Here is a 72,089-nt window from a genome sequence, read left to right on the forward strand (position 1 = left end):
TTCCTCCCAACTCTCTTCAACCCCCTCTCTGGTGGGATCAACTCCCTTTCCTGCGGGAGGCGCGCTTTCCGCCGCCTTGCTGGCGCCGCCGACTTTGAAATCTGTTAGAAAGTTTCGTGTCTGGCGTTGGTAAGGCATGTGTTAGCCGTCGTCGCGCGTCCGTTTCATGGTGCTCGCTCGCTCTGTGCTTGTGCGACGCGATGTTTTACGACTCGCGCTGTTCGTGCATAGTGCTTTGTTACTCGAATACTTCCAGAACAAGTCCCGGAATATATGTGCCGGCCCCCAAAAGAACGACAGGTGAGCGTGCCCTTTGACAGACAGACAACGAACTTTGAGTCGCGGTTTTCATTGTGTCAATTTGAATTCACGCCAATAACGAGTAGCTGTTCTCTGCAGTGGGGCTACAGTTACTGTTTTCAAAAATGACTGATTTGAAAAGGGCAGGATGCTGCGTTTAAATCGTTATACAAACAAGCAGCGGACATGAAGCCCATGCGAAGTAACTATAGTTACAGGTTTACAACTCTAACAGAACCGCGTGCTTGAGTGTACTTTGCATTTTTCTACGGTTAATTACTCCCCATCGCCTATAACCACGTTTGTGAGACATTAGGTAGATGTATGAAAACTTGTGCTGCTCTGAGACGAACAAACGAGTTCACTTTTGCACGAATCGACGGCGCTCTTTATCTGATTGAAACTTGCCCTTTCCTTCAGGGTGTATTTCGGAACGCAACAGAGCTGATCGGTGCGCCCAGAGAAAAGCTGAAGAATTGCAGAATCAGCGCACTTCAAGAAGAGATGCTATGAATCATCCGATATCAGCCGTTCATTTTCTCCGCGTTTATCATCACTAGTTATATGAAAATCAACGTTTTTGGAAATGTAGTCAATAAAGTGCGGCCAATATTAGTTGTGTTATATGTGGAGTTCATTTTGACATCTTTAAAATGGTCGTTACATTATTATTCTATTTTTAGGTATTTCAACTGCTTTCATTGTTTTTGCATTCCAGGAATGTTGAATTTTGTTAGTTATGATAATTTTGTGCAATATCGTGCGCATATATCACAAGCTGTTCTGCACTTTTGCCAGTATAAATATTGTGTTTTTGAATATGTGCCCTAGTGTTATGTTCTGTTTTTATTGCGATAGCAATTATATGGACAGTCTCGGCTGGATTTTGCCGTCGCCGTCGCCGCCGTCATGCACCGTATATATATATATATATATATATATATATATATATATATATATATATATATATATATATATATATGTATATATATATAAAAGCCCCAAAGAAATATAATTCAGAAAAATGCTTCCGAAGCGCTGAATCGAACCAGGGACCTCTTCCTCCACAGCGAGTAGCGCTAGCCACTACGCCACGAAACGCAGACCCTCCACGTAGCTAACGGCAAGCGTTATATACACACACTTTACCGCTGGACGGACTCAGAGACGGCTGCGCTGATAAGCGTTTCTTCATTACCAGCGAGATGGCGTTAGGAGCGCGACAGGCGCATTTAAAAGTCATCGGCGAGCTCGCTCGCTTCTCCTTATACTTGCGCATGGAGAACCTTGCCCTTCCGCTGTCTGTTCGCGCGGTTTTCTTGTGCTGAGGGGAAGAGGGATGTTTCACGCTTTCACCGTGATGTCCGCGCTCATGTTACGGAGCGTACGAAAGCCACTCGAGCTCAAGGGACGCCGCTAAACGAACAAACAGAATATGAGCGCGAACTATCAAGTGTCACAGCTCGACACTTGAAGCACGCTAGTTTCCTTCGCTGCTTCGGCCGCCTTTGCAACAGGAGCGCTGTTCAAACTGAGAGTATCCATTGGCGAGCCTCACTTCATATAGCATTAGTTTCTTGCTATCGCATTCATTGCTTCGGCCTTGCGGCGAAACTGTTACTTTTTTTATTCCACTGTTCTTTAAGTTAACTTTGCCGACAACTTTCGTGTTGTTTAGTGATCATGAACACGTGTATGTTAATCTCCTGAGCCTGTATCGCACCACATTTGATGAAAATGTTGATTTTCGGAAACGAGGAGAATAAAAAGAGACCAAAGATATTTTGTGTTGTGAGTGCAATTAATTCTTTTGCGTTCTGGCATATGCTGCACGACTGCAGTGTTTGCAGAATGCCTGATTGCAAATTGCGCACATCCAAACGCGCAACGAACGCGCGGCGCACTGCACCCGGCGCCCGGCGCGCTGCACGGCGGAGCACGCAGATGAGGGGCGAGGAGGTCATAAAAGGAAGAGAGAGGGAGCCTGCGCACGCAAACAAAACAAAAAGAAAAAAGCCCGGCGCGCGCGAGGGTGCTAGGAGAGGAGACGCGGCTGGTGTTAGTGTTGCCATGACGACGCACACCATGTGCGCCGCCATTCTGCCGTTCGAGTCTCTGAATCCCAGCCGCCAGGATATTAACTGAAGGGACGTTTGGCGCTGCCACCGCTGACGTCATGAATTAAGGCGTCCTATGGGAGGTATACGAAGTAACCTCGCCCTGCTACGACTACGACAACTACGAGGGACGAACGGGTGCCGCTTTAAGGAGCTTCGCCCCTAAAATAAAAGTCAAGCCAACGTAAATGACAGCGAGTGACTTCAGCACTGGATTAAGTAGGTAGTTTAACGGCTCGTAACGATACAGTTTCATTCGCTCTAAATACACAACACTGGTGCTATAAGCGCGAATTTATTACTTAACAAAGTAACCCAAGTCCGCACATTAGATCTTCTAGTATAGACCAGTTGACGAAATCACACAGGGTTTGTCCATGAGTCTCATTTTGCATTTCACAAAAACGGCATCTAGTTTTCTTATGATTCTTATTCTTCGACATCTAATATTCCTTTCAACTTTTTTTTACCGACCGGTTCCTTCATCTCGTCTTTCTTCTCACTTGCCTGTCCCTTCTCAAGGTCATCTTTATCTTTTGCCTGCGCTGTTTCAGCGCCTTCGGGCTTCTCGTCATCCCGCTTATCACTTTTCGTAACATTAGGCGCTCCACCCGCTGTGGCAGCGTCGCTGGCATTCTGGTCCTTCCCGCTGTCCGTTGTGTTCTTAGACTTCTTGCCTCCGACGATACTGCTATCAGAATCCGAGGACGTGCTCTTATCTCCTTTAGAAGACGCATCATCGGACGTTGATTCCACCTCCGACCCATCGTATGTGTAGTTTACCATCCTCAGAAAGTAACGCGACGCGTAGTGTGACATCACGGACATCGCACCCAAGAGTCCGAGGCACAAGTACATGGCTAGCCACCAGCCATTGTGATTCTTGAGCGTCATTTCGCAAAAGGAATGGAAGGCGCTGTCATACACGTTGAACAGCTGCATGCATTGCACGTTGTCAGAGTCCATCTTCGGCAGTTCCACATTAACCTGTTCTTTCAGACTGTTAGCCCACAGCACTGAAATCTGCTGCGTGGTGTCTGCCAACCACGACTTAAGCTGGTCGTAGTGCTTTGAACTCATGTCTATGGGTCCTTTGGCCGGAAGCACATCTTCGACTGACACCTTCAACTTTCTGAGTGCCGTGGCAAACGCTGTGCTTTCAGTGTGCAATGCCTCAATCTTTTTCTTCAGCGTCGTCGGTAGCAAGTCGATGGTTCTTTTGTCAACGTCACAGTTAAGAAACCAGTGGCCCGGGATGAGGTCTGCGAAGTACTTTCCCCTCGTCTGGCGGTTCCACACTACATCCCACACGGCATCCAGCACCGACGCAGACGCAGTGTCCGGCATCTGGGAGTTCACGAGGTCTCTGTAAGGTTCGCAGATGTAGCCGTCAGCCAGGATGCCGATGATCATAATTATCATGGTAAACAGCACGACGAAAAATCCAAACCCCGAGTTCAGGCCGATGCCCATTAGAAGCGCATCGCCGGACCGCTCGGAGGTCTCACTCCTCTTGGTGGGCGCTATGGTGTCGTCGTGTGTGGACACACCTACTAGAAATGAAACAGAGAAGAACAACACAAGCACCCCGCACACGAGGGCCGACGCAGAGCCATAGATGAGGAAGCGAGTACCGAAGAGCGCCGTTAGGCTTTCTCGGCTTCCGTCGTTGAATCGAGAAACGAATACCTTCAGAGACTTGAGGAACGTGTCCAGATCGTCCTTGATGTCCTTGGCAGTGCGCGTGATGAGATTTAGTGCCTTCGGAACCTCGTTGAGAGCAAGCGTGATCTCGGCATTGTACTTTTCAACAAAGTTCGTCGCTATGAATTTCGTTATCTTCTTCTGTAGGTCTGCCTTCAAGGCGTCGACAGCACGCAACATGCTGGAAACACGGGAGTGCTTCTGCGCAAGCTCAGCGAGAACGTGAAGCCTTTGCGCTGAATCTATGCTCATGTAACTTGTCGAGCTTTCTACTTGAGGCAGAAAGAACTCGTAGATGACTTCAACCAAATGACTCGGTTCGGTGGCCTTCTGAATGCGGCGCAACAGTTTCGCCTGAGTGTCGGTCAGGTTTTGCAGTTCCTGGCCCACGTCGCGCGCGTACGTTGCCACGCTTCGAAGGTCTCCAAACAGGCCCGTCCTCTGTCCTGTCACCAGTGGAGCCTGCAGGAACACTGTCAGAACAGTGATCACCAGCGTCAGGCCTACGATGGCAATGCAAATGACGAAGGCAATGGTCAGTGCCTGAAGGACGAACTTGTAGCCCTCGTTGATGTCTTGCGTACGGTCACCACCCATCATGTCGCGGCTACGCGCCCAGAAGTATAGCGGTGCACCGACAGCCAGCGCTACCATGTAACAGATGCTTAGAAGGGTAAAGAAGAACACGCTTGGTTGCTGCGCCCAAAACTTGTCCATCAGGCCAATGAAGTCCACGTTCAGCGCGTTCGTGGAAACCATGGCGTATATGATATCAGCGTTTTTCGGCTTCGAGACCAGGAAGCTGACCAGCAGGCGGCTAATATCGTACCACCCAGCCAAAATCACGAATGTTGTTTCGTCCGCATCCTGCGCATCGTACTCCACCTGGGCAGAGACGCTATCGCTAGCAAGGCCAATGAACAGCAGCAGCGTCCCACCCACCAGCCATAGGCCATTGGAGTAAAGCGGTAATGCGTCTGGCATCGCTCACCCGTGCTGCAGTTCTTCTACGACCTGCAAATCGTAGTCCTTGTCCTAGTTTATCACTGAGAGCCAAATACACCCTCACCGACGCCTTCCATTGATTGATTGATTGAAGCCTACCAATTTTGGCACATACCCACTCTGGGGGATTGGCCAAGAAAAATTATTGTAGCCTATGGATGATAATTACATAAATTTTTTATACCTCCCTATTACTAAAGTAGAAAAAAACGCGAAGATACAGAGCAATCAAATTACAAAAGGTATTATAGCCTATGGGGGATACTTACATTAATTACAATTTTGAGCTGACCAGACAGCTGAGTTTACCTGACCCGACCAAACTTGACTCAATGACTTACTTTTAATCACATTTTATAATTATGTCGCGAGTATTTTTCCAGTATTTCTTAAATTGGACCTTACGTTGGAATACGTTTAGTTGCTAAGATGAAATTACACACAGCATCAAAAATTTCTCTATGACAATGTCCCAAAACAGAGGCACCGAAATTTAGAACATTTTCTGCAGTTAAACTTAAACCAATCGTCGAAAATGGAATAACCAGAAGTCTTTTCCTAATTTTAGAATAGTTGCGGCATGATATAAAATAATGTTCAATAGATTCTGTTTCTTGGCAAAATGGCAAAGGGGTGATATCGCCAAACCAGCTCTGTGTAAATATAAGTTTAATGGGGGGACACCGGCATCGAAATTTCGAAATAATAACCTCAAACTTTCTAGATTGACTCCACTTAGGTTTCCATGGAAATTTAAGGTGTTGATATTCTGTCCATTTAGTTATAGTTTCCATCATATCTGTACAAATTGCTAATTTTCTATATCTGATCGCTGCTATGTATTCTACTTCGGCCTTCCACTCGGTTCTTCTTCTTCTTTGTCTCATCAATGAAGATACCTGTCGACGCAGAAAAACTGCGAAAATTGTTTTATTAATACTGTTCATATAGCAGAAAAAGAAGAGAATGAGCCTGTTCCGCGATGTATTACATTTTCTGAGGTGGGAAAATTGTCACTGGATAAATTTAAATACGTCGGACATCTAAGACGTTTCATCTAAGAATAAACAATGGTGTGCATATCTACAATTACAAGATTGTTTGTTTTTTTCACCAATTTACGCGGTCGAATTCTGCAACAGAATTTTTCTTACACAAGCTGGGCTCAAGGTGTCCCCGTCGTACTACTTGTGCAATGAAATTGAAACAACAGACAATTTCTTTTAACGGCGAAACTGTTCTTAGTCGACGCTTCACCGTTGTCGTTACGCAGCTCGGTGAAAGGAATGTGCTGACTCGGAGGAGAAGAGAGAAGGCGGGGGAAGGAGGCGGCCAATGAGAGGGCGCGCTGGGTGCGAAGAGGAGAAGCGGTAACCAATGCGAGGCTGCGCTAGGCGCAAGGGGCAAAGGGTAGCGGAGACGAGGCGACCGGAACACTTGTACGTAATTACTATAATCAATCCACTAGTAACACTTGTCACCTTCTTCACAATGTGCAACGTAGTAATTTTTGTTTCAACTTTTTTTATATCAGTATTGACTTTTCGTACTCTAATTTCAAACTAATCTACCGCTGGATTCATGGATGATCCCTCAGGGTGGGTTGCACCAGGACGCTCAAGAACTAACCAACCAACCAACCAATCGACTTTCGATGGCTTCGATTCCGCCCCTCCCCCTTATTGCATTTTGAAATGCGAAACTAACTTCTCCTATACTTTTCTCCCTTTCCCCCCAGGTGTCGCGGTTGTGGTGTCCTCGCCTGGGAGACAGTTACTGCGTCACTTACCCCCACTATTCACCTAATTTTCCCAAATAAAGAATCTCTATTGCTTAGCGAACTTTTCGCACTTTGAGCGTTTCTATCTATCTATCTATCTATCTATCTATCTATCTATCTATCTATCTATCTATCTATCTATCTATCTATCTATCTATCTATCTATCTATCTATCTATCTATCTATCTATCTATCTATCTATCTATCTAGCCGCCTACGTCTGGTTGCTCTCATGATCGCCTCCTTAACTTGTAGACCAAAATTGTCGTGGGAGAGTAAGAGGATTTGACGAATATGACTGTCTGTTCGTGACATGAATAACGTGAAAATCTCGTCGCGTACGTTGTCAAACCCTTCCTCCAGACACGTGTTGCACATACCCTTAACGCGGGCCGTGGTGTGCGGGTATGCGCCAAAGCTGATTGACAGTTTATAGCCTTGTCACAGAGCAGGGTTCAAGAGGTCCGAGACACTTTATTCACATTTAATGAATTCACAAAGCATTTCTATCTAGAAAGAAGAGTATTTCCTCCACCACATAAAGAGCTCACGAGACCACAGGCGATGACCCTTAGGATGCTACAAACTAATTCTTATCCAAATCTCGCTATCATGCACTGTCTGTTCCCAAGTGACTTCAGCTCGCAATGCCCTGGCTGCGGGGGAACATGCGATTTAGAGCACATGCTTTGGCGGTGCCCCTAGTTACGTGGGGATAAGGACCTCACAGAGCAGAACTGGAGCTCGGCCCTCAAGAGATCGGAATATCAGCATCAACTTTCGGCTGTCCAGAGAGCCTGCGATGCGGCGGTTAGGACAGGTCTAACTGTCCCCACGTGGGAGAGGCCCGCGGTGTCAACCTAAGGGGTGGTGGCATTTCTCCGGATCTTTAATAAAGTTCTTCGTACCGTACCGTACCTACCCTGGAACGGCGAGAATAGACATTGGCAATTTAAATGCCAGAGCGTTAAGAAAAATCACGCCATATCCACGAAGTGAATGATGATGAGTGGGCGAAGTTCCGCAGGTAATCTGGTAAACCGTCAATCCCCGTAAATTGTGCCCACTCGATCATCATACAAAGACCTGACACACAAACGTGGGGGTCCTCATATATGACGTTAAACTCAGGGGAACGTTTGTTGTCGGCGTTGCAGTTTTGCCTTTCGAGGGCGAGAGCACGTTCACGATCGTTTTCATCCATGGCAGAAAGAGAACGTGTGGTCTGGAACGCGCTTATACTTCATGGTCATCAGCGTCATTGTCATCGTTATCACGTGTAGTGGGCACATTCCACTATACTGGAGCGCGCTTATTCTTCATGGTCATCAGTCGTCATTCGTCATGGAACGCCTTATACTTCATGGTCATCAGCGTCATCATCATCGTTATCACGTGTAGTGGGTACATTCCACTATACTGGAACGCGCTTATTCTTCATGGTCATCAGTCGTAATCGTCATCTTTATCCAATGGAGTGGATACAGCCCACTATGCATGGCTGCCTACTACGACATACTACAAAGGAGAGACAAGCCCACACCCTGAGGAGCTTCGCCCCTAAAGCTTACATCTGCAGCATTGACCCGAGGAATGGAAAGAATAAAAATTAGGATACCAGCAGGAATCGAACCCAAGCATTCTGCGTGGCAGTCAGGAATTTTACCACAGAGCCACGCCAGGTCTAGAAACTGCCTTGGAAAAACACGCTATGCAGGCGTAATGTCGGTGCACCGTCACTTGTGGTTGTGGTGCTGGCTATCTAATTTTATAACAAAGCAATACACGCTGCATATGTACTCCTGCGATCCAGGCGTCATATCAGATTAACGTCTGTGGTTCCAGCGTTGACTCCTCTTTTATAGCAGTCTAATAAACATTATATTTCTATTCCTATGATTCAGCAAGCTATATTTAAGCATTGCTCGACCCTCAGAGGAATACATTAACGAAAGTTACGTATGATATTCACATGATTGCACTATAATGTGAACTTAGTTTCGATAATACTGACGTATGTACTCTAACGTGAGGGCTGACGTTACATCGCACCATAAGTTACCCTTTAATTGCCAGTGTTCTCGACGTGCCTGGTAAGCCCACCATGTGCACGCAACTACTACAACTACTACTACACTTACAAAAATACGTCGATCCACCTCGTAACGCTTGGCTCAAAGCCATAAAAAAACGCAAGGCCTGCGCGTAAAGCGCAGCACAGTCACAGCGAACGCTAGAAGAGCGGTATTTCTAGAGCCCGTTATAAACTCTCTTGTAGCTATACTAATACAAGTAAACTAGCAACGTACCCACTACGCCACAAATCATAATTTTTCTGAAGTTGGGAAGCACCCACCACGACATGATTCGTCATTCTTCGGAGAAACGAGCTACCACATGTAAGGTATTACGCGCAGTTTGTTGATGCGACGGTTGATGACGATGAAGAATAATGGCTGCGCCATTGTAACGGGTTGGAAGCTCTAAACAACCCACAATTCACACCGTATGACGCCCGGTCGTTATTTTACTCTCCAACCACGCTATACAACATAGGTCAACGTGAGAAAGAGAGAGACAGGCAAAGAACTTTATTGAGACCCTGAGGAAATGCATCATGGGAGCCTTATGGGCTTCCTTGGCAACCTATAGAAGTGCACTTGCGAGGAACCCACTACGCTATAAATGATCATAATTTTTTTAGAAGTAGGGCAGCAGGCACTGTGCCATTTTTCGTCATTCTGCGGAGAGCCGTCGTACCTGCTAAACGCATGTAAGGCATTATGCGCACTTTGTTGATGCTGTGCCTGATGACGATGAAGAATTATGGCGGTGCCCTTTGTAATGGGTTGGAAGCATTCAACAACCTACTCGTTGCACAATTCGCATTGTGTAATGCCTTGTTACAGAATTCGCGTTGTGCGACGTTTGGTCCTTATTTTACTCTTCTACCATGCTACATTGCACGTGTTCATGTGGTTCCTTCGCGACAAGAAGCCTGCATACGGTCTTTTTGCAGTTCCAAGCACCGGCATGGCTCCTAGGTAGAACACTGTGCTCCCACGCAGAGGGCCCAGGTTCGAACCTTGTTCCATCCTGGAAATTTTTTCTTATTTCGTTTTACTTTTCTTATTTCGAGCGATAGTGGTTACGGACACCTACGCGGCGGCGGCGGCGGACAACTACGGCGCCAAAAACTGCCCTTGTTGTGATCTCATAACAGCTTTCGCTGTAATACAGCATAGAAGTACTCGCTGGCTGCTTCGCATGAAACCGATTCCCACAACGCGTGGGATATGCCGAATTTTACAGCGAAAGCTGTTATGCGATCATTTCACCGGCCGTTTTTGGCGCCGTAGTTGTCCGCCGCCGCCGCCGCCGGTGTCCATAACCAGTATTGCTCGAAATAAGAAAAAAAACGAAATAAGAAAAAAAATCACACCATCTCCCGCTAAAAGGGGACCATGAGGCGATGCGGATCAGTGTTTCGGCATATAAAGCCCGCGTTTCAGAGGTGGAGTGGTGAGGCGGAAAGGAGAGAGGGGAAGTGGAGAGGGGGATTGGAGAGGGGGAAGGGGAAGTGGAGGAGAGAGGGGAAAGGGGAGGAGAGACGGTAGGGGAGAGGAGGAGTGGAGAAGGGTTGGGAAAGAGAAATGAGAGGGGAAAGGGAAGGAGAGAGGTGATGTGGAGAGGGAGAGGGGAAGTGGAGAAGGTTTGCGCATGCGCAGTAAGGGTGGTCACGCCGCACACCACCAGCACCACCACCACCGCCGGATTGAACTCCGTCATAAGATGCTTCACATCTAAAAATTCTAGGATGGAACGAGGTTCGAACGTGGGCCCTCTGCGTGGGAGTCCAGTATTAAACCTCTGAGCCATGCCGGTGCTTGAAACTGCTTTGCAAAAAGGTCCTATACAGGCTTCATGTCGGGAAGGAACCACATTAGCATATGCAATATAGCGTGGTAGAAGAGTAAAATAAGCACCAAGCGTCGCACAACGCGAATTCTGTAACCAGGCGTCACATAATGCGAATTGCGCAACGAGTAGGTTGTTGAATGCTTCCAACCCATTACAAAGGGCTCTGCCGTAATAATTCATCGTCATCAGGCACAGCATCAACAAAGTGCGCATGATGCCTTATATGCGTTTAGCAGGTACTAACGCTCTCCGTAGAATGACGAAAAATGGCACAGTGCCTGCTGCCCTACTTCTAAAAGATTACAGTGATGTATAGCGTAGTGGGTTCCTCGCAAGTGCACTTGTATTGGTTGCCAAGGAAGCCTATAAGTGCATGATCCACTTCCTCGGGGTCTCATTAAAATTACAATGATTTATATCGTAGTGGTCTCCTCGATAACTGGTGGGCTATTAAAGCTTCCAACCCATTACAAAGGGCTGAGCCATAATTCTTCATCGTCATAAGTCGTCGCGTCAACAAAGGAAGCTTCACCAGCGCGCATGCTAAATGATTAGGGTGGGTTTACTCACCAGCAAGAAATCTTTTTAAGCCAAGTTCTGGCCAACTCTGCATACACACCACACATACTGGACAAATGCCAGCAAGCTACTCGACCTTCGACTGAAAATACTTCTACGCGATGCACCCACTGTCAGAAGCTCTGCCGAGCAGATTTAGAACACCATAAATTGGACGTACAGCACAAACGAAGAGCACAAAATGCCTTACAGATGTGCAGCGGTTTCCACGGTTCTCCGCAGAATGACGAATAATGGCTTAGTAGGTGCTTCCCAACTTCACAAAAATTTTGATTTATGGCGTAGTGGGCACCTTGCTAGTGTACTTGTATTAGTAGGCCCAAGAGAGCTTACAACGGGCTCTAGAAACGCCGCTCTTCCGGCTTTCGCTGCGACTGTGCTGCGGTTTCAGCGCAGGCCTGGCGTTTTTAACCAAATATTTACTAGCTTGTAGAGCTGATTCAATAAAAAGGTACGTGTTCGAAAAAATCTGCAAGTGTTATGACACGGCCGCTACATAAAAATACAGGTGCGGCCTGCTGCGTCGCGTCGCCGTCAATGGGCGAACGCGGGTCGGCTGAGCGGCAGCTGTTTTGGGTGAGGGCGCCACAAGCACGGTCCTCAAGGTCCTCACTGCATGGTCCCTACGGCTATCGCCGTCTGGTGGCCGCCGGTGGAAGGCATCATTCTCCTTGCCACCGCGACGCCCGCGGTCGGCACACACTATAGACCTTTTTTTTCGTGGGCGCCGCCATGTTGCCTAGCGGGCGGCGCCTTCTCTGGTCTGGCAACCCACTGGCATGTGCGAAGCTCCACGTTTGTATGGAAGGTATGCGTGCGGCTGCAGTTGCAGCCAGTTTTTTTCGTTCTGGCACGCTCAATTTCATATCAAGAGATGTGGTCTACGTAGGAAATGAGTCTGTAAGACGTCCTGAAAAGGTTTGATCCGCTGAGGGTCAATGATGTTAATATACGGCGGCGCGAACGTGTCGCAAGTGGTCGATGTCATATACTTTCGGCACTATCTGTTCGAAAACCACGCAAATATTTCGACTCGTTCTAGCAGGGCAGGCAAGTTCCGCCACTCTTAGTGTAGACAATAAATCTTTTAGTTAGTTTTTTTTTTTCATTCACGGTGTGTTTATGCTTTTGCACCGGCTACCGCTCGTACATGTGTTCGTGCGTGAACACGCAGTCTCGATTTCATGGCGCGGCACCTGTTGCTCACAAACAGGTGCCTGTCTTGTTTCTCAAGTTTCAAGTGACCGCTTATTACTCGCTCGTTTATTGTCCACCCGTGTGGACAAAATTACAGCTGTTGACAGGAATGGGCTGGTACATAAAAACGATGCTGATGTTGACATGCCAGCGCGCTTCTTTTTCTTTTTTCTTTTAAGAGTCGTGACATTTGATTGGATTTCGGCGGCGATAAGATGAAGATGGTTAGAGAGATCCTTTTGCCGGTGAGGCACGAAGCGCGCCCAGGCTCGAGCCTTTGATCGGCATCTGAGGTGATTCGCGTTGTTTTTTAACTTCATCTACCAGATGTGTCGTTTTTGCAAAATTCTTGCCGTCGTTCGCAAAGCTAAGCAGCAAAACTGGCAGTTCAAGAAACACTACACAAGCGTACCAACGTGGTTTTTGTATCGCGCATAGAGGAGAATTAACTATGCTCTATATCACTGCGCGACTTGTCGGACATGGTTCTTGACCACGTGATAATTTGTCTTCCTGAGGTAGTCGTTCTACACACGGAGCGGCAGAACTCTTTTTTTTTTTTACTATTCGGCTTTCATATCGCTCATTGTATACGATACACCCCGCTGTCTTGCGGAAGCTGCAACCTCACAACAAAGATCTCGTCACGTCCTTTTGATGTAGTGTTCATTGAACGTTCGGCTTTTACAATGCTGGTACGGAGCAATAATTAGATGTATGATGCCGGTTACCCCGCTGCAAAGTGAGGGATTTCTCGTCCTGGCTAGTATCGGTATACATCAACTGCTGCGATCACCATGTTGAGCGGAGCTACGATGCTAATTGTTAGACCAAACACATCATATTAAAATATAATATTAAAACAAAGCGAAAACAACTCAGGTGGCTAGACGTTTTGGACTTTACCGGACGGGGCCGTACTTGACCGCTTATGTTTGCTCGCAAATCTGGCCATATCCAATTGATATTTGACTGCGTGGAACACTGGGAATTCCGGATATATTGCGGCACTTGCCGATTTAGAAGCCTGTAAAGTAACACAAACGATGTACCTTGAAGAGTGCGCACAACCGCAAACACTCCGCGTTTGGTGATGCACGTCGCATACTTATTCAGACAGCAGTTTCCTTTTTAATCTAGTTGTTAGAACAACCAAAAACGGCACAGTGGTTTCCCGTTGACCTTTCGCTGGCTGACATCGCATTAAAAGAGAACAAAATACGCAGATCGGCCTTAAACACGCAAAAATTGTTCGAAAACGACACTCATCCAAGCACCAGCCGCACACTCCGCGCCGTCGCGCACGTGCCAGAAAGGAGGAAAGCGCTGGTTGCCAGTCCGGTCCTCCTCGCCCGATGCAACGGTCTATAGACGATTTTCCGCAGCTGGTTTGTTCAATGAAAACTAGATGGCGCCACCGCACTGTGGCCGTCCCCCTACCATGGCTACCGTGGCCGTCTTCATGGCCATCCCCCTGCCGTGGCCTTTCGCAGCGCTCCTCAATATGTCTCCATCCGCGTCGCGTCGTCTGCTCGGCCAATGCCTCCTTGACTAGATGCCCGCCGTGTGGTCCGGTAACCCGGTTCCGTACCCTCTCCCTCTTTTTTTCCCCGCGGTCAGGCCACGAGCGCCCCCTATAGCGCACGCCTGCAACGGATGCAAGGGGTTTTTCCTCCTGCGGCACTTAAAACGCCTTTCCTGTGTTAAAAGGGAATAAGAACACCTTACTTGCTTACTTACTTTAACTTACTTACTAACAAAGGTCACGTGCTGCCGCCTCCGAGATTGCCATCACGCCTGTTACAGTCTCGAAGGTGCAAGCGTATTTCCGTTGCCGCCGGAAGTCGGTCAGGCTACGAGCGCTGCCTCACGGATTTTGTGGTGAACTAAGGGAACCGCCGCCGCAATGGGAAAGCGAGCGACGCGGCGGGCATCTAGTCAAGGAGGCATTGGCTCGGCGTTCCCAGCGTCTGCGCGCACGCGAGTAAAAGCGAGCAGACGGCAGCGCCGGAAAAGTAAACATGGCGGCACCTGTGGATGCAGTTTCCTTCCGCCTCGAATTTATCACGTCGTCTTCCTGCGCTGTGTGGCCCGTAAGTTCAAAACCTACGCATTTATTTGCTTTATATTCGTGTCCTGAAGCTTCGAGAGCAATGTTCTCGTCGGTATTTAGCAGTGTTTCCAAGGTTCATTCTCATATTGTCGGAGGCAAGGCTTAGCAGGCATGGCTAAATAAACGCAGCTGATCTCAATAATAAAGACAAAGCATAGCTGACGCTTTTTCTCCAGCGTGAACTGACTCAAAGCGATGGCCGATTTTGCCATTCATTTATTGCTGGGAGGACAACGGGCAAGTAGCAAGCGCCAGTTCGGATCGAAGCGGGCTGTCGCGTCTACATGGGTGCTGCCATGTTGGCTTGTAACCCCAGCTGCTGGCGGTTGCTAATACAACAATTAAAGGCATACACCATAAATACGAAGTAGATTAAACATATCGCTTATCGTTGTGGCGTGGTACGTACCAAACAAACGCAAATGTCTCAATGTTTTCAACTTTGAGGCGATTACATGTAGAACTATGTTTTGCTGCGAAAGCATGTGACTTGTTTACACCCTGCTGCAACCAGCTTGTGTGGTACGGCCACGGCCGCATCGCTGGCCCAATGCGTTGGCTGGGGCAAATGGCTGGGGGAAGGCCAGTTACGATCACGTGATCAAACATGGCAGCGCCCGTGCGCCGCTGCGGAAAATCGTCTATAGGCTGTGTTCCAATTCTGGACAGCATCGTAGACAGTCTATGCTGACAGCTTAGAAGACAGCATCGAGGTCATGTTGTGCGACAAATGGAACGCGTCTAGAAGACGTCTACGCGACGTGACGCCACCTCGCGTCGAGAAGAGAAAGCTAAGAAAAACAAACGTAAATGTTATTTCTTTAGCCTCTTTCGTGTTCAAACCTATGAAAAAATTAACGTAGCTTACATTGAGCGCCTGGAAAAGCGCCTACTGGTGTACAGACGACCACACCGGCGAGATCCGAGCTACGCGAGCATTGCGCTGAGCCGCCATCTTGTTTGGACAGCAAAGTAGCCTGCATCGTTTTTGTCTTTCTCGAAGCTGTCTATTTTGCCGGCTACGTGAGAATTGGAATGGGACTTAAGATGGCCGCTGTCCACTTAGCTGTCTATTTAGCCGTCTACGGTGAGTATTGGAACACACCCATACTTTCACGGCGGTAAAGGAGTAGCCTCGAAACCAGTCGGCGCCAGCATTTACGAAGTGGTGAAAAAAATCGGCAACTATTTATTTCGGTGTGACTTGGGCTCACCATAAAAATAAATTTAATTTGTCGTAAGCAGCGTAAGAAAACCATTTAAACTTTATTTTTTGTGTACTCTCGCAAACATGGCGAACGGGTTGGGGTTATTGCAGCCCGCATAGAGGCGAACATGGACGAGAGTGAGCGCGGAAAGGCAAACGCCGGTGTACACAGCCCGTCGACGCGTCTGCTCGCCGCGTCTGCCTCGTTTTCCAGAGAGAGATGGTACGCTACAAGACTTGCAATTGTCACTTTTTCCTCCGTACGGTCATACATGGCGAGGCAGACAAGAGCGCTAACAAGGAAAACAGACACCCACTGTTGCCACAATAATATATAAAGGCCGCCAGTTTTGCAAACGCTTCTGAAGATACTAATGCGCGAACCTTTTTTTTTTTCAAGTGGAGTTAAAGTTATGTCAACAAACGTGCCATACAATAAATCTGGTCATCTTCTGTCGAGATACATAATTTTCTTTTCGCTGGTTCTGTTTTGAAAGCGAGCGCCACTCTTTCGGTAGCGCATTCGGAAGGAACCTCTAAAAAGCGATCGTCGGTGCCGTGTGATTGCGAGGGAACGCCTATTCATAAAAATTCTTTCAACATAGTAAAAGACCGCTTACGTAAGACTTTTTGCGCGCCCGTGTGACACGGGTATAACGATCGCATAACGATTTCAACGAACGGTGCATGCAGCCAGAAGACGTGTCAACAGTGGTGCATGTCTGAACGCACACGTTTCAAGCTGTTATTGCTTCGAAGCATATTCGATGGCCTCTCATATAGTGGGCAGTGGACATTGTTTTCGCGCCCGTTCTCGACTAGCCGAAAAACGTCAAGTACGGCATTGCTACCACATGGCGCCGAAGTGGGCCATTACTACCCTAAGCTTTTACGTGGCCTATAATTAATCATAATTGGATGCCTGTTGACGCAATAACACCGTTCTAAATGTATTCTATTTGTTTATTTCTGATATCGAGGAACAGCTTACAGAAAAGCGTCAGACAATCTTAGTAAGCTGAATTGGTACCCCAAAACTAAGTTTTTGTCAATGGTTACGTCTGCTAAAATATTTTACTAAACCGCCACACTGCCTCCGTGCGGCCCACGACATCAGGGCTTCGATGATTACCTACCACGCAAAAGAACAAATAAGCAAACAGCCATACCTCGAAAGCTCATGCATCAGTCGCATCACGACGCCCATTTCAAAGTTTTATGTCTCCCAACACGGCGGCGGGATGTCTAGCCCGCCTCCTAGCTTTCGCAATACCATATGCCCCGTAAGATTAAGGCACATGCCCGGCACTTTGGGAAAATAAATGGCTGTGGGAATGGTAAGCTCACTCGCATCCGCTCAGGTTTCAGCAACTCACGCTCAAGGATACACAATGGACCTGCTTGACTGGCATAAAACCTACTTGGCCTCGTCGCGCATCCTTCTTCAGAGTCCCGAGTTTCTTTTATTTTGTTAAGTAAGATTATTCATGTATGCGCTTCGGGACTCGAGGCATTTCGACTTGTCACTATGCTCCACAAAGTGCGTCTTTAGTTGTGATAGTATTCGTATGCAGTTTCCTTCACACACCTCATTGCAGCAAGAAAACGTCTCTCTGCATCGTCCAGCTATTGCGTTTATTGTATGAGGGCGCATGAACAGTCAGAAAGGCGTTTTAGGTCACTGAACTGACCCAACGGGACATGTCAGTCCTAAAGTACGGTCAGAAAGCTGCCACGAGCTGTCAGAAGTGGCATTTTGTACTTGCGCAGAATGTTGCTCTTTTTAAACGACTGTATACGGAAAGTATTATTGCGGTTTAAAATTGTCAGTGAGAACGACGGGAAAGAGGGGTTTTACCGTGGTCCTTTTTAACATTTCCTCCCTCCAGAGAGAAATCTTATATAGGCAATATTAGGAGAACAACAAGTGAGGCACTGCCGCAGCTAGCGCATCGTTGTCTATTCTGTAAGGAATAGCGTGCTAGCTTAGTTAATCACATTTTTTTATTGCAGCACTTGCCAACAATTCACGTTTAATTATGATAAACATCCTATGTTTAACGAGCTTTCTTGTCAGTACTGATTTCCTCAGTTATTTCTACAACTGTGTTCCCGTCAGTATAAATGAGCGAATGAACGAATTAATGAATGAGAACAACTTTTGTTAGGTCCAGCAGGACGCGACGAAGTCGCGCACAGGACCTTTTTTTAAATGCGAAGCATTTCTTAGCGAACCTCAGGTACTTTGGGTGTTTCTATCTATCGATCTATCTATCTATCTATCTATCTAGCCGCCTACGTCTGGGCGCTCTCCCGGTCGTCTCCATAGGTTTTAACATACCAAAATTTGCATGGCATAGGATGAGTGTACGACGAACACGATTCACTGGTGATTGCATGAATAACGCAAAATACCTGTCGCGTACTTCATGAAAACCTTTCCCTCAGTCACGTGTGGCACATACCCGCATACCAGTGTTCATGTTATGCGGGTATGTGCCACAGGTAATAACTGAGTCTCAGTCAACGCAGTAACCGCGAACATACACATTGACGCGGAAGGAAAGTCATGATAATAGTAATCGGGGTTGTACGTCCCAAAATCACGATATGATTATGAGAGACGCCATAGTTAAGGGCTGCGGAAATTCTGACCATCTGGTATTCTTTAACGTGCACTGACAGCGCACAGTACACGGGCCTCTGGCATTTGGTCTCCATCGAAATGCGACCACCGCGGCTGGGATCGAACCTACGACCTTCGTGTCAGCAGCCGATCACCGTAACCACTGCACCACAGCGGTCGACGCAAGCAAAGTTAGGGAGCTGAAGACAGAGCATCTATGGAGGACGCTGGGCTAAGATCCACTCGTCCACGTTGTCCGCAACGTCGACCACGTAGACTACGAAATAAGCGGGGTCATGCTTCCTACAATAACTATGCCGAGAGGACCGTGTCTCTCATAATTAGCCGTGACTTCAGCATTGATTTATCAAAACCCAACACGCCTGGTTTATAGACGGCATGAAAGACGGCTTGGATGTGGACAGGGCATCACAAGACCTCGGTGCCACGTCCAGGACAGGAGGCATCATAGATAATTTCTTCGTAAAAGCCATCCGCGGTTTCCACCAGCTCTACTATACCTCGCCTTTCACTACACTTAGACCGTTCGTAGCCGCGATCACGAACGGATCCGATAAAAAGTCCTGTCCAGATGCTGGTACTCACTGATCACGGTTATGACGACCTTATTCAAGAAGCGTCAAAAACCCCTTCCACACATGCACACGGGTTCGTGAAACGTGCTTGCGTTCTCCCTCATAACGGATAAGTATAAGCATAACAACTCTAACAACTGCAACGGTGACTGTAACGTAGGTGCAATGCGCCTGCGCGTGCCACTCGGCTGTGTATATATGTAGGGAAACTTTTCTGAATAATGCTTAGTTACGTGTAGCGCCCGTCCTGTGCATCTGTTTTCCTTCATTGTACTATTATTCGTGCTTTCCAGTATTGAAAAATATAAGCACTACATATCAGCTAACTGCGTCTAGTGTTGATAACACCTATGTTGCTGTTGGTATCGTTGCGCAACTGTAAACAACTGGTTATATAACGCATATGCGACTCTTCAAAATATGTGTGTACGTATAGCATTTGCACAGTTCTAGCGTCGTTCCGTAACGTTTCGCTCGTGAAAAAGTACGACACAGACACCTTCCTGCGCATGCTTCGCATAACATCGATTCCCACGGTACGTCGGATCTGCCGAAATTTTATACGCACCGCATACTAAGCAGCTATTGCTGTAAAATTGGCACAGCAAAAAGAGAAATTTCCTCAGCCTTAACCAGCGTGACTCAAAAGAGAAGTTTGTAATTGCTGTGTTTGGTATGAAGCAAGGAATAGACAGGCTCATTGTCAAACTATCATCATATGCTTTACTACAAGGCATTTTTTTATAATACAGACATACTATGCCGCTTTGGCAGAAATGAATCAAGCCACTATCCGCAAAGGCATTAGATAATCACGTTAATCACGTTGATGCTTCCTGTCTACTTGTCTACTGGACAGGCTAACATGAGCAGTTTCACTCGTAGGATGGCGTCGCAAGGTTTATGACGGCGCGGTGTTGGGGTCAGCTATTCAGCGAGAGAAGCAATAAAAATTTTAAAAAAGCGCAGCAATTTCGCTCATCGCAGGTGCATAAATATCGCTGCTCTGTTGCTGCTCAAATTATATGAGACTACAGCGTTCAGCTGTGCAGCCAGTTTTCAGCTCGGCTACTCCTGCGTACTGGCCTGCCAAGCTGCAATGAGCCGGAAAACATTCGGATTTCTTCTCGATCCGTGTTTAAGCCAATTCAAACGCGCAAGCCACCAAGACCAAGGTGAGCGCATCTCGCATACTGTGATGCCACTGCACTTGCAACCAGAAAATGCTAGCTTCAAGACAAAGCCTAAACACTATTCCCAAGCCAAAACTTCTAGCATGCCTTTCTGAGTTCATAAGTGGCAGCAGTTTACAGATTATCAATATACAGCTAATTATTCTTGGGCTCGGTGACGTCAGGCAAACTCCCATGAAGCAACAGCGCTTAGTACTAACGGCTGAGATGTGGAATATGGCGAATAGTGGAAAATTGTGTAGTCCACTAGCAGCTTCTTTATGTACAGAATGAAGTCTACAGTCCACTTCACTGGCAATACCGCTGCTACACAGCGCCCAATTTCTTAACAGAGTGCGACACGGCACATTGCAAAGCCGAGCTCTCTTGCTACCGTGCTCTATGGAGGTGCTCCGGCCTCTATAACCTGTCAGCATCATTCCTAGTCACATAGTCCACGGCATATGTACACACGGTAATCTAATCTCATCATTTACATAGGAATAGTACGATAAACTTATTTAATCCTTGAATTGCGCGGTAAAGTGCCACTACTATGAAAGGTTTATGAAAGGACTGGCATTATTTAAGCAGCAGCATTGGTGAAATTTAGGTAAGGCGCGCCCGCCTACAATGTGGTGCCGGACTCGATGACCGAAGCCGCCGGTTTTTGTAACGGGTAGAGTACCCCAAATAGGTGCTCGGCTGTATATGGGTTCTCATCTTGGACGGTGACACAATGAAGTTCTGTGAGTGTCTCTAGGAGTACCTTATACCACTATTACCTCAGTTAAAGGGGCGCTAAAGAGAAAAACAATTTTGCTCGTATTGGTAAATTACAATGTCACAATGCCGAAAACACCACTTTTACAGCGAGAAGACGCTTGGTATGCCAGAAAACGCGCAAAATGAAAATCCGCGTGGCGACCTTGAAGTTCCCACACCAGCTCGCCCTGACGTCATAGATATTGACGGCGTCTGCGAGGGTCTGCGTAATGGTTTGTCGCTAAAAATGATTTACATTGTGTTCTAAGTGGCTTAAGTAACAGAGCAAGTTTCAGAAAATTTCATTGAACCGATGTGGCTAAAATACTCAAAATGACTGAAATTCGCTACGTCGCACCGAAGTTCACGTGCTGGAGTATAGGCGCGAAATTTGAGCATGACACTTTGACCTTCATTTCCACTTCTAATAATTAGCCTATGTTGGCAAAATAAATGACAGTAGAGTTCTGAAAAAATAATTTATCTGTCTAAACTGATTTCCCATTTTACTTTGGTGTCCCTCCGGATTCAGCATCAACCGCATGCTGTCACAGGCAGAGAGTTGCTACCGCTGGGTACCTATCAGTAAAATAGGTACAAGCGCGCTTCCAGCCCCAGTGCTCGGCGGAATGAAGTTCCTGGTCACTTGAGTGAAGAACGACCCCTTGGGAACTTGCGAACTCTCAACTTCTATATTTATATTCATTAAGGGCATATATCCAGCCAAAAACGAACAGTAGAGTTCTTGACCTCTACTAAAATGACTAGTAGAGTCTACTTACTACTTCACTCCACTAAGATGACACACTCCAGTAATCGCATGCCATGTTTTGTGTTATGCCTGTTTGGTAAGTTCGGTTGATGTGAAAGCAATTGTGATATGACCATGTGACCGCGTGAGTGCATATATTTGAGCGTCGCTTTGGTGATTAAAGAGCTGGTAGTCTAGCCGCTTTCCTGTCTCCTTCTCCGTTTCGCGTGCTGGTCCATTTTTGGCTGGACATATTTCCTTGGTGCAATGCACCAACTACCCCAACAACTAGTTCTACTAGAACATTATATTCATTATATTAGTCAATTGAAAGGTCACTTCATTATCAGTGAAAACTTTACGTTTCAACCTCGTACACCCTTCATCCCCCCCCCCCCCCAAAAAAAAGAATACAAAAGAAAGGTCGTGAAAGACATAGTGAGGCATGAAGTAGCATTTTCATTTTAAAAAGTAACACACGTTCATGTACCCGCACTTGGGTCACACATTGCGAGTTACCGGTTAAACAGTCGCAAGCTAAGTCAAAGCGAACATCGCATATGCGAGCAGTATATGTTTCCGCAGGGCTTGACAGCACAATCAAACTGGAAGTATAAAAATAACCCCATTTGTGAGATGATAGGCTAGAGTATACGAATCATATTCAAGTCTAAAATGACAGACGTTTCCGTTATCTGCGCTCGGTGATCAGAGAGCACAACAAATTATAGCCTGCTTTATTATAACTGAGTGAACTGAACTTTAAACCAGCTGACTTCACATGTCAGTCATGAAAAGTATGCATTTCAGCTGTGGCACATCCGATGCGCTTGATCTCATATTATTATATGGAGTCGTGCACTTGTCCTCTTAACTCGTCAGACAATGACGCTTGAAAAATGTTATGCTATACACTGGCGCTTAATTGTAAAAAGGTTATGTACCTAAAGAAAGGTTTGAGAGTGTATATCGGTTCCACGATTTACAGCATGTTTATTTACATAATGTGCCTATGAGACAATAAAAATTCAGCATTGAGCTGATCGATTAGACACACGTTTATGCGCAAAAAAAAAAGGATGGACCTGACGACTGGACCGAGAACACACGTACGCTATGCCCCGCGTTGTGTTTGTGCTTTCGCTCAGTCCGGTTGTTTCGCGTAATAACTTTAGTCTATGACAATGGTAACGAACTGGGGCTTGCGCGGTGTCAAATATATGGGTTTTGCGACGGGAACTCACCAGCTGAAGTTGACGCTTTTTCTGATTCGTTGAGTCTCTTCTGCAAAAATTCATGACACCTAATTCTTTCTTGCAAATCGTCTTCATTAGCCTCTAGCTAAATATTCTGTCTCATCACGACAAACCCGTTCACTCGCAAAATGGTTTTAGGCCCAGCTTGGCAAACCCACGATGTAGCGTGCTGTTGGTAGAGCTGCATGAGCATACAGGTGCGCTGCTAACGAAATAAACAAAAATGACTCATTCCATAACGCTACCATCAGAAAGCTCGACAGCCACGCTCTCCGCTATTATGGCCAGGGAATTGTGTATTTGTTAAACAGAAACAAAAATGCAGTTTACTGAACAATCACCGGAAAGCTGCGGTGGAACTAGTGCAACGTATACCGGTAGAGCGTAGCGACATTGCTCTCGACAGCTACAGGAGAGCACCGTCCGACTGTGTTTGCAATGGCGACGAAGGTAACACCGTTATGGCGCAACCGATATTCGGTCACGTGAGTTGCTCTTGAAGTTTACAGCGGATGGATTGCGGTGATTTAATTGTTATAGTATCTGGCGTGCAATTTTGCTTAGTTCGAACGATTTCCTTAAAAAGTGCATCACGCATGCAGCGCAGCACCGCATGTTCAGGTGGGTAATCTGAAGCGATAAAGCGTTACTTGAGCGGCAAATCACAATTTTAGGTAGCTAATTTAACAGATTAAATTAGGGAGGGGGGCAGCCCCTCTTATCATCTAAAGGTGTCGCCAACTCTGGCGCATATTTTTACTCAGTTGGACCTTTCCCGTCATTGCGTAATGTGCAGGGTTATGGCCATGCATGATTTTGACGACAATGGCTACCGAGGACCTCTGATGTTGCATGCCAGGAACATTTTTTTTGCTTCCTACCGCTACCCCCGTTGAGCTGGAGACCAAAGGCAGACCGTTGTGAGCACAAGCACGTTAGTTATCGCTGTATTTTCATTTTTGGTGCACCGCGAAGCCTCTTCTTCGGACTTAATTGACCAAATGGGGGGGGGGGGGCGTAAAACTTGGCTCGCCCTAATGGAGAATCCTGCGCAGGCCTTGTGCGTCAAGTTGTCGCATATTGGATAATCTAACCAGGCCCGTAGCGAGGAATCTTTTTCGGAGGGGGTGGGGGGCACTTGCTGAAAACCTTGACTATTTTAGAAAAACACCTATTTTCATGATTTATTTTTGGTAAAAACACCTACTTCCCCTAAATTTCGGGGAGGGAAGCCCTAGCCCCCCCCCCCCCCCCCCGGCTATGGGCCTGCATCTAACCAAAGCTTCTTTCTTGAACAGTATGGGAGGAAAGGGCGCTCTGGGACAACAGCACAGCATGGTACCATGCTGCCATACTCTGGCTCGTGCAGTTGGGGCCCGTTCCCAGTCACGTGGCCGTCATGCCGGACGGCAGCCGACGGTTTGCGCGGCGAACGGGCACGGACCTACGACATACGTACACCGTTGGAACGCGACTATTCAGTAGGGTGAGGATAGCAGTTTTTTTTTTCGAGAAATTCGTACATGAGCAAGATTTTTATAGAAGTGACAGGCGCATTAAACCTTGTTAATGTCTATGCTAATGTATCATTTGCGCCCCGCCAAGGTGGTCTAGTGGTTATGGCACTCGGTTGCTGACCCGAAGGTCGCGGGATCGAACCCCGGCCGCAGCGGCTGCAATTTCGATGGAGACGAAAATGTTTGAGGCCCGTGTACTTCGAAAGAACCCCAGGTGGTCGAAATTTACGAAGCCCTCCACTACGGCGTCTCTCATAATCATACCGCGGTTTTGGGACGTTAAACCCCAGGTATTATTATTAATGTATCATTTGCATGCTCCTTTGTATGTCCAGGCATGTCGTTGGTGCTTCGAAGCGGGTGTCGGCCAAGTGACAGCCTTCATCTTCGCTTTGCGTCACCTGCGGCGCAGCACTTTCGAAAAGACCGCTCTCTTCTCTAAAGTCGTCGACAACTGGGCTAACAGCCTGTACACTCTGTGAGTCACGTACGAATGATGCTGCGACGCATTCTGGTGCCCTCCCTTGCTTTTTCCATTTTCTTTAAGCCTCAGTGCCATTCGTTATCATGCAAGAAAAGTACTCTGGGAATATATATTTGCATATTACGAAGCTATTGCAAATAACTGTAAAAAATATGCTTTCTTTTGTTTTTCTTACGAACAAGTGAAACCTGCAGACCCCTAGCCACAAAACCTCATTGTGGCAACGTTACCTCATAGGAAGTTCGCTTGTTCAGCACGAATTAGGGTTCGATTGCGACCTCCGACCACTACATTCCTAGAGAAGCGGCATACAAAAAAGGCGTATACCGGGCTTTTCGCACACGTTTCAGAAGCTGAGATGTTTAGAATTAGCCCGAGATTAGTGCTCTCAGCAAGGATACCATTCGAAGTTTTATAGTATTCTCACGCACAAAAGCGCGTTTCAACTACTTTGCAACTACGTAATTTTAGTCGGTCATGTCGCATATTTTTTTTTTTTCCAAATGTGCGCACGCATATGCTTGCGAGTTTGTAAAAGTGAAATGCTCGACTACCACGATTCCGCCCAACGATGATTGTATAAAGAGCACATAGGAAGAATGCCAAATTTTTTCAACAATGGCTATTATTTCCTATGATTAATTACAAAGTTTTCTTTCCTTTGAGCAAATATATCTTTCCCTGAGGGGTAATAAAATTACTACACAAACACAAAGCGCGATCATAACGTACACAAACGTTGTTGCATTCTATTTCTGTCAGAATGTGGAAAACGCGGCCTATCCCTTACAAAAATGGAAGTAGGCAGTCTATAGACTGTCTAAAAATGGGTTTAGACAGTCTATACACTGTCTAAATATATTTTAAGGGTAGAATTGAACAAGCTACCTTGTGCTCGGCTGCAGACCGTTTGAGCCACTGAGTCACCACGGCGAGCTTTTGCGAATACGGGTCTACATGAACCTTGTTTGACTCCCAGATTCATACTGAAGGGGCAAGCATGCCCTTGTCATCGTGAAACTATTTTCATTTTGCAATTGTCAACCATGTGCCTCGATCTTACAGGGATATTGTCGATAGCCTTGGTATACGGATGATGTGTGTGGGCCGAATGGAATTCCTTCCAGTGGAGCTGCAAATTAAACTAGCTGACCTGGAAGCGGCTACCTCGCTTGGCCAAAGGTGAATTGTACTTTCGTTTCGTTCTTTTTTTTCCGTTCATTTCTACTATGCATCAGGATCAGCCATAACACCAACCCAAGAATTCTTGCTCCGTGGCACCAAACGCATGCCGTCTGTAGCTACATATCCCTATGACTATTTTAACTGCGTGTTCTCACAACGCTCCCCAACCTCGGTTTCTGCGGTCACCTCTTTTTGCAAAATATTCCGTGCACTAAATTTTTTAAGCGAGGCTTTGAAAACTGCCTAGTTGAATTAAAATTTCCCGGCCTATCTTTTGCCCATATGGAACACGTTTAATGGGCTTCTGATGCCACCTAAAAACGGCGTAACGAAAGAGTATCGTGTTAGTTCTTTCCGCTCGTAAACTACTTCTTCACTAAAGTTGAGACTGCCAAATTTTCAAACATGAGTTTTGCCGACATCCGTTTCGATACAGGCACACGTTTTGAATACCGGTTTATCGTAAATTAAACAACGCAATGTTCACCGTTTCAGCGTTTAATTCAATAGCAATCAGGTTGCGACTTAATGGTAAGGCGTAGCGCTTAAAATACGAAAGTGCCACCGCCAAATACGACCCCTCCCCCCCCCCCCCTCCCGTTCCCTATGATTATTCAAATTCAGATACCTGTTTTTTTTAATTACACCAAGAAATGTACAGAAGTTAAAGGTATAGCAACGCCTGACGAAAGGTCTTTGTGCCGGGGTTTACAAATATATTAAACGAAAAATACATAGTAAATTCTTCGTAGCATACAGAAATTTTTTTTAATGCGATGAGGAGGAGGAGGAGAAAAACGGAAAGACAGGGAGATTAGCCAGTTCTCAGACCGGCTGGCTACCCTGTGCTGGGGAAAGGGAAAGGGGGAGTGAAAGATGATAGAGAAGAGATGTTACCAAAAAAGAAGAAAAAAAAGAACAAAAATACGATAAACGACACTGCTTAAAGTCTGTCTATGAGACTAGTTGTGCGCAAAAAGCGCAACAACGCTTTCAAAGCTTTCCGTGCCGAGGACTGTTTCGGCCAGTGTCCTCAGATCTCTTCCTCCGACAGTGGACGATTGTCAAGTCTAACAAACACTTTGGACAGTTTCTCTTGGTGCACTGAAGCGAGGACGCTCACAAAGATGGGCGATTGTCTCCTCGCAGCTACAGTAATCGCATGTCGGGCTGCTGGCCATTCCAATTCGAAATGAGTAAGCCTTCGTGAAGGCCACCCCGAGCCACAGGCGGCACAGGAGCGTCTCCTCAGCTCTAGTTATTCCCGACGGAAGACGGAGCTGTAGATTCGGGTCCAAGTTGTGAAGACGGGCGTTGGTAAATTCCGTCGAGTTCCACTGTGTCAGTGTCTGTTCACGTGCAAGTGAACGAAGCCTTGTTGCGGCGTCCGTTCTTGACAGCGGTATAGCTGCACAATTGAGAGCATCATGGGCAGATCGGGCGGCTTAATCAGTACGGTCATTTCCGTCAATACCGCAATGGCCCGGTATCCACTGATAGGTTATGCTGTGTTGCTTCTCAATGGCGCGGTGATGAAGCGGTCTTATGTCAGCGACTAACTGTTCATTTGGTCCATGACGATATGGTGACATAATGCACTGGAGCGCTGCTTTGGAGTCGGAGAAGTCTGACCACGCCTGTGGCGGTTCTTCAACTACAAACTCTTAGCGAACCTAAGGCACTTTGAGCGTTTCTATCTATCTATCTATCTATCTATCTATCTATCTATCTATCTATCTATCTATCTATCTATCTATCTATCTATCTATCTATCTATCTATCTATCTATCTATCTATCTATCTATCTATCTATCTATCTATCTATCTATCTATCTATCTATCTATCTATCTATCTATCTATCTATCTATCTATCTAGCCACTTATACGTCTGGGCGCTCTCGTAATCGCCTGGTGAACTTGGTGTAGACCACAGCTGGTATGGGAGGGTAACAGGGTTTGAAGAATATGACTGTTTGGTCTTGCAGTGAATAACGCGAAAATCCTGTCGCGTACGTGTTTACCACGGGCAGCTGTATACGGGCATGCGCCACAGGCGATTGACAGTTTGTCTAGTAAGGAACGGCGAGAACGGACATTGGTAATTTAAATGCGAGAGCGTGGGAAAAACCGACACCGGCAGCATTCATCCGACGAATGCAAAGAATAAAAATTAGGACCTCAGGAGGAATCGAAACCAAGCATTCTGCGTGGCAGTCAGGTATTCTACCACAGAGCCACGCCAGGTCTTCAAATCGCTTGGGAAAAAGACACTATGCAGGCGTAATGTCGGTGCAACGTAAATTGCTGTCGCAGTGCTGGGTATCTAATTTTATACCAAAGCAATAAACATTACATATGCACTCCTGTGATACAGGCGTCATGTTGGGTTAACGTCAATTGTGGTGCCAGTGCTGGTTACGCTTTTGCAGCCGTCTAATAAACATCAGATTTGTATTCCTACGATTCAGCAAGCCATATTGACGCATTGCTCGACCCAGGAGGAATACGCTAACGAAAGTTACACATGATATTCACATCATCGCACCGTAAAGTGCATTTCGTTCCGATAATACTGACATCTGTGTTCTAATGTGGGTGCTGACGTTAGGTCAGACCAAAAGCTACTGTTTAAACGCCAGTGTATATCGACGTTCCTGGGAAGCCCACGATGTGCACAAAACCAGTACAAAAACACACTTGGATCTACCTCGTAACGCTATTATCAAATCCAAAAAATGCAGCATAGACAATTACTCGCCGACTGCTTCGCGTGAAACCGATTCCCACAAGGCGTAGGATCTGCCGATTTTTTTTTTAATGTAGCATGAAAAGATAAACAAAAAGCTCGGTAGGTTCACAGTTCACAAACAATTTGAAACAATACAGAACTAGAGAAAGTTCCTTTGTACAGAAGTAAGCAAACAACATGTAAAACGAGATAATATATGCTAAGTACACTTCGTATAACACAATATTTGTGTAAAAAAATAAAGAACAATAAACAAGGATATATATATATATATATATATATATATATATATATATATATATATATATATATATATATATATATATGTGTGTGTGTGTGTGTGTGTGTGTGTGTGTGTGTGTGTGTGTGTGTGTGTGTGTGTGTGTGTGTGTGTGTGTGTGTGTGTGTGTGTGTGTGTGTGTGTGTGTGTGTGTTATGATGAGGTCTTGGTTGGGCACACGTTTATTTGGCCTGAAGGCCCGGCAGCCAACAGGCACAGTGAACCGACACTAATGATGATGATACACGACGAAGATGAGGATGCATAACCAAATACATTATGATGATGATAACGTATATATGGAGAAGCTGTGCATAATAAATGCCCACAGTATATATATATATATATATATATATATATATATATATATATATATATATATATATATATATATATATATATATATATATATATATATATATATATATATATATATATATATATATATATATATATAATGTCTGTATGTGTGTTCTCTTTTTGCCCAGGGCGCACACTTGCCTGGTTTGCGCTGGCTATAGCAGTAAGAACCAGATGGCTCGTGCTGCCTTTCATCTGGCTAAAGCCGTGAAAACAGACACTATTACAACAGAGTAAGTAAACTTACTTGCAAGTAACAGTTGTGTGCCGCCATTGCGTATGCGTTTCCTGACATGAGATAGCAGTTGCGTATATTATTGCGACAGCAGTTACATGGACACTCTCGGTGGATTATGCCGTCGCCGTCAGGGCCCGTGTATATATATATATATATATATATATATATATATATATATATATATATATATATATATATATATATATATATATATATATATATATATATATATGAAAGCTACGCAATTTTTTTTCCGAAGCGCGGAATCGACCGGACGGGAGACCTTTCGCTACGCAGTGCGCGGCGTTAGACGGATAGGCCACGAAGCATATGTCCTTCAGCATACTAACGGCGAGCTGTTTATATACGCCATTTACTTCAGCGTGCTTTCTCGGTCACCAGCGAGATAGCGCAAAATGCGCGAGAGGCGTAAGAAATATTTTTCAGGGCTTTAGCGGGGCGCGCTTTAATGACCGTCGCCCCGCTCGTTACGATGCGCTCGCGCCTTCTGCGTCGCCAGGAGCACTTCGCCCTACAAGGCGTGGTCGCCTGCGTGCGCGCTTATCTCGTGAGGGGGGTGGTTTGTATGTCTTCTGCTTTCGCCGCGATGTCCGCGCTGAAGTTACACAGCGTACGAAGGTCACTTCGTTCGCTGCAGCGGCCGCGTTTGCAAAAGGAGCGCGCTGTTCAAAAAGAAAGAAGTAACAGCTGTGACAGTTGTTTGTTCGCGCTCGTCTTGTGTATACCTGCGCGTTCGTTTCGCGCGTCCTTCTTTATGCTTGAGCAGAGCGCTTTAAGTGTCGAGCTTTACACTTAATAGTTCGCGCTCGTCCTGCGTGTGTTCTTTTCGTGAGTCCTTCGCGCTTGAGCAACGCGCTGGAAATTTCGAGCTGATTTGCGTTCTTAGTGTTATATTTCCATGTGTCGCAATCGTATTCATTGCTTCGCCGTTGCGACAAAACTGTTATTTTTTTGTACTTACAAAACAAATATCATGCCATTAGTACGCCGGTCTACAGTTTCGACTACAACGCTTCAATGCGAAACACTATTTTTGCGTCTTATTCTAGAGCTCCAGAGCCCAGGCTTCACTCCCAACTTTTGCTAACGCGTGTATTGTTGCTTAGGTTCGGTAGTAGGGTGTGTCCAGATAAGATCGAACACGAGGTCCCGGTCACCATTCCCGATTGTGATGAAATTTACTGTAGGTCTAGGCATTACAGCCAGAACAATGGTTTCGCAGTTAGTTTTGCGGAAAAAAAAATTTATTCGCCTGAAAAAAAAAATATACAACTTTTGGCCGCAAAAAAGCTTTTGCGCCAATTTCGCGATTTCTGAATTTTGAGCGCACCTAGGGAAAAAACGGTGCACTTCTTCGTCACAATATTTATTCCCCTTAAAGAACGAGTGAAATACAATCTTATGAGTCTTTTATTTCCTTTTCTTGTCGAAGCACTTTTGAAGAGAAAAATCACAAACTTGGCAAATCGCACAAAATACCTCTATTTCAGGAATTTATTGCTGCAAGCAAGTTATAGTGAGGATAATGAAAATCGGTACATAAGAACTTTGATACTTTCGTTCTCTTTTAAAATAATTTGCGTGGTTTTATCGCGCTCCGTTTTACTCGATAACTGGGCTGAAACGTAAGTGATTTACGAAAAACGCCGAACTTTGAAAATAATTTTCTCAAAAAGGCCATTTTTAATTTTTTTTAAATCTCTCTGATCGAAGTCAAGGACGTCATCTACCATTGTGAAGAAAACAGCGTTGCATTATTTTGGTTGCCAACAAGTTATAGTGCGTCAAATGTGACCATGCCAGACTAGCGGCCGCGTCGTTCGTTATCGGCTGAAAACTCTGATATAAGTTGCTAAAAATACTTGTACGTGACATAATCACAAATCAGCAGCTCCACACCAACAAATGCGCAGCCCGGTGTCATGGTTCAGCAAGCTTTGTCTTGCGACCAGCCGCTTGACAAACCCGCAGCAGCGGCCGCTCGATGCTGCGGGCACTCACATTACATGAGTACCGCTTCGACTGTGGATGAGCTCCGCTTGCGCGCCAAACTACGCTCAGAGGACAAACGAGAGAATGAATGCATCACTGTGAAAGTTAAAGGCCGTTAAGTGTCAACAAATGTCATAGTATGCAACGAAAACTCTGCCGGCGATTTCCCAGTGAGCGCCTTCAATACAGCACGGATGTATTTTTTTTCCCTGCTGTTATGCCCGAAGCCGCATAATATCGTGATAAACGCTCGACTTGCGTTGAATATTCTATCTGCGGACGCCCAACAATACAGTATTGTAAAAGCGGTTCTTTAATGAAGTAAAGGACTTGGACACACTTCTTTTCACAGCTGGCTGACACAACTGTTCTGGCACGAGATGAACAACTGCAGTTTGAGTTGCTCGACCATCGGAAGCACGTATGACAGCTTTCTTTAGATGTCAATGGCTCTCTTTTGTGCCATATGTTGCTCATAGGATGAACCTAATTATATTTAGGCCATCCGAAGAGAGAAGGCAACACATGAGCGCACTACTGGAGGCGCTCACTGCATGGGAAATCGCCGGCAGAGTTTTCGTTGCATACTATGACATTTGCTGGCACTTACCGGCCTTTAACTTTCAGTGATGCATTCCTTCTCTCGTTTGTCCCCTGAGCGTAGTTTGGCGCTCAAGCGGAGCTCATCCGCAGTCGAACCGGCACCCATGCATGTAATGTCAGCGCCCGCAGCATCGAGCGGCCGCTGCTGCGTGTTTGTCAAGCGGCTGGTCGCAAGACAAAGCTTGCTGAACCATGACACCGGGCTGCGCATTTGTTGGTGTGGAGCTGCTGATTTGTGATTATGTCACGTACAAGTATTTTTAGCAACTTATACCAGAGTTTTCAGCCGATAACGAACGACGCGGCCGCTAGTCTGGCATGGTCACATTTGACGCACTATAACTTGTTGGCAACCAAAATAATGCAACGCTGTTTTCTTCACAATGGTAGATGACGTCCTTGACTTCGATCAGAGAGATTTAAAAAAAAATTAAAAATGGCCTTTTTGAGAAAATTATTTTCAAAGGTCGGCGTTTTTGGTAAATCACGTACGTTTCAGCCCAATTATCAAGTAAAACGGAGCGCGATAAAACCACGCAAATTATTTTAAAAGAGAGCGAAAGTATCAAACTTGATATGTACCGATTTTTATTATCCTCACTTTAACTTGCTTGCAGCAATAAATTCCTGAAGTAGAAGTATTTTGTGCGATTTGCCAAGTTTGTGATTTTTTTTCTTCAAACGTGCTTCGACAAGCAAGGGAAATAATAGACTCATAAGATTGTATTTCACTTGATCTTTAAGGGGAATAAATATTGTGACGAAGAAGTGCACTGTTTTTTCCCTAGGTGCGCTCAAATTTCAGAAATCGCGAAATTGGCGGAAAAGCGTTTTTTTTTTTTTTTGCGGCCAAAATTTATATTTTTTTTTTCAGGCGAACAAATTTTTTTTTCGCAAAACTCACTGCGAAACCATTGTTCTGGGTGTAATGCCCAGACCTACAGTAAATTTCATCACAATCGGGAATGGTGACCGGGACCTCGTGTTCGATCTTATCTGGACACACCCAGTAATAAAACCATCTCCATTAATTGTTTGCTATCTCCTACTGATATTGCTTACGCTGGTGTGTCAGACACAGTGTGTATAGTGATGATCTGTGTTCACTGATGATTCATATCGCTACTATATCTCGCTTCCCTTTTCTGAAATTTTGTGCTCACTATTGTCCCTCATGTTAGGGTTCGTCACTTACCTACGCCTGAAAATTCCTGTCTATTAGTATCCTTTACGGCAACATTGAGTTCAAATATGTCAATCATGAGCTCTTACAGATGAAGTGAAGTGAGTCCTACCGACTGCCCTTTACCAAGGTCATCCATATTTCAATGACCGAACGACATCGCGTGTTTCGATGCTAACTACAATTTACCATACAGGGCCAAACTCCCATGAATCTTGAGGTTTCACGTCATTGTCGGCAACTGAGCTATCATCTAGTTTTCGTACAAGTAAAAGACATGGAAACAGAATTATATGTTTTTCCCAGACATATTCATTGCACCGTCTAATCCATGACCTATCGTTCAGACTGGGCTGCCCCAAATCACTAAGAAACTAACCAACGAACCTGTTGTATTTGTCCTAATATTGAGTGTAACCCAGACTCGTGAAGTGCGATATCGTGCTGTCCGCCCTACCCTATCTAGTGAGTACGTTGACAAGAGGCAAAGACGATTAAACTTACTTGAAACGCATTCACAACTGTTTCATTATAGAGCGCCCCGAAAAACTTCGTGTATCTATTCTCTCGTCACAACTTGAAACGACAGAACACTGGTTATTGTTAAGTTTTACATGGTACGATTTCACACAGGGACGTCACAGCTGGGCTAGTGGATGCCTATATCACCCACACAGAATGCCCCGACGTGGACATGTTGATGCGGTCTGCCGGACGGAGGTTCAGCGATTTTATGATAATGCAGTGTAGTTACGCGTACCTACACATCACGCCAAAGACATGGCCGGACGTCGACTTTTGGGAGTGGATCTGCGCACTTGTTATGTACCAACTACAAAGATCTGATATCTCGGTAAGTCCTGGTGTTAACTACTAAAAAACGAAACACTGTTCTGTAATTCTTGCCGATTAACTGAACACGCGGACACAATAAAACAGACCCATTGCACTTTTTTTCTGAAACCTATCCAACGACATAAACGACTAAATGAATACCGCTCCTGGACACATACGCTATTAATGTTTACTAGTAGTGTTACCATCACGCAAGTACCGGCATGTCATGCGCTGCCTCGCTAACATACTCGCAATAGAATTCTCACGCCGTGGTAAACAAACTGCACTGAAATGACAGCTTGCTTCCGAGTTATTTCAAATGCACAAGCTATGCATTCAAGTGAGCTTGAATAATGTTTACACGCAATGTCAGAACACTGCTCGAAAATGTGCCAGCCATCTGTCATGAATTTCCCTTAGAGAGGAAAGTGTATATTTAGTGCACTTTTTTTCGCTGTTGACTATTTTTATTTATTATGTGCATATTTACTTGTTTAGTTATTGCTTTGTTTGTTTCTGTCTACCAACAGAGAGTGAAAGGAAAGCACTGTGCTCTAGAGGCAATTCGGCACGGCTTGACAAATTCTGGATGTGCGCTACGTCAACAGGCCTTCATGGAAAGTGTCAAAGCCGCCCGCACTAAGGCACTCGTCCGCTCTGGTGCAGGCCTGAAAAAATGTATGTGAATAAAGCGTACACGGCGAGCACCTCGTGTATTACAATTCTTACAGCGAAGCTACGTGGCTAAGCGAAACCGGAATTCGTCCGTCCTGTGTACGCAAGAACTCCTAGCACTTATGTGCCACTGAAATTGGGCAAGTCCCATTACTCACTGAAATGTCCACTGAAATGAAGTCGTCCGCGGGCAGAAACGTGCGTGACACCGAGATTGGCCAAATCCCACTACCCATCACTGTTCCACTAAAAGTGACGAAAAGAACACACGGATGGCAGACACCAATTAATGTTTCAGGACAGACGTAACCAATAATTGAGAAAGACTTTAATGGACCGTCGGGATTAACCCAGTGGGATTAACCCATTTCAGCTCCTCTGGTACGGAGTGCTTGTGCGGTAATTTTTTTTCTTAATGCTTTCGTGTTCGAATTCCAATGCTCTTGGCATTCGTCCAAAAAAAAGATTACATGTAGCATTTTCTTTTGTCACATGTAGCACGTCTCTTGTCGTTCTGTCCTTTTGATGCTCAAGAATGGAAAATTGCGTTTTCGCGGTCCTCGCGGCAAAGGCGCACGATTGCAAGTACACGCGTATCTACGACTTCAGTTAATACCTGATAAAATTATATCGTCACTGCGCGCAAATAAAAAAATTTAAGGCTGCTTCGCGCTTTAGTGGCGCCAAGCCTGACGGAAGTGCGGAGCCTGGTGGCCTGCCTTCTTTATCCTTTCTTTCTTTCTTTCTTTCTTTCTTTCTTTCTTTCTTTCTTTCTTTCTTTCTTTCTTTCTTTCTTTCTTTCTTTCTTTCTTTCCTTCTTTCTTTCTTTTTCTTTATTTATTTATTTATTTATTTCCTTCTTTCTTTCTTTCTTTTTTTCGTTCTTTTTTGTATCTCTTTTCTGTCTCTGCTTATTTCTATATTTCTTTCTACTTCTTTCTCTTTCTTGCTTTTTTTATCTTTCTTTTTCAACCTTCCCTTTCTTTCTCTTTCTCTCTCTCTCTCTGTACTCGTTATCTCGTCCAGTAGAAAGAGAGAGAGAGAACTAACTTTATTAAAAGTCCTGAAGGGGCCTGGGCACCCCTGTTGCTGCATCCCACGCTGGACAAATCGGCGTACGTGTTCTGGGAGCGAAGCCGAAGATGAAGGAGATGACGAAGAGGAAGAAGAGGACGACGAGAACGCGTGCTGTTTCACGATGATCATTTCTTTTTATTTTGTCGCCGCTACTCTAATCAGAGAAAAAGATACCTTGTAGAGCCATTTAAGAAGTTAGGATTAGCAATGAATGTTCCAGAAATTTTATCATTTGGCGACACTTTGTTAGGGTATAGCCACAGGGATGTCTGCTCTACTGTGTTCGATTACATCAATGAAACAAAAAGATTACCGTGTTAGTATATTTATCTCTGTCCATAATCTTGATTCGAAATCTGTTATTATTTATCTTAGTAACTACCGAAACGATAGTCTGTTCGCTTGCTCCTTCAACAATTACATTTTTTAACCTAAATTTAAAGATTTGTTTAGTATAATGAGTGATTACTTCAAGCATCCTGCCGCCCGGTTCTTGGCCCATACCCCTTTGTGAGTGAGCGCCATAAAGACGAGGACATCATCATCATCATCATCATCATCATCATCATCACTTCTGTTCACTCGTCACGGACCAACGGCGAGCTTAAAACAGCTCCGCTATTAAAAGAGCTGCGAATAATGGACGCCGCTAAACGTTTTGTCGTGTACGGCACGTAAAGGCACATAAATGCGGAATTCGAAAGAAATAGCAGCATCATCTCGTGCACGAAGAAGGATGTAAGGCGCACTCGGACACGTCATCAACGTTCACGTTGCAGTCGCAAGTTTTGCAGCTCATGTGGAATGCCATGTTCTGTGTAGTCCATATACGCTCCCGTCGCACCGGTACCGACACTGATCTTCATTGAAGTCAAAAGTGCGAGGACTGGCTTTATATACGTTAGGCGAATTTCGGAGACGACATCGCCGCTAGTGACGCCACTATGCAGCCACGTGCCAAATTTTCCAGCGCTCGCCTGAGCGAGCAGATGAACCGGGAGAAGAAGAGAAGACAGAAGAAGAGCACGGACTGGCAGTCAAGCTGTTCTTTTCTTGCGCCGTTCATGATCGGTCTTGGAAGCTTCTGGATTGCAGTGGCGACGATTCCTTGCATGGCTTCCATTGCCTACTCGGGTAAGCCCACTTTGCATTGCGATTAACAACAGTATTATCTTTGAAATCGATACCGCCACCGCCCCGCCCCCTTCATATCTCTCCATCACGGGGCACCCTCGAGAGCCTCTTCGTCGGGAGCCAATGTAATGCGGTTCAAGATAATCTGGTAAAGATACAGCATCATATTTTACCTGCAGTATGAGCAGTACCTGCTTTTTCACAGTATTTCGGAATGAAGTTCATCGTGAGGGCACTTCTCATGCAGTCTATCATATTGCCACGCAGTCGTGACGTAGACGAAGGCAGAAGTCAACAGGATAAGAACGAGTCTTTTATTTGGCGAACTTGTGCCAAGAAACGAAATAGTCACTTTACAAGCGCTGCACAATGAGCACGGATTGCTGCGAACAAAGCGGCGTCCGTCGATCAACTGACAAACGGTCAAGCGCGTCGGCTTTTATACAGGCGCTATCGAATTTTCCTGCGATATCGCTGGTGGCGGCAGCGCTGGAACATTCGCGTGCGGCGCGCAATCTTAACGGAACGTTCTAAAACAATCGCGAAGCTTCTTACATATCGCGGCGCGGCCTGCGCAGCGCGTTGCCCACACTCTTTGTGGGTGAAGCTTCAACTCATGAAAAATAAGACGCACGGCAATATGAATACCGAGTACGTATGAGAATCACACTAAACATTTCATGTATTCACGCGAGAATCACACGAACAGCTAGCCAGTTTCAATTAAGAGGTCATGCACCGTTCAAGTTGCCGTAAAATGGACATAACATACAAGTTGGTGTTAAAGTTTTCCAGATGTGATACAAGTCAAGACGGAGTGGTTAGCATGCAGCTACAGGACACTGTAATTGTGCACACATGCGCAGTTCAATATTGATGATGCGGCGTTGCGCAACTACTGGACACGTAAATGCAACTTCTAAAGTTAACCTTACAGAAAAGGTTACCTTCCACGCGTTTGCGCAGCACGTGTTCTCAACGACTTCGTCCTGCACTACGAGCCGCTCTCGTACGAACCCATCGGCGTAGGCAACAGGCGCTGGAAGCGCTCAGCTGCGCAACACCAGGCCCCGCACAGAGTCGAGCTTGTATTCAGGTCCCACAAGAGGTAAGCATGTATTGATGGAGACAACCTAAGAACGAATGTCAGCTCCGCCCATGGGCACCGCTGTCCCTTTCACAGAAAAGTTTCATAAATGCTCCATCCACACTGAAAAGTTTACTCAACCAGTACACGCAAGCGCTAAAGGCGCTTATAATCTAAGCACTTTTAAATTACGTCAGTATAACCATAGTATTGAGGGACTGTGGTATAACTTGCACAACCGCTAGACGCAATCTTACGCAGAATGCAGTAACACACTACGCTACCAAGCCATTACACAAGAAAGTTGTTAACAAAAAGTATCTACTTCCCAAGGAGGTAGGGGGGGAAAAGAGGGGAGAGGGGAGTGAATCACGGGGAGTCGGGCAACTTGTTTCTTTTCCTGACCTCAGTATGGTGCTGCTGAACATTCCAGTTTCTTCCCACGTAATGCGAAAAAACCGAGTGTGCCAGCGCCTTAAGAAGGCATCAACACCATTCACTTCCAGCTAATAGCGCTTACTCACTGTCTTGATATCAAGCACTTCTCGCATGTTTCAGATAGTTGTATTTTCCATCAGACACATGTTTGTGTCTCTGGTTTTAGGTCGGAAACTTGAGCGTCCTGGTAAATTTTTTCTGGTGTCTCTGACATCGTTGTTCAGCCAACGGTAATGCTTTAACTTGAAGGATGTGGCGCAACGTTATGAACAAGAAAGAAGGAACAGAAAATAGCTATGCACCAAATAGCCCAACATAGCGTGTTGTTAAGCTTTGACTCTTCATATTCGTAGTATTTACACTAGCCGAGAAAAAGTGCGAACAGCTCGAGCGGAAACCAGCCAGCGCGACTCATTCGCAGGTGAAGGACAGGCACGCCGCAGTACTGCGGGCGGAGTTTACTTTTCTTCCTTTGTAACCGAGTGTGCAACATTGTCGGCGCGCGATTTGGAAACATCAAGTCATCTCCGCCGGCGTTATTCCAGAGAGTTCAGGCTGCGCCTCGAAAGGGACCGGTCCGCCTTCGCCGACGACTTCACCATCGAGACTCCCCGAGGCCCAGAATCGGACAGCCTGGATCACCTCTATTCTGGTGACGTCGTGGGTAAGCCGCCGCGTCCGAAGTCGAGGGACACTAAGAGTTCATTGACGCCGGCGACTTTCATGAGGTCGCGCGACCAAGGTGGTCGCAAATACCCGCCTCTAGTGGTTATGGCGCTCGAGTGTTGACTCGCAGTTCGCGGGGTCGAATGCCGGTCGCGGCTGCCGCATTTTCGATGGAGGCGAAAATGCTTGAGGACCGTGTGCTTAGAGTTAGGTGCACGTTAAGGAGCCCCGTGTGGTCGAAATTTCAGGCGTCATCCACTACGGCGTCTCTCATTATCATATCGTGACTTTGGGATGTTAAACCTCAACAATTATTACCATTATTAAAATGGTCGCAAATGTTCTAGCACACTAAAGTCGCTGAGTGGTCTGCTGCAAGTAGTCGCAAAGGCTCATTTTGGTCGAAGGGTGTCTCTTGTATCAGTCGTCCGCTGCTCGATTTTGTAGTCGCGTGGCTGCAATTTCCAGCGGCTGACGTTCCACGCGCGACGCCAAGGTAGAAAAAGGCGTTCAATACTTCGGGCGTCACGCGAAACGCTTTATCACGCGATCGAGCCCGATCTCGGCCGAGTTCCTTTATCAAGATTAACTTATTTGTTCAAGATGCGAGCCGATCGCGGTAGCGAAAGTTAACGGAAGGTACCTGTGTGGCACCTGTATCACATTTTCATGATTCAGATCTTGTGCAGTGCTCGGTGACTGAAACGCGATACTCGGAGCACGTGGCTGCTGGCGGTGAGTGTGCCGGTGAGGGCGACAGCGTTCGAGACACATGGTGACTGTATTCGGTAAACAGCCATTCATTTCATGGTTCTCGGTGAGGTCGGCGGAGTGCTACTTGCTATGATAGCAATCGCGTGCCCCGCCGCATCAAGCATGCTGGAGCTTGCGGGCGTGCGTTATGTTAAAGTCACTGTAACGGGAAAAGTACCGCGTTCCTTTTCTCTTCGCCGCCGCGCCCTTTCGGCGGCTTCGCCACACAAATGGTCCAGCTCGCTCGCCTCGCTAGTGTCTCCCGGCCGCAGACGCACGGCGCTTTAGAGGGCGATTGTTTTTATAGGCTCAGGAAAGCGTACAGGAACATTACGACATCCCGTATCGTTTTGAGACTACATCGAAAGCCTATCGAGGCAACGAACAATGCCCGGGTAAGGCTCTCTTTGCCATTCCCAGCGGGAAAATGGATGCCAAACGACGGGCTGTGTGGCTGCACAGAATTAGGGGGGAAAGTTTTGTTCCCACGACTGATACCCTCATTGTGAGGTAAGCGCTTCATTGAGAATTCGCGAATGTTTCGGGGAATGTTGGCGCCTACCCTGCACTAGTGCAGCTTGTTTCGCGTGGTTGTCGCAGGAGGTTCATGCACAATAACATTTTATTATGTTTGGCGTAAAATTGACGCCTTTGGGCTCACATATAATGATCAGCGCGCCATGAAAACTGACTGCTACAGATTGGTACTGCCTGACGTGACTGTATGACGAACACAAATAACAGATGGTAGCATGAAAATAATGGCTGATGCTCTCGCGGCCGGTTCGCTAGCTTGATATGCCCCGAAATCGGTATTCCATGACGTGACTGTATGACGAACATAAATACCGTGCGGTAACATGAAAATAATGGTACACATGTCATGTAAGGCATGATTTACATGTCATGCTCATGATGCGCTCGCGGCCGGTTCGCTTGTTTGATATGCACCAAAATCGGTATTGCGTGACGTGACTGTATGACCAACATATATACTGTGCGGTAACATGAAAATAATGGTACGCATGTCATGTAAAGCATGATTTACATGTCATGCTCATGATGCTCTCGCGGCCGGTTCGCTTGTTTGATATGCACTAAAATCGGTATTCCATGACGTGACTGTATGACCAACATAAATACCGTGCGGTAACATGAAAATAATGGTACGCATGTCATGTAAGGCAGGGCCTACATGCCATGCTCATGATGCTCTTGCGGCCGGTTCGCTTGCTTGATATGCACCAAAATCGGTATTGCGTGACGTGACTGTAATGCGAACGTTAATAACAGGTGGTAACATGAAAATAATGGCATGCATGTCATGTATGGCATGATTTACATGCCATGCCCATGATGCTCTCGCGGCCGGTTCGCTTGTTTGATATGCACCAAAATCGGTATTGTGTGACGCGACTGTATGACTAACATAAATACCGTCATGATTTTCACGTTACCACTTGTCATTCGTCTTCGTCATACAGTCACCTCACGCTATACCAATTTGGGTGCATTTCAAGCTAGCGAACCACCCGCCATCCCAGCATGAGCGTGGCAAGTAAGTCATGCCGTACATGACATGGAAGTCATGATTTTCATGTTACCACCTATCGCTAACATTAGTCATACAGAAATAGCTCGTCATAAAAATTTTGGTATATATGCATTTCATTAAACGACCGCGAGCGCTCCGAAACCATATCATGTAAATCACGTTTTACATGGCATGTCTGTCATGATTTGCACGTTATAACCAGTCGATTATGTTCGTCATACACTCTTGTCACGCCATACCAATTTTGTTGTGTATCAAGCTATCGAAGCGGTCGCGAGCGCACCATGAGCGTGGCATGTAAATCATGCCGTACATGACATGCATGTCATTATTTTCATGCTATCACCTTAATCTAAATTTGTCATACAGTCACGTTATGCCATACCAAATTTGGTGTACTTCCCATTAACGAAGCGGCCAGGACAGCACAAAGTCGGGGACGGATAGATAGATAGATAGATAGATAGATAGATAGATAGATAGATAGATAGATAGATAGATAGATAGATAGATAGATAGATAGATAGATAGATAGATAGATAGATAGATAGATAGATAGATAGATAGATAGATAGATAGATAGATAGATAGATAGATAGATAGATAGATAGATAGATAGATAGATAGATAGATAGATAGATAGATAGATAGATAGATAGATAGATAGATAGATAGATAGATAGATAGATAGATAGATAGATAGATAGATAGATAGATAGATAGATAGATAGATAGATAGATAGATAGATAGATAGATAGATACGTACATAGTCACAGAAATTCGCTAAGAAATGCTTGGCATTTAATAAATGCAGACAGCCGAGCGCGTAAATGCCGCGCAGTTCGCATTTCTTTATCGCGTTAGTACGCGTGCGTGCGCATGTAGGCAAGTGAAAATTGCCGCTATTTCTTTCCTAATCAGTCAGAGAACAACGGTATGCTTCATTCTGGACTGCAAAAGCGCACGCAATGCGTAAAACATGCGTTACTCCACGTGAAATCAACACCGCACCGCCGCAGCTTCGGCGGCGCTGGACCAAATATGGCGGCGCGCACGACGGTCGCGGTACTTTTCCCGTTCCAGTGACTTTACGTTATGTGGGCTTGCAGCGCTCCGCCGGCGCCACCGAGAACCACATACTGAACGACTGCCTGCCGGATGCAGTGACCGTGTGTTAGTAACCGACACCCTCACTGGAAGTGAGGAAGTGAGGGTGTCGCCCTCACCGACACCCTCACTTCCAGCAGTCACGCGCTCCGAATATCGTGTTTCAATCCCCGAGCACTGTACAAATGCACAAATCCAATGAAGCTGATGATGAGGTAGCCACCGCCGTAGTTAATTATAGATAAAGCATCGTTCGCATTCGCGCGATAGTCCTCTCCTGAATAAAATGAATGCTGTCTTTTCGTGCCTCTTTTATTTCACTTTGCCGTATTATTCCTGCTTGTCAATCAAAGCCGCAGTCAAGTCTTACGTAGCCGCAGTCAAGTCAGTCCTTCCTGTATGGTCCTTTCCTGTACTGCCTGTTGGAACCAAGTGGTGACTAACCAGAAAAGGTGCGCTGGCGTAACTCGTTATTTACTGCAACGTCGCATGTTGCACCATACGCTTCTTATCCAGGGGCACCTAACAGCCGCGTGGTGGGTTCCATCATAGGAGGCGTGTTCAGCGGCCGCATTTCGCTTCCGCGCGAGGATTTCTACGTGGAGCACGCCGGCCACTTCTTCCAGGACTCTCTGCCCCCTTTCCACTCGCTCATCTACTCGGCGAATGACGTCAGCTTTGCCGGAGGACGCTGCGGTCTCCACGGCGCCACCATGGATGCCGTGGAACGAATACGGCGCCAATACCGACGGCGGCAACAATATCCGGTACCCATACAGACCAATTCCCATTGAAAGTTAATCACAAAACAAACAATGGGCCCTTTAGCTACGGAACAGTATTTGGGATTGTCGGGGCAACACCACATACTGCAGACGCGAAACCATCGGATTGCTGCATTTCGTATAAACTTGCTTTACTCACTAAGAATGCCTCACTAACAGCGGTACACACTCTGAGGTTGCCGCTGCTAGCTTACGTTAAATAACGGTAACAGTCGCACGGGCTTGTTTGTTTTGGCTAATTTTCGCAACGTTAGCAAGAAACATTACCGTCAGTAAAATTTACAGCGACTTACATGTGACAGTATGTTCGTATCATGTTGTGAAAGTCACATTTGTTTGTCTTTCTCCTAAGGATGCTATATTATCTTTCGACCGGAAGGAATATGCCCAAAGCACCCTAATTATGTACAACACAACGCAGAAGATAGCCGGTAAATAACGATTGTGAAAATATGTGGTTGTTTTAAAACAAAGCCGTCTTTATTAGTGTGTAACGTTACGTCCATGCCATCTGAGGGCGTTTAGTGTTTTCTATGGATTTTCATCACAGCAGCATGGCTTCCTTTCGTGGACTTTGCAGCAGCGCCGTCTAAAGCGCTCTGTGCCGTACCTGGACCTAAAAGCTGCATCGATGGCCGGTACGGTTCGAAGGAACGCTGCAGCGGCCCGTAGTTCCGGCACTCGCGCTCGAAACACTTCGCAGCGGCCGCCGTCAGAGCGCGCTCGGCTGGCGCAACCCCAGGGTCCGGTCCGAAAAACGTACGTCCAGCGTGTGTGCAACCTCGAGATTGCCGTGGATCACACGCTGTTTGAGGCAGTGTCCTCCTGGCAGGGAGGCGAGCAGGACAAGATTCTCAGGGCCCGCCAGGAGTTGACCAGCATGGTGGCCAAGCACGTGAAAGCCGTGTCGGAGATCTTCGGAGGCACTAACTTCAACGGTCTGACTGGCATCGAGTTCGTGGTCCAGCGCCTCGTGGTAAGAACGGATGTGCTACCTTACACAATGGGTGGCCGATTTTGGTACGAACATCCGTACCGCCTCATTCGTAACGAGCCCCTTTCTTTCTAATACTTTAGCGTTCTAATACACTTCGTGGTTGCATAAAACTCACAGGGCCCCTTATGCATTGATCCCTCCGCCCTCGAAAGCGTTCCGCGACTAGCGTGGTTTTGCACAGTCTCCGAAATCTGAGGCATTGCAAGTTTTCTCCACCACACGTGCCTCCGTGATCGGCCCACTTATGACGAAGCGACGATGTCATGTGATGGCGTCGTCTGATGACGTCACAAATTTTGGTGATCTGTGACGTCACGCTTAGGTCATATGGTGACGTCATCACATTACGGTTCCTTGCCTCACTCGTGTTGATGTCGACGCCGGCGGTCACTTTTCGTGATTGATGAGGCATCTAAGGCTTTCGCCTTAGTAATTTTCCATGTACATACTGCAGTGGCAATGCGTGGCAGTTGGGTACGTTCCATTTGGCACGAAAGAGCATATTAAAACGAATAAAACGGGAGAGACATGGTGTTTTTTTTTTATATAAAGGATCACGGATGATCAAGAGCAGCTTTACTGTACGCGTGAAAACGTCGTGAAGTTTTAACGAGACATCCTAAAGTACTCGCCGAACCGTTATCTGCCTACCTAGTTCTAATAGTGCTGAGCACGGAAAAGTACGTCCGAATCGTAGACGCGTGGCTGAATTACAATGAAGCGATTTAGGCATGCCTAAAAAAAGGTCCAGGTAGTCAGTTGATCTAGAGTTACAGTATTGAACATTCATCGGTGCCGCTAGAGCGACAAGCCCTTATAGCTAATTCACTGCCTCGCAAGTGCGTACAAACAATTCATTCACAGGTACTTCCATAATTAACGCGCAGGATGCTGCAATAAAACGCTACGCTCACTCACGCGTGGCGCCAGTATTGTAGTATGTCATTCAGTGCCAGGTAGATGTATCACTAAGATAGCATCTAAGAGGTCGCAAAGCAGAACAGTTGTTTCGCTATTCCAAGTCCTTACATATTTTGACTGCTTTCAACAGTTTCCTGGAGGTCGTGGCAAGAGGCTTGATTATGTGTTACACCTACGATCGCATATGGCAAATACAGCGCGAAGCTCATCTTCTCCTAAGACAGGTCTGCGTAGTGCAAGGCAAGTAAACACACGAGTGAATACTTCATGGTCCTGGTATCACTACTCCTGCGAGCAACCTTGGCCGACGTCATTAGGCTTGCAGGCTTCCTTTCGTATAATACTTGTGTTAAAAAAACCCACTGTAATACCTGTTGGGCATTTGTTAATCTTTAACGACTCTGCCGACTGTACTAACACGATGGCGTTAAGAGCTCGTTTCGCATCCGGCGTCGGTGTCGGTGATGGCGTCGTTGGCTGGGAGCGAAAAATCATCATCTTGTCCATGACCGAAAAATCGAGAAAGATGCAAATAAAATAAATAATAAAAATTGGGGAGGGGCGAAACATATTGGGAAGGGTGTTTCAGCTCCACTAACGTGAAACCTGTGGAGGAGCGAAGCATGCAGTGTGCGCCGGTGTTTCCCACAGCAAGGTCACTGCTAATGGGCAGTGAGAAACAGAAGAAATTAATATGAGACACAGAGAACTGCAGTCCGCTTTTAGTTAACGCGCACGCTGTGAATCTTCATTGTTCAAATACGCACAAAGTGCCTATATATGCGGGGTGGCCGGTGAACGGCCGTGTAGCGCAAGCAGTCGGTTTTTTCAATCAAACTCGATAGCAGACGCTGCGTGCGTCGGCGTTGTCTCTCGCGGGCGAGAGCGCGTTCTCGTTCTTTGCGAGATGGTAGTTCAACGTTCATCGCAGAAAGAGCGTTTCCATAGTCAACGCGCGCCATTCGCTCTCTCTCGCCACACGGCGAGCGCTGAGGCGGTGGCGACCTCTCTTGCGCTCCAGCAAGTAGACCGCCACGACAGCAGACGACGACGCACACCGACACGCCGAAACCCTAAGGTGCTTCATCCACACGGCGAGGGCTGAGACGGTGGCGACATCTCTTGCGCTCAAGCAAATGGACCGCCACGACAACGGACGACAACGCACACCGACACGCCGAGACCTTAAGGTGCTTCACCCCTAAAATCTTGGGTTCAAGTGCGAATAGATCCCAGGCCGTCTTCGTGGCAAGCAGGTGTTCTAGCACAGAGCCATGATATTTCTTGAAACTACTTCCGAAAAAAAATCACAGCATATGCACGGAGTGAATGATGATGAGTGGGCGAAGCTGCGGAGGTTCATCGGTAAACCGTGAATCTTCCGTGAATTCTGCCCAGTACATCATCACCGACGTGAGATCGGGCGCGTTTATACTAAAGGTTCGATGAGTTATGACGACTTGCAGCTCACTTTAATTTTACATGTACGCTGTGAATTTTCATTGTTTAGAAAATTATTGCTTTAGAAAACATCTGGCGTCTTTCGTTAAGCAGCTGGCGTCTTTTTGTTTTGCTTTATAAACATCTGGCGTTCTTTCGTTTTGCTTTTACAAAACATCCGGCGTCTTTCGTTGGTTTATTTCATCAATCAACGGCGTTTTGAACAAAATTTTTATTGTTTAATCACGCACAGGAGAAATCTCACCAGGCACTACCTTGGAGGTAAACAATGGCTGCTAATGGGAATGAGAGACAGAAGAAGTCGGCTTTTAGCTAACACTTACACTTCTACTTCTACTAACGTTTCCTACTGGAACATGCCAATGGCTGCTAATGGGGAATGAGAGACAGAAGAATTCGGCTTTTAGTTAAAGCGCGCGCTGCGAATTTTTTATTGTTCAACAACGCACAGGAAAAATCCCACCGGCACCACCTTGGAGGTCAAACCGTAAGACTGGTTACGCACTACGACTACTACGACGACTACGAGGGAGGAACGGGTGCCGCCTTAAGGAGCTTCGCCCCTAAAAAAACACTATATGAATAACCGAGAAAGATGCAAATAAGATAAAAAAATCACAGCATATCCACGGAGTGAATGATGATGAGTGGGCGAAGCTGCGGAGGTTCATCGGTAAACCGTGAATCTTCCGTGAACTCTGCCCAGTACATCATCACCGACGTGAGATCGGGCGCGTTTATACTAAAGGTTCGATGAGTTATGACGACTTGCAGCTCACTTTAATTTTACATGTACGCTGTGAATTTTCATTGTTTAGAAAACCATTGCTTTAGAAAACATCTGGCGTCTTTCGTTAAGCAGCTGGCGTCTTTTCGTTTTGCTTTAGAAACATCTGGCGTTCTTTCGTTTTGCTTTTAGAAAACATCTGGCGTCTTTCGTTGGTTTATTTCATCAATCAACGGCGTTTTGAACAAAATTTTTATTGTTTAATCACGCACAGGAGAAATCTCACCAGGCACTACCTTGGAGGTAAACAATGGCTGCTAATGGGGATGAGAGACAGAAGAAGTCGGCTTTTAGCTTGCATTTTTAGCTTTTAGCTTGCATCTTGCATTTTCTTCTTAGGCTGTGCACCTGCTATAGATAATGCAATTTGTTTTTAGATGCGAAGTATCTTAAGGCGGAGCTCAATCCGGTGGTGGTGGTGTGCGGCGTGACCACCCTTACTGCGCATGCGCATACCCTCTCTACACACCTCCTCTCCACTCACCCTCTCCACTTTCCCTCTCCCCTTCCCCTCTCCCCTCCCCCTTTCCACTCTTCCTCTGAAACGCGGGCTAGACATGCCGAAATTCTCTCCTGCGCAACGCCACGATAAGCTCGAGCGCATGCGCGTCCCCTCCCCTTCTCTCTCCTCTTCTACGCTGCCCCCCTTCTCGCCCGCCTGTCGACCGCGTTCCCCGCTCGCCCTGTGAGAATTAACCGGCCAGGCTAGATGGAAGATACGACGCGCGTAGCGTCCCTCTTCGCGTTCCACGACGCGAGGTCGGTAGCATGCACAACGAACGCCAACGGAACGCGATCGTGCAAGTGCTCCGGCTTCGCATCGCCTCATGGTCCACTTTAGCGGGAGATGGTGTAATTTTCATTAGTGCAGTTAACTGAATGAAATTTTTTTCGAATATCTGCAGCGGCATTCAAATGGTCAGACAGTGTATACGTGCTGCTCGTTCCTTTGTCATGCAGATCAATGACACCAGCGACTGCCAAGGAGCGGCGATGCTGACGAACCCCTTTTGCCTAGACAGCCTGGACGCTCCCCACGCGTTGCACGAGCTGTCCAAGATAAACCACGATGGTTTCTGTGCGTCGTACCTGTGGACCCACCGAGACTTCCCCGGAGGAACGCTGGGCCTCGCCTACATGGCTGAACCTGATGGTGTGTAACACAGTGCTTTCGGCATCTGAAATGCGGTTTTCTCTTATACATTCAATCATTGGCAGAGGCATTGAACGAGGAGCATAAAAAGCAGTGTCGGAAATGTACTTTGGTATGCATCATTAAACGAAAGCCTTTCTTTACATGAGGTTTAGAAATCTCTCGCCAGCTAAACAGTTGGTATCGCTCATAACATTTAAATGCGAATAATTTCTTAGCGAACCTTTGGCACTTTGAGCGTTTCTATCTACCTATCTATCTAGCCGCCTACGTCTGGGTGCTCTCGTGATCGCCTCCTTAACTTGGTGCAGACCAAAATTGGCAGAGGATGGTAAGAGAATTTGACGAATATGACTGTCGGGTCATGACATGAATAATGCGAAAATCCTATCGCGTACGTCGTCAAACGATTTTCTCCAGACACGTGTCGCATATACCCGTTTACCACGGGCCGCGGTCTACGGGTATGCGCCACAGGTGATTCACAGTTTATATCTACCCAGGAACGGCGAGAACAGACATTGGTCATTTAAATGCGAGAGCGTTGATAAAAACCGACATCGGCAGCGTTGACCCGACAAATGGAAAGAATAAAAATTAGGATCCCAGCAGCAATCGAACCCAAGCATTCTGCGTGGCAATCAGGTCTCTACCACAGAGCCACGGCAGGTCTATAAACTGGTTTGGAAAAAGAGCCTACGCAGGTGTAATGTCGGTGCAACGTCAAGTAGTTGTGGTGCTGGCTATCTAATTTTACAAGAAAGCAATAAACACTACACATGTACTCCTACGATACAGTCTTCATATAAGAAAAAACGTCTGTGGCTCCAGTGTTGGCTCCGCTTTTATAGCAGTCTTAATAGACATTACATTTGTATTCGTATAATTCAGCAAGCTATATTGAAGCATTGCTTGAGCCCGGAGGAATACATTAACGAAAGTTACGTATGCTATTCACGTGATTGCACCATAAAGTGCACTTAGTTTCGATAATACCGACATATGTACTCTAACGTGAGGGCCGACTTTACCTCGCGCCATAAGTTACCCTTTGAACGGCAGTGCTGTCGACGTGCCTGGTAAGCCCACGATGTGCACACAGCTACTACACTTACAAAAACACGTTGATCCACCTCGTAACGCTTGGCTCAAAGCCACAAAATACAGCATAGAAGTACTCGCTGACTGCTTCGCATGAAACCGATTCCCACAACGCGTGGGATCTGCCGATTTTTTTTTTTTTTTTACAGCGGTGCTGTTTAAGCCGACCGTTAGTCCGTGCAGAGCAAACAGAAAACTATCATCATCGTGAGCCGGCACGCGCTCTCCCCGTCCTCTTCTTCCTTTTCATCCTCTTCATATTCTGCTTCACTCCCGGGACACGTGTGCCGGTTTGTACGGCGTGGGATGCAGCAACCCCGATGGGCGCGAGAACGAGTACAGAGAGTGAGAAAGAGATAGAAGCAAAAGAGAGAAATAGAGAGAAACGAAAGAAAGACAAAAACATATAAAGACGGGGAAAGAAATAAACGGCGAGAGAAAGATATAGAAAGAAATAGAGACAAAAAAGAGAGCAAGACAGAACGAGAAAGAGAAAATAAAAGTACGAGAGAAAGAGAGAGAGAGAGATGAAGCGAGAAGGAAAGAGAAGGAAGAGAAAGAAAGATAGAAAGAGCGAGAAAGAGAAAGGAAGAAAGACAAATAGAACTAAGCAGAGACAAAAAAAATAGAAAAAAAACAGAGAAAGAGAAGGAAAGAGAAAAATAGAGAAGCAAGGCAGGCGCCCCCGCTACGCACTTCCCTCAGGCTTGGCCTCACTAGTGCGAAGCTCCTTTTTCCTGTTTTTTTTTTTTCATCGGCACTTTTCCAATAGGCTTTGTTCGACATTTTAGGCCACTTTTAAAGGCATGCTGACAATAATGTGTTAGGGACCTTGCGGTTTAGTTTATAATGAACTGTTCGAAATCGTTGAATATCATGAGTGTTTCAGGAGTGAAGTAATTTTAACTGCGCGGATCCCACTATACTGATAAACGCTGCTGCATGCTGCTGACGATGATTGCCTCTGAAGCGATAGAACATATTCAAAGCATACAGGATGCACCTACAATTCAGGCTGAGTACATGACGCATGCTTTAGCGCAACAAACTGCAATGTTGTTGTTGCACGGATCTAACTGTGTACAATGTATAACGCTCAGTTGAATGTATATGTAGCGAATCCTGCTTGGGCCGCTCAATGGGTCTGCAGTATCCTATGAATAAATAAATAAATAAATAAATAAATAAATAAATAAATAAATAAATAAATAAATAAATAAATAAATATGTGTTCTCGTGTATATACACCGGTCACAACCCACGACCGCTATTATCTATTAAATCACGCCATGCTCCTAGAAATGCAGACATTTTAAGGAGCCGGTCATCACACACGGACACCACTTCCCACATGTGACGTCAGCGAAGCGAGAGTTTGGTATGGTTGTTTTCGCGCTCTGCAACTTGATCAGTGAAACTCGACGTATGACACATGGAAGATGTGACGTATTAATATGTCTCCAGTTTCACGAGGATGAAACTTTTGTATTTTCTCGCGTATAAGCTGCACAAGAAGTTTTAAAAATTTGGAGCTAAAGCTTAAAAAAAACGCAAATTCTGGTTTGCAAAGATGGCTTCACGGCATTGCTTTACAGTTACGCAATGAAGCCAGCTTTGCGGCATTACGCAGGGATCAGTTTTAGAAAATTTTCCGCGAATCGTTTTTGAAGGTTTGGGTTACACTGAAGAAAATATACTCGGCTTGGCGGCGTGAAACATCAGAGGTCGTGCTTATTCAAGCCTTCCATGAGGTACAGTGCTTGCCTAAGTGTGCAGTGTGGTCAGCACACAGTCGCACGCCTTTCTTAGAGACACCGCTCTGATAACCTTTCAGAGGTTCTCAGTCATGGATGTTTCGGGAACCCCTTGTGCTCCGGTGGAAGTGATGAGGGACTCCTTGAAATAACAGGGGGGAAATGGGGGGGGGGGGGCATCATAAATTAACGTAACATGCAGCGTGAGATAGGTGCCTTCTGTTTCTCACTGGCAAAGAATAGTCAAAATAAAGTGCCACGCCGATTCGATCTCAACATCGTGTCGATAAGTTATGTGCTCTGCAGCAACATTCAACCTGTTCCTATCTATGTTTGCTCTTCAAATGTGCAGGACCAGAAAAAGTATGCTGGCGTGCACATGTCGCAGAAAACTGACACAGTAGCTTTACAGACATCTCATGGAGAGGAGGAAACAGTCAGCTCCACTGCATTGTAAATATGTTATGCCGTGAAGCATACCAATAATCAGAAAGGGCCGCTGTCAAGGGACATAGTGTACCTCCAAAAAATGCATTCTTTTTTTGTTTTTGTTTTTTCGAGCATGGGTTTAGCGAACCCCCAAAAATGGCTTCGCGGACCCCTGGCTTCCGTGGACCCGCATTTGAGAATTGTTCTAACGCATCTGTTTCCTACGTCAGAGAAGCTCGGGAGGAATAACTTGCGCTCAAACTCACTAGGTCAACCGTACCTGCGTCAGCACAACTAATCACAGCATTAAGTGTATGCATATGCAGGCTTCTCGGGCGGCATATGCGAGCAGTTCCAGTCCGGAGGCGGCGTGGTGGTGGACACTGGCACCACAGGCTACGTCGGCAGGCTGAGCCTCAACACGGGCGTGGTCACCTTCCTCAACAAGAACATGCGCGTGCCGCAGCGGGTCTCCGAAATCACCTTCGCCCACGAATTGGGCCACAATTTCGGAGCGCCGGTGTGTGTTGTACATCGCGTTCTTTACGTGCTCTCAGAGGTATGACGGCGTGAACGTCAATGCCGACAAGTAATGCGTCCGTTAAGCTTGTTTCGATATGTTCACAGCTGTCCGGATCAGACAGACAGCGCTTAATAAGCAACTTCTGCACTTCGTTTGCTTCGATCCCTAAACGGAGCACGTAGCCTGCGCACGTAATGTTGGCGCGACAGGGCACGAGTGAACTCTAAAAAAAAGAAAGATGTTTCAGTCTTTTCGCTCAGTGCTTACTTGTCACGTGTTTGAATCTATCTAAATAACTCGCTTTTTGCTTCCCACGACTCTCCGAAGAGGGAATAATGATCTCCGAAGAGAGTTCACGCGTCCCTTTAAAGAGAGTCATACACATGCAGGTCGGAACTCGCAAAAAGTCAAAGGACTGTTTTTTTAGAATGTAACACTTAAAAGAGTGGTTTACGCCTTTAGGGACTAGAATTGACGTCCAATGGATATCTTCTTATGAGCAAATTTCACTTGACCAATAAGAGCAGTTTCTTGTTACTCCCATTGATCGCCAGCATATGTGGAGCTCACTCAAAAAATATATTTTGCGCTTAGGTCTCACTCGTACTCACTCACAAAGGTTTTCTCAATCGGACTCACTCGGACTCAAAGCCACCAAAATATTACTCAACCGGACTCACTCAGACCCAGACTCACCACCCGATCCGAGTATGAGTGAATCGGAGTGAGACTACTCACGAGCGAGCTTGTATGCTCCGTTGCTCCGTATGCTCCATGCTTCGTTGTATGTTCTTTATTTTCAAACTCGCATTCAAACTACACTGAATCCATTCATAAAAAAATCACAGTTTCGCCGCAACGGCGAAGCAATGAATGCGATAGCAACAAATTGGAATGTAACGCGAAGAACGGAAAGCAGCTAGAAATTGCCGGCGCGTCGCTCGAGCCCAAAGGATGCACGAAAAGAACGCACACAGGACGAGCTCGAACTATCATGCGTCATAGCTCGATACCTGAAACGAAACACACTGCTGAAACAAAGCAGGAGGCACGAAACGAACGAACGGGTACACACAGGATGAGCGCGAACTGTCACAGTTGTTACTTATTTCTGCTTGAACAGCGCACTCCTTTCGCAAACGCGGCCGCTGCAGCGAGCGAAGCATCGGCGCTCGCAGGAGCGGAGCGACGACCTTTAAAACCAGGGCCCAACGCGCACATGGCGCCATCTCGCTGTGAGTAAGAAAGCACGCTGTAGTAAATGGTGCGTTGCGCTCCTCGCGCCATCTCGCTGGTAATGAAGAAACGTTTATAAGCGCCTGCCGTCTCCGAGTCTGGCCAGCGGTAAAGGGTGTGTATATAACGTTCGCCGTTAGCTTCCTGGAGGATCTCCGCTTGTGGCGTAGTGGTAAACGCCACGCACTGCGGGACAAGAGGTCCCTGGTTCAATTCCGCGCCTCAGAAGCATTTTTATGAATTATTTTTTCTTTGGGGCCTTTATATATATATATATATAGATATATATATATATATATATATATATATATATATATATACTTATACATATACGGTGATTGACGGCGGCGACGACGGGGACGGACAAAAATCAGCCGAGACTGTCCATATAATAGCTATCGCAATAAAAGTAACAATAATTGTTGGTGTTTAAGGTCTCAAAACCACGATCTGATTATGAGAGACGCCGTAGTAGAGGGCTTTGGAAATTTCGACAACCTGGTGCTATTTAACATTCACCTAAATCTAAGCACACGGGCCTCAAGCATTTTTGCCTCCATCGAAAATGCGGCCGCCGCGGCTGGGATTCGATCCCGCGACTTGCGGGTCAGCAGTTGAGCGCCATAACCACTAGACCACCGTAGCGGGTCATTCATAAAAAGCAGAAATTTTCAGCGTTATAATAGAAGAAAAGCGATAGTACTATATTACGAACACTCGCCAACACGCTTACTTATATGGGTACCATCCATGCAGCATGATGAGCGTCCGGACTGTGTTCCCGACGGTTCCGGCGGCAACTACATCATGTATGCCAGCGCTACGCGCGGCAACAAGCCGAACAACCGACGCTTCTCCCTATGCAGCGTGCGCAACATATCGGCTGTCCTGATGCAGATGTTCACAAACCGCGGCTCCCGCCCAAACTGCCTGCAGGGTGAGGTTCACTGATGTCCGTCGAAAGATGTTAACCGACTCTCTCATTCAAACTGTTTTTGACGGGAATAATGCCCGCCTTAATCAACAGAAGTACAGAGTTCCACGTTGAAGCTGTTTCCAGTTCCGAACCACTTTTGTCCTGGCCTAGATGCGGCCCGCTCGCGTACGAAAAGTTCTGGTTATCCAACACGCCGCGAGGAAAAAGAATATCGCATTTCCGCTACTATAATGAGTGCTTTGAGCATCTGCTCCATTCACCGCAAGCGGTCATAGGAAAGAACCAGAAAGTATCATTGCCCTAGCATATTCAGTACAAGTGTTTTCATCTTATTCACTTAATTAGGCATAGCTATTACATCTTCAGCGTACTCTTGTTGTACTGCCTTTTCATACCTTTTGGTTAGCGTTATATATATGAGCATTACAAAAAACTTGAAGGACGCTTGAGCATCGCCTTCAAGAGTAGAACGCGATAAAGTAATCGGGCTCCGGTGCGCATCGCCTTCTCAATTGCTGGCCTCGCTTCGGTTCTCGGTACAGCCTCACCGTGCCGTAAGGCAACGAACGACTCGCGCGTAACATTGGCCGTTTCAATGTATCCTGAAATGCCTACTGCAAGTACGATTGTTAAGCTCCCACTACGCCATAATTCTTCCTTTCGCGAATCAGCGAATCAGCGTCCGTAAGTAAACACGCGAACCTACGCAGCTGTTCACTTTGTCGATGCTTTTGCTGCTTATGAGGATTAATAATGTCTGAGTGCTTTTGTAATGGTGGGCCTTTAAAACACCCACTCGTTGCGCAATTCACATGTTGTTGACGCTTGGGCGTGATTCTACGCTTCTGCCACGCAATATTATATGCTTTAAGGAGACTCTTTCTATTACATGAGATTCATATGGTGTTTTTTTTTGTTTTTGTTTTCGGAGCAGTTTCAAGAAGTAGCGTGGCTCTGTGGTGGAACCCCTGAATGCCACGCAGAGAGCTCGGGTTCGATTCTCGCTCGAACCCGAAGTATTTTTTTTGTTTTTTATTATATGCATCTTTCTCGATTTTTCGGTCATGGACAAGATGATGATTTTTCGCTCACAATAAACGACGCCGACGCCGACACCGACAGCGCGATATCTCCGAAACGAGCTATTTAACGCTATCATTTCAAAACCTGCTGATCTTTTCTTGCGTTAAGGTGTTGTATGTTTAGTGGTCCTGCTTCTCAATCTGCTAAATCTCTCGTTAAGGCCGTTTGTCTACCCTGCCCATAAATAGAATAACTTTTAAAGTAAGCGTAGGAGAGAGGCTCACATCGCTCTGTACAATAAAGTGAAGCAATTTTGTCAGTTTGGTTAGTAGCTTTCTTTACTACATAGGTTCAAGGTCTCTTCACTAACTCTTTGTACCTTGCTCAAGCCGAGTGTGGCTGTCCTAATGACAACGACCATTAACACCTATAAAATTGTCATAATATTCATGTTGGGTACAAATAAAATAAAAGAGCCACGCTTCTCTTTTTTTTTCGAGGAAAATTTATTGCGCGGTTTTAGTATAAGAACTGGAATTTTTGAAAAATTAAGGCCGCTTCGCACTAGTGGTGCCAAGCCTGAAGAAAGTGCGGACCTGGGAGGCCTTCTTTGTGTCTCGTCATTTTTCTCTTTTTTTTCCCCCTCTTTTTTTTCTTTTTCCATCACCTCTATGTTCCTTCCATCTCTTTTTCATCTCTGTTTATTTCTATTGCTGTCGTTCTCTCTCTATCTATTTCTCTCTATATATATTTCCCTCTCTCTCTATTTATTTCTCTCTTTCTCTCTTACTTTCTCTCTCTCTCTCTCTGTGGTCGTTCTCTCACCCATCACAGTTATTGCATCCCACGCTGGACATATTGTCACACATGTTCTGGGAGCGAGGACGAAGACGAAGAAGAGGACGATGATATATATAGCGCGTGCCGGTTCATGATGATAACAAATATCTGTCGATGCGAAACGCCATAACGAAAGCTTAACATCTCAGCTGTAAAAGTATTCTCGTGAGCTTCTACCTAAAATGATAATAGTAATAGTAACTGTCAAGGTTTCACGTCCCAAAACCAGGATATGATTATGAGGTACACCGTAGTGGAGGGCTCCGAAAATTTCGACCACACGGTGTTCTTTAACGTGTACCTAAACCTAAGTAGACGGACCTCAAGCATTTTTGCCTCCCTCGAAAATGTGGCCGCCGCAGCCGTGATCCGATCCCGCGACATTCGGGTCACCAGTCGGGCACCATATCCAATAGACCACCGTGGCGGGTTCTATACCTAAATTGAACCAATATTAAGCCAGAAAGGCTATCTGTCCTTGTTCGCACACGGTTTTTCACTTTTGTAAATGTGGAGCTATGAAATAATAATTGAACAAAACACACACTGCAAACCGTTTCACACCCTTATAGGTGTATTTGCGATAAAACACCTATCGTACACCCTTTTTTTCTGTCAATATTATCCGAAAGGGTGTAATGTCTTCTTTGCACACCCTTCGCACACCCTTTTTTCATTTTTGGGTGTACAATGGGTGTATGTTCTGTTAAACACCCATGGGTGTTCTTTGGATTTTACACCTATGGGTCAATTCACGCAGTGAATTGAACCATAGGTGTAAACAGGTATCGCTGTACTGCTGAATGCAATTAACTGAGACACTGAACACCACGGGCAACGCCTCCTGAAACCACGGGTCACCACCCTGTTCGACAGAGCGTCTTGGCACAGGATACTGTTTCACGAGGCACCCTGAGTGTGAAGCTACCTGCTCGTGAATCAGTAATCGCTCACCTTGGTCTGCTAAGCTTGCCACTCAATTTTCATTCTTTTAGTTGTGCATCACAAGTCTGCTGTAATGCAAAGACGCGTGTATTTTGCCTACTTTATTAGGCAAGTGGTAGTGAAAATAAAATAGCACTGTCGTGCCTGAGGTTCTAAATGCAGTGAGTCAACCGATGTTACTTATTTTGGAGCTCACATATATTTAAGCCTTTACATCCCGATTTATTTTGGAGAAATCGTTTCCAAAATAATTACATTATTGCTTGATTGGATTGGACACGTTGAATAATGCCCCAAATACATTCGGAATAATATATGTATTTGTTTAGCATTCATAAGCATTTGTTCAGTTTAGAGACAGTTGGCTTCACTGCACTGTGATCATCGCAAACACCTCTCCTAACGCTTAATCTATAGCATACATATGCAGTGAAATCTCGTTGACACGATTCTGCATAATACGTTTTTCAGCCTAATACGTTTTCGTTTTTATTTCCTGCCAACATCCCTTGAAAATAATGCATTTTCATGCGTTTAATACCATAACATTTTTGCCAAAACTGGATAATACGACCGCGAAAGTGGATCTTGACCGATATATCGAGAAATCCTGCGTTTATTCTTCGCTATGACAGCTCCCACCGCGTTCCAACAACTCACGATCTGCGCGTAGCAGAGCCGCTGAGACCACAGCAGCATCAGTTTAGCGGCGAAAAGATCGCTGCTAGGCGATCTTTTCTTTGAGATTATATATATACATATATATTGCCGCTTTGTGAGGGCCTCCCCTCCAGTGAAGGGAGACTTTAAGCCCTGCTTGTAGTCAAGCAGCCCTTACTGTGTCGTCGCAATGCTTACTGCGATTCCAAAGCATAACAAAACATAACACTGCCGCAGAAAGAAAGCTGCGCCCACGCGACCCAACAACGGCCGGGGCGCCACCTCCTCGGCCGGCGCAGCCGCCGCGCGTGCGCAGCGCGCGGAACAGCTCTATCACCACGTGACTTATGCAACGCGCTCAGACACGCCGCCGGACTGGCCGGACTCCATCGTTTTCTGCGTGTGTTGTGCATCGCCTCCCGATCGGTCGAGTTTTGCAATCGGTGTGTTTCGGTTGTTTCAAGTGTGCCTGCGCTGTGTGCTCGTCCTTTACCTTCTGCCAGTGTTGCTTATTACGAAGATGCACTATACTCAAAGGAAGACCTGCAGCTTCATATCGTGGAGCACTCGAACTGAAACGGTATGTACCACTATCACGTTGCTACGGCCAGCGCTTTGTTAACTCCGAGAGCGCGATCTAATGCCGTTAACTAAGCTTTTCTTAACTGGTTGACGATCGGTGAGCATTTGTTAACGTAGCGAGCAAATGTGAGTGTATTGTTTCATCGGGATGAAGGCAAAGTTGTGTGACATTAGGCGCGGGCAAGCTTTGCTTTGTTTGGTGTTGAAAGCAGTGTGCGCATGCGCGGCTGTGACTCGGAAGGGGATTTGAACGCAGTTGTGGCGGTGCCCTTGGTGCCCTCCTGTCGGCGGTGGTGTTGGAAGGGGCCCCTGCTCTCGATGAACCACTATTTTGATTTAAGAATAGTTGGGTTGTGACGGCGCCTGTTACCTCTAAGCGTCAAGCGTGTCTAAGGCGCGTATGCTTCGGCCTGTTGGTAATTCAAGTGCATTTTTTTTCGCACAAGAAAAAAAAACAGGACAGAAAACAACGACGTGGTGTCCGCGTCGTTCTTTTCCGTCCGTGTTCGTTTTGTGCGCTAAAACTACCGTGATGCTCGGGTTGATGCGTGTGGCTCATTTTAACGCAGCATGTTGCTTCGTTTTAGGTACGCCGCGCGAAGCTCTCCTAAGTGCTAATACATTCCGTTTCGTTAAATTCGTGCCGATGTTTTAATTCATCCGTAACATAGGTTTCCGGATAATGCCGGCACCCGTGCACGGGGAGCCATTCGTTAAACTTGACTTGTGTTCGAATGAATTTTTCATGTCTATGTGTGGCCGAATCGCCTTAACTACCTGAACTGTGCTAGCGCAGTTCGAGCAACAGTGTGCACTTAGACGTGCGCAGGGTTCCCCATAAGGGGTAGGGAAGTAGGAAGGTTGACGCTGCCCCCCTCCCCCCGCCTTACTAAGAAGTCAAAGTATGGGGGCAGACTTTGCGCCCCCCCCCCTGTCTGAATTCACTAGGAGGGGGAGGGGTGCACCCCCCCCCCCCCTTCGTGCGTACGCCTGAGTGCCCGCGTTCGAGCACAATTTATTTATTCTATTGTTCCATATGTCTAGCTTTCATTATTTGTTGTGGTTATTAGAGGTTATGTGCGCCTCGCCTCGCTTTGGCGTTGTAACTTCGCTACTTTTACGTGTACAAACTTAAAAAACGCAGTTTGGTACGACCACCTCCAATGATATTATTTGGTAAAAGACAGCCTAGTGATTTATAAGATATTTTAAAGTCTCCAATCATCTTCAAGGCTGCAAGTTGCAGCCTTGAAGAGAAGTCCTTGTGCATAGTTTTGTTTATATGCTTTTTATCGATGTGCAGGAATCCTTCATGCCACTAAAGAATGCTCCCTTTTCTTTAAAAATGCGGATGATATTTGTCAAATAGTACTTCCTCTTTCCCAAACAAGCTAACTGCACGTAGAAAAGCTGTTAATTCTCTCCAGTTCCATATGGGGCATGTTATGAGCTTCATATTTGGATGGTACTATCGTGAGCAATATGAGCTCGAACACGCGAGCGCGTGGCGAACAGCCTTGAACCTTACGTCGGCTGATTCGCAGCGGCGGCTGTCGGAAACAAAGCGGAAAGGGCGCCGCGCTTCCACTAGCTGTTGACCCTCCCGCTTCGGTATTGTTGATGCGAAACAGCATCTTATAGAGTGTCAGTGGCCGCTAGCGGTGATATGAATTCCCATCAACGCGAACAGCCACATCAGACTAGGTAGCTGCTGAGATATCGGCTGTGACGTAGCCTGCCACGATGCGCAGGCCATGCTTGCGCATCGGTATCTCGGTGGTGTCGGCTGAGGATTTTGCTGCGCCTCATTTATTTATTTTGTTATTATTGCTAGCGGTCATTGGCACGCAATCAGCCGACATCTCGCAGCAACGCTAGCGAGGCGGGAGTACCAACAGTCAGCGGAACAATGCCCCCCCCCCCCCCCCTCTCCCCTCCAGTTCCGGCAGCGCCATCCACGTATCACCCTATCTCAGTTTTAAGGCTATTTTCCACGTGCTCGCATGTTCTAGCTCATATTACTCACGATAGTACACGGTAGAGAAACTGTTCTTTACTGAACAAATAATTGAAGTCTGCGTAGCGCTTTCCAGCAATGATCTTTTATTTTTTATCATGCAGGGGGAGAGCGTTCCAATAACACCTTGCATTGTGTACGATGGCCCCGATCTTCCCTATGCAAGCAGCTTTTCCTCCATGTGGACAAGAACTGCTCTTCAGTGTGTCCAATGCCGAAGAATGAGTAGCTGCACTCATGGCAGCACATTGGCTGTTAAATATCGACTGCCATCACAAGGCGTTCAACGTTCTCGTCGCTGTTGAATGGCTCTTTCTTGCCCAGTGGATAATGACTCCGAGGGACACAAGTGTAAAGCTCCTGAACATTTTCAAGAAAGCCTAGAAAATAGGCCTTAGCTTCTGCTTAAAGTGTGCCGCCACCTGTGATTAACTCGAGGTTAAGCATAAAGTATATTTTCATATGGTAACGAGTAGTTATTTTGTTTTACATTATACAGAAACGAATACTATGGCTGTACTAGTATTTCATTTCAATTTCTTGCTCATTTCTTGTGACATTTTAATACAAGCCATGTTTGTCTCTGACCGATGTCCAACAATGTTCTCGCAGGTCATTCCACTTTGTGGTTATTGGCTTAGTTTTTATATTCAAAGGACTTTGTGACTTTTTTGCAGTAGTTTTAATAATTGAGATCTTTTGCTATTGAAACTTTAGCTTAACAAAACTGCCAGTACTTGTCAGTGAAATCAGTGCATCGAATGTTGTTTTTAAATTTATTTTTGAGCTATATCACAGCTTTAAATATTGTCAATATTTTTTAAAAGAAATAAATACTCGTTTGTTCAATTACCAATGATTCTGTTGTCTTTGCTTGGAAAGGGATAATCTTTAAATTTCTCTGAACATACCTGTGTAAAATTTGATTCTATTGTTGTTATGTAGGTAATGCTTCTGCAGTGCTGTCGTGGTCATAATGTCCCACTCCCATGCATTTCCTGCATATTACCGCATTCAGCATGCGCTGCAACGTGGGCGTCATGGCCCGATTGCTCACTTTTTTGTGTTGGAGCCACAATCCATTGCTTTTGAGAAAGTGAGAAATATTTCATATTTCCAGCAATGTGCACAGTCTTCTACTTCACTCATGTACTTTCCCAGAAAAGAGATAATATGGAGGCCTGCTGTGGAAAACGACATTCTGAGCCCTTATAATGTTGCGTGAGTTGTCACGGAGCATTGATACCCTGCTCGTGTATCAGCTACAGCTGTGTGATGGCAGTGTTTACCCTACTAAGAAAGTCGACAACAGACACAATGGTGTGGGCACTGCTGGAATTTTGAAACTTTGTCAATCCACTTTCTCATCAAGGGATTGCGCATTTCTGAACTATCTCCTTAACAGGAGAACGACCAGACCGTACCTTGTGTGTTCCAGTTGATTTCCTGACACTGATGTTATGCAGCCAATTTAAGACGATGGCACATTATTTTATCAACTGCATAAGTGCAGGTATAAGAAGTGGCACCAATATTTCCCTTCTTGGGAAGGGCAGCTACAGCGGGAAAATTCATTCTGGGGTGCGCCCCAAAGGGACCAGGTGTCTGTAGTGCCCCAAGGGGGCTGACAGGGAAGAAGGTTCATTTGTGCTTCTCCCTGTAACTGCTACCTTTTTGAGGGCGGTTTCATCTATTACACCCCACTCGCACGGGTGTAGCTTGTTCTAAGACCCATACTGCACTATACGGCTGTGTTACAATGAAGCATGTTAAATTGAATTCATCATTATGAAGTGGAAATAACGCCCTTGCTTCATATTTTGACACAAACGCCTTGGTCATTTGTGCTCCACGTCATTTGTGCTCCTTGTTTGGCGGCATACGCGATGCCGCTCCGCACACTCGAGAAAGGTCATTGAATACCGTAGAATTTGTCTCGGATGTACGAGCTCTGTGTTTTTTAAAGCTTGACTTTATTTTGTACTATTGGATAACTGTGTGAACATCTTGCAATGTGTGTCAACACATTTTAGGTAATGACTTTGTTATTCAGTCACGATTTCACTGTATATGTAAGGGCCATATATGCCGTGCTTCATATGCACCATAAAATCAGTGCTGCTGCCAGCATTTTCCTTCTGTGGCAGGAGCCACTATAATAGGTCATGCGCCCTTGAAAGGACTAGCTAAAGGGTAAGCTTTCTAGCGTTTCAATGGGAGCCAACTGGGAGGGGGGAACCACTCGAATTATGGAAATTTTTGCCTGTGTGTTTGGGTGTAATTGTGCATAGACACCCTAACGCCCTTTTTCTCGTTTGGGTGTAATGTGCTTTTACACCCTACACCCTTTTTTACATTTGGGTGTAATATGCTTTCACACCCATTGGGGTGAAAGTTTGAAATTACACCCATTGTATAGGTGTAATCCTGCTTGGTACACCTATTTTTTGGGGTGTAGGGGTGTGAGTTATAGACACCAAGTTACACCCATACGGGTGTAAAGTGGTTTACAGTGCAGAAGACCATTTGAGGTCAAGAAATGCTAAGCGTTATGAAATAAGCTTTCTTTCAAGGTGACTCCGGAGAACAAAAGTAGTTCATTTTCCAAACGGGTTTTTCTCTGAGAATCGCATAAAACAGAGGAGCTGTGCTGTTTACAGAACCAGAAACCCATTCGTAACAGAGTGTGCCGCAGTGCAGCCTGTCTAATGAGTGCACACTTAGTTAATTGGGGATCTCGCGGCTTTGCTAATGAGCTAAATGACTCTGAAGCTCCACCGCGAAATTTCTGACCGCCAGCAATGAATTCATTAGGCGACTGTAAGGCAACACTGCTACTCTTGTTACTGAGGAAAAACAGCATGTTCTTCAGTAATTCATATTCGCTTCCGAGCTAATTCTTAAAGTGGGTCAAGGAATGCATCCCTGCTCTGCCAGGGTAGCCTACCCAAACGCGGCTTATCTCTATAATATATGATGGCAAAACGTGACTTAGGAACGGAGTCGTTGTGGTAAAATTCGCTTGCATTGAGCTTACATAACTTAACGACGTATGATGTATATGATGTCTGTTATGATACTATCTTGGTAATAATTGAAGAATAGGTAGATATAGAAACACAAACGGAGTGGAAGGGTCACCATGACATGTAGAGTACAAACATTACAGCTAGGAGCCTAGTCCAGTGGTGGTGGTGATGATATTGCTACAGGCGGCGCTACCCTGGCAGACCTGACGGGCCGGGCCTCTCTTTTCACTATTATTCTTACGAAGTGTTGTTTCGACCAGTCTCCAGTCGAAAAGTTAAAAGAATAAGACACTTTCCAGTACTGTGGTTGTTAAGAGTTTCAGCGCAGCGCTTTGAGCCTCATACGAATATTATTGTTCGTCCAATCAGAAGCAATAAATCATTGAATGCTGTTCGAGGAAGGGCAAGTTGCTTGAATTTGTTTGAAGTGAATCCCGGAAGTCACGCACATCGCCTAATGCACCACAGCGCGAAGCGCTACTAAGTTGCTTCTTCTATATGAGTTTAATTACCTGGCACAACGACTGTACACACGACAGGGCAGATTACGGTGCCACGTTTATATGTTTTTTGTTCGTAGACACTCTATACATATCAATGACACATTAAGAATGCCGTCCGAAACAGCTGTGCTTCGTAGGGTGCGCCGGCACAGTCTCCTGATGTTGCTAACGTAGGTAACATGTAGTGGTGCTGCTGGCCGCAGCGATGTCCGAACAACATTACCGGATTTTCAGGAGAACGTGAAGGCAAAAAGTTTAATTGATTTCTCATTACACGGTACAGTTATGAAGCACGCATTTCGTCAGAGAGTTCCTCCTACATATCAAGGAAAACATCTAAAAAAATGTGGTGAACAGTTCATGAGAAAGATATCCGATAGCTATATGACGTGAACTTCTTCGAATAAGGGGGAAGGTTAAAACAAAAGAGGAAATGAAAATAAAATGAAATATACGATGCGAAATGCACCTCGCGTGTTTGATTCAACTGAATCATGAGCGGGCTCTAAGAATGAAACCTCGTAAAGAGTGTGTTTCGGAAGCACGAAAATAATGACTGACTCATGTTAGAAACACTTGCTAATGAGCCTACGCTCAGTGCATCTCGTGAAAAAGCGTTTAGTTGTCCGGACTGCCAACCATTAAGCTATGTTGGTCCCGTTTGTTTATGCTTCGCGCGGAACAAAAACAACGTATGTTTGTTTAGCCGCGTAGAAAACGCACATTCGCAAGACAAGACGAAGTATCGTGCACAGAACGCTTTTTCTATAGAGCTGCAAAATAAAGAAACACACAAGCACACACACTCGAGGCATGCCATCCTGTGCTTCTTTTTTTCTTTAACGCACGTACACCTGCAGCCGCGCTAATTGCTTTAGGAATGTGCCTTTTCAAACACGAATATAGAGTTTGCTCAGTCCAAACAGTACCGCTAATTGCAGTCCACGTAGGACATACAAATACCAGAGGAAATCATGTTTTTGGTGCAGCACGAGGCAGCCATAGCCGGTGTCTGGGAGCAGGTCTCTCCGTAATTGCTGGTGGCTGCTCGAAGTCCCGCTTCCACTTTCGATTGCCTCACTGCCTCTCTGTCGGCGACTGGCCGTATTGCAAAACACCACGAAGAGCTAAATCGTGGGAAGCGAATGAAACTATCTATCCTTTTTGCATTATCCCTCATCGCCCTTGGTATTGGCCTATGCTAGATTTGTCTTACTATTCCAACTCTTTCATAAGCAAGACAGCACTTTTTCATTCCTTGATGTCGCTGTTTGAAGGGCTGCATATATTTCGTCGGCATCGTAGAAGCTGCGTTCGTCTCAACCATTTTTTGATGTACTGTTGTTCTCGTATTTAACAGCCCTTATCGAAGTAACAAGGTTTCATTTACAGGGCGTTCTTTGTCTTAAGGTAGTGTGAATTTCTCACTTCAGAAAGTAATTTTCAGTAATTATAAAATCCTTTTTTTTACCATTGGTTACTATTCACATTAATAATCACATTAATTCACATTGATAATTAACACCTTTATTGCGAGCATCGTTAATTATAACTTTTCGCGAGTCCTCTTTTACTGGGGCCACGTTTAAAAACGGCTGAGTGTTCTTGTGGCTGGTGATACTGAAAAACAGACTGCGGGGTGGTCCGTAAGCACCAGTCAGTGACAACACGCAGGAGCCGTGCGTTAATAATCATCTCCACGAATAAGCACCCGTGGCTCATCCGAGCAGCTATTGTTCTCATTCATAAAGTGCAAGACGCACATGATCTCGAGTATGTTTGCTACATGCAAACAAGGTAAAACCAAGTGTCTTACCTTGAACTGAGGGGGATCACTCGTTCATTTCTTTTAACAGCGGAGCGATTTAAGCCGGTCGTAAAAACTTGGGTGTCCGCACAAAACCACAGGTGGGTATGCGCTACAGTAATGGGGCAAGCCCCACTACCGAGTACAGCGGGTGCGAGCGTTAAACGAAAACTCTGCCCGATGAAGTGGAACACGTGAAACACGTGAAAGAGAGAGAGAGAGACAGAAAGAAAGGAAGAAAGGGGAGAGAAAGAAAGAGAAAAATAGACAGAAATAAATGGAATAAAGACATATAAAGATAGAAAAACAATGTAAGACATAGAAAGAGAAAGTAGGAGAAAGAAAGAAACAAACACGAAAAAGATATAAAAAAACAAAGAGCAATTGCAAGATAGTAAGAGCGAGTAAGAGAAAGAAATAGAAAGAAACAAATCGAAAGCAACAGAAGCAAGAAACAGATATAAAGAGAAAGAACGATAAGAAAGAAAGAAAAAAAATAATGGAAAACAAGGAAGGCCGGCCGGGCTCCTCTCTTCCTTCAGGCTTGGCACCACTCGTGCGAAGCTGCCATCGTTTCTTTACTGTCAGTTTTCCTTACAGGAATGCAACCGCACTGCATGAGTTCGCATGCTCACTTCATTAATTGCGCGATCTCAAGCACCCCTCTAATTAGCTGAAGCAGTAGCGACCTTGTCAGGTCGCAGCTCACGTCCCTTTTAACGAAGCCCTGTTGTTACGTTCTTTTGAGTCATGCTCGAAGAGAGAGCCTGCCTCTGTTAAACTTATTATCCAGAGACTAGTGAGCGGAAACACAAACGGCGGGACCGCACACATCGAGTCGAACGGAAAATATTGCGCAGAAGGAGCGGCCGAGATGGGCACCGCATCAAGGATAATGGTATAGCAAATTACGAAGCGCGTCCAAATAAGTAACACAAACCAAACACGAAGGTCATTCTACAGGAAGACAGTAAGTTCCGGAACACAGAGCGGGTGGACGTTCAATTTCGAGTCCGCGCTCATTTCTGCTGCTCTCAAAAGAGAGCAGCAGAAATCTCGCAAATGCAGGCGCACGTACAACACTTACACACGCAGCACAAAGTACCAAAACTTATTTCGATGTTTCTACTGGGGACCGGACTTGGTCGATTTATTTTGCAACCGACCACGTAGAAATCATACATTTTTACTTTGCTTCGGGGTCGTGCGCGTAGGTGCAGATTGTAACCTTCACGAAGAGCAAGCACCTGTTCACATACGTTTCTTCGAAAAGGAGGGCGACTCTCTTTACGGCAACGCGTAAGTGCACCAGTATTAATGCGGTACAAAAAAAGTAAGGAGCATACCATGCAGCTGTGGTGAATATAAACGTGTATATGGACGAACGCATATCGTCGAGCTCATGATATGACAGGGCTTAGAAAATCAGGTAGAGCAGATGATAAATCCCAGAGAGTCCCATGGAATGAAGAGAGCAGGGGAGGAATGCTAGCATGGGGAAGGTAGAAGGTATATATATATATATATATATATATATATATGGGGGGGGGGGGGTGCAGAAGACAGTGAGAGTGGAAATGAGACACCAGAAAGCATATAAAGAACTACCTAGCTTTACCTAATTGAAATAAATGTACTATAGCTAAAAAGAATCAAAGTGGGCGAGAAAACGGCCAATTAAACAAACTCTACCGTTGTTGTTTATAAAAAAACAGGTAGCTTTTGTTTCAGAATTGCAAGATTCCGCCTGAGAGCTTTCTTTGACTTAGCCACGTTACTTTCTTCACAAATAGTGCTAGCTCAAAAAGCCACAGCTGCATCGTTCCTTGCTAGGCGCGGTGGACGTGAATAAATTATTCTGGCAATGATGAACTCATGGGGTCAATGGCCGCTGTACGGTAGAAAGTGAGAGACCGAGAAAAACCTAACGCGGAATCGCCTCGAGCACACTCGCACTGCGGCGCCCTGAATGTGGGATTCCTCAGCGGCAGTTTATATTGGCGCTTGTACTAGGGGACCTGAGCCGGTTTCACCGACGTTCTCAGAACCGGCGATCACTTCACTGAATGCTCAGAGGCACATTTCCTCTCAGGCATTGCCCACTATAGAAAGGCAGCTGGTTCTTAGCAATTCCTTGGTGGCTTCCATTAGTCACTCGGCGTCTCATTTATCTTCATTTCACTAATGGTGACCAGACATTGACAGAACTGTAATGACTGATGTTATAAGGAAATTAATACTGGTTCCTCGACTTATGATCACTTTAATCTCAAAGTCTGTTGCTGGGTAACAGTATTATAGAGACCGTACGTACCTAATATTGCCGAGCGTCTTTAGATATCGGTTCTCGTTGTCAAACAACGCTTTCGGCATGAGATCTGCAAACCATGACGGCGAGTTCCACGCTAAGCACAACACAAGCCTCAGGAAAACATGGCAAACATGGTGCATCTTCAAGTGATTCCCTTACTGAACAGTACTGACTAATTGAAACGGGACATCATTTTTTAGCGTAACGACTGCGGTAAGCAATTCTTCGCGACAGCCGCGTCATGTCGTTACAAATTTGCCCGTTAAAGGTAACGTTGGCTCCATGTAAGTGTTACATTACATTACGTGTTACATTACATAGTCTACATTACGCCGACACGACACAAACCGCAGATGCTGGAAAGAATAATACGTGCGTTAGGTTCTCCTAAATTTTCGCGTCTCAATCCGTAAGTACTGCACATTTACTGTTTGATTTGCATGACCTATGGCTACGTAACAGAAATAGGACATACGTTAAGCGAATAAACTGCAGTGGTGTTTTGATAAAAATAGCTGAACTGCGCCAACAGAGAATAAACGTGACGAAAGAAGCAGCATCGGAGAACTCCGTGCACGAAAGCAGCAACTCAAGATGCAGCGTGCGACTTTTCGCCGTTATCTCGAGGCGAGACGCAACATTCTTTCTTGAGGAGTCAACAACGATGCTTCAAAACTTTCACCTTCCGGACATCGACATAGCGGGAAAACATATTTTGCTACAGTTGAAGAAAGGTTATAGAAATCTACGTGGGCAAAGAAGCGCTGAATTCTCGCGTTGTGTCAAGCCGCCTGAAAAGTCGGGCGAATATCTCCCGCGGGAAGAGATGTCAAGAACGGAGCCGCATGCGTTGTTTGTGACGGGCAGCAGCGCTTCGCAGCGCCCGCGTGACTTGACAAATGGACTTCCCGGTGTGTGAGGTGGTACAGGGACGCCTGCCTGCTCGGCGAAAGCCAGACTCGCTTCCGCTTGCCTGCCGTTCTTTATTCGTGCTCTTCTCATATCTGTCCAAGCATTGCAATGAACAGCTCAAGTATATTTAAAGGTATGAGCGTGGGTGGTCAAAGCGAGAAGAGGTTGCCCTTGAAGAACATACTTTAATAACAGCAGTTTGGCAAAAAATCAGCATGTATGATGATATGTGGTGTTTATTGGCGCAAGGGCCAAGAGATGGCCAAAGAGCGCCAGTTCATGGGACAAAGGATGAGAACAATGGTTGCGCTAAGTAGCTGTATAAGGGCTTTAAAATTCCTCGCGCTAAAGGCGGGTAAAACATATATATATATACATTAAAATCATGAGAGTGACGTGAAATATGTGTAGTGGAATGAATGACAAGTGGTCGCAAGAATAAAACTGAAGATATGACATCAGCACGAATGCCTCGTCAATGCCCTTGAGCCCAAGGGCCGCGAGGCAAGTGCTATCTTTAATGTATTCCCCGCAGCAGCGACCTCCGCTTAGAGGCCGTGCTACGGTTCACCTTGATATATGACATGAAAACTCTGTACATCGTTTAAAAAAGCAGACAGTGACTGATATGTAAAAAGCGGGTCCCTACCGATGAACATTGAAGGATGAAGTGGAAATTGCTGTCGGTAGGGTAATGAAAAGTGTTTTTTTCTTATAGCATCGAGTTCCTTGCACTGGATGAGGACGTGAAGGACAGTGAGTGGCTGCCCACATCTATCACACAAAGGTGGTTCGCCACCGGACAGAAGGTGTGTGTGTGTACTGTATGTGTGACCGATCCTAAGTCTGCAGAGTGTAACTTCTGTGTGGCGTGATTTTGATATTGGCGGCCAATTACCTAGATGCGGTTTGACAACGTGTAGCTTATTTCGTGTATGCATATCCCATGTGGTCTGCCAAAAGGCTCTGAGCTTTCTTTTCAGGAAGTGTTTTAAGTCTAGTGGGGGAATACCTAAGGATCTATTGTGACTGTTTTCGTGGGCGGATGCTGCTAGCTGGTCCGCCAACACGTTGCCTTGAATCTCGCGGTGCCCTGGCACCCAGCACACTACGACATGTTGTTCGAGTGCGTAGATCGTGCTTAAGCGAGAATACAGCGAGACAAAGACGGGGTTTCTGTGTCTTTTCAGAGTTTTTAAAGCTTTTACCACGCTTAGAGAATCTGTGTAAATCACTGCCTTTTGTAGTTTTAATTGTTGAATGTGTTTAACGGCCGCAAGTATCGCGTAAGCTTCTGCCGTGAAGATACTTGATTCAGGGTGTAGAATACCGGAATCCGTAAAGGATGGCCCAACGGCTGCGTAAGACACAGAAGTATTGGACTTTGAGGCGTCTGTAAAGAATTCTGCACAAGTGTATTTGTGTTGTAGTTCAAGGAAGTATGTACGGATATGTGCAATAGGCGCGTGTTTCGTTACTTCCATGAAAGAAAGATCGCAGTCGATAAGCTGCCACCGCCACGGCGGTAGTTGTGCAGCGGGAGCCAATAGACAGTGTTCGGAAAGTGGCACACCCGTTTCCTCAGCTAAGCCCCTCACACGAAGTGAGTAGGGCTGTCGCACCGAAGGACGGTGGTCGAAAAGGGCAGAACTAGATATATCATTAATTGTGGGGTGTGAGGGGTGTTCGTTGTCTGCGTTCACTTTGAGATAGTATAGAAACGACATGTAAGATCGCTGCAGGTGGAGCGCCCACTCGTTCGATTCGACGTAGAGGCTTTCCACGGGGCTGGTGCGAAAAGCACCCGTAGAAATACGAATGCCCGAGTGGTGGACCAGGGTCAAGCATCTTCAACGCGCTTGGTGTCGCAGACTGATAAATTATCGCCCCATAATCTAGACGCGTGCGTATGAGGCTTTTATAGAGATTCAACAGGCACTTCTTGTCACTACCCCACGTAGTGCGTGACAATACCTTTAGAATGTTCATGGTTTTATGCACTTGTTCTTTATATACTTTATGTGTGATATGAAGGTAAGTTCGCGTCTAGAATTACGCCGAGGAATTTATACTCCGTTTTCACAGGTAGCCGCTGACCATGCAGATCAATGTCTGGATCGGGATGTAGGCCTCTCTTTCTTGAGAATAATACGCAAGTACTTTTTTGCGGGTTAAGGCTGAACCCGTTCTCGTCTGCCCATTTGGTTACCTTGTTTAAACCAAGTTGCACCTGCCGCTCGCACATTGAAAGGTTGCAAGATTTATAACCGATCTGCACGTCGTCGACATATGTGCAATAAAACATATTCCGTGGAATACACAGACGTAGGGAATTCATTTTATA

At 45.9% G+C, this 72,089-nt stretch overlaps 1 protein-coding gene across 1 annotated transcript; it reads left to right on the plus strand.

Moving 5' to 3' along the window:
• The first annotated feature begins 37,235 nt into the window (after positions 1-37,235).
• LOC119394647 (disintegrin and metalloproteinase domain-containing protein 10-like) lies at positions 37,236-55,130 on the plus strand. The gene is made up of 8 exons (XM_037661964.1): positions 37,236-37,425; positions 38,368-38,533; positions 39,496-39,614; positions 43,549-43,799; positions 44,398-44,793; positions 48,944-49,136; positions 52,747-52,940; positions 54,936-55,130. Exons 1-8 carry the CDS (start codon positions 37,236-37,238, stop codon positions 55,128-55,130), a joined length of 1,704 nt encoding a protein of 567 aa, XP_037517892.1.
• The last annotated feature ends 16,959 nt before the right edge of the window (positions 55,131-72,089 follow it).

This window comes from Rhipicephalus sanguineus, chromosome 5 (assembly GCF_013339695.2).
Source record: "Rhipicephalus sanguineus isolate Rsan-2018 chromosome 5, BIME_Rsan_1.4, whole genome shotgun sequence".
In the NCBI taxonomy this organism is placed as follows: Eukaryota; Metazoa; Arthropoda; class Arachnida; order Ixodida; family Ixodidae; genus Rhipicephalus; species Rhipicephalus sanguineus.

Bases quoted from the DNA above. Each gene is read 5' to 3' on its own strand.
- LOC119394647 (XM_037661964.1), top strand. From the start codon at position 37,236: ATGCAGCCACGTGCCAAATTTTCCAGCGCTCGCCTGAGCGAGCAGATG. The intron at 39,615-43,548 runs GTAAGCCGCCGC...CTTCTTATCCAG, and splicing joins CTATTCTGGTGACGTCGTGG to GGGCACCTAACAGCCGCGTG. The intron at 43,800-44,397 runs GTACCCATACAG...TGGACTTTGCAG, and splicing joins GACGGCGGCAACAATATCCG to CAGCGCCGTCTAAAGCGCTC.